Genomic DNA, 71,578 nt, shown 5'->3' with positions numbered 1-71,578 from the left:
GAGCACGGCTGATATACCAGTTTTACACTCTACAGAGGTTGTACACTTTCACTGTGAGTCATGATTTACCCTTTTACCCGAGATCGCGAGCCTCTTAACCCACTACCAAGGAAGATCGCCAGGGTTTACTATAAAGCCTTTCAAAGGTTCGTCTAACAAGTTAGGGCCATTAGATTCAATCGGCAAATAGATATAGAAACCACCTGTCGAATGGCATAATTTTATCACGGCTATACACATAAGAGTAGATGTTGTAATATACCTGATTCGGTAAGCCATTCTTATGCCAATAAAGTTAACCTCCAATAAGCTAGAAAATATCCTCATACTGAGCTAAAGCCAGAGCCATATAGCCCTCACAGTTGTACTGTAAGTCCCGGATGATCACTTACAGATAAGTCCTTAGGGAGAGGAATCTAGAGCACCATAAAATAGCCCAATGCTCTAGCCCCCTTGTTCCATGTTGCTAAAAAATATCTTTTAGTGTTTATTGCATATACCATTAGTCAAGTTACAAGATCATGATCTTTAATTGAGCGCTAGCATCATACTACCCAATGCAAACCCCATAGGTATCAAGGTACAAGGTAACAAAGTAGTAGCAAATCCTTAGTGGCAATCAAGGTAGACACATGCAGCAAAAATTAAATGATTAAAAGTGTATAGGACAACAAGGAAGATCCCATGCTATACTTGCCTTAAACACCGATTCTTCGGTAAACTTTAATCTTCAACGTTCTTCTTCTTCTTGATCACCACGTATATCTCATCGACTGGACGAAATCATAATGCACCACACAAGCATCCATACAATCATACACGAAGCAAATAATAAAACTAAATCATAACAGTACACCAATCATAGAAAAATAAGTAAAAGAGTTTGAAACATGATTCTATGCATCGATACGAATACACAGACGCGAGAGGCACTCTAATCGGAGCTTCGGTGAAAAAGATACATCTACCGATAGATCTGCTTTATACGTAGAAAAGAAAACTATAGGCTTCATTTATTTTAACTATATAAAAGCTTATATAAATTGAATTAAATCGAATTTAGATTCAAATTATAAAACTAAAGTAAAATAAATCATATTTTATCTATAAAATCCAGATGCATAATTATTATTCAAATTAGAGTTTAAACCATAAAATTCTAGAAATAGTGACATGGTAAACAATGTTACTAACGCGTAGATCTCGTTGCAATGAATCTAGCATAACTTGAACGGGTCAATTCAGAGCTAAAACGTAGAAGATATGATTCAAACAAAATTTCCTTTGTTAAAATATTAGATTAAATCTAACCTCGAATTTTAAAAGTTGAAAACATATCTAACAGTAGTATGAACATGTAGATTATGAAATTACTAACCTACACAAGTTGAACAGATCAAATCGGAGTTAAAACAGAGAAGTTTTTGCTAAAACAAAATCAATGGCAAATCTGTAAATAAGTGAAAACATATTTTGGATCTAAACCGAAGAAACTACGTTTTCCAAAGAAGAAAACGTAATCTGTGATTTCGCTTTGGACCGCGGGTTCTATTATTGAAAAGCGCAGGGACTCTTTAGCAAAATCGGCTGGCGAAGGGGGTACGTTGTAATCTGGACTCTTGACTTAAGATCGGACGGCTGAGAGCGGAGAGGGGGAGAGCTAGCCGCCGAAACAGGGAAAGAAGACGGCGGTGCCATTGCCGACGTTGAGGAACTCGGCGGCGAAACTCGAAAATGGCCTTAGGGGCCACGGTTCTCGATGGAGATGACACGGGAGGAGAGAGGAGGTTGAGGCACGCTCACCTAGGGCACTAGTGGGGACCTCTAAGCACCGGAGACGGCGCGTGGCTTGTCGAGTCATCGGCGGACAGCGACGCTAGGTCGCGGCGTGCGGCTGCGACGTTTGGGCGAGGGCGGTGCAAGATCGGGCGCGGGGTAGGCGGCACGGCGGGGTGCGGCTTTGTAACACCCTAAAAATTTGCATATTTTTTAAATAGGAGAAAATTGGTTAATTAAGCATTTCGTGGGAACTTGAACCTTGGAAAAATAATAAATTTTATTAAATTAAAAACAAATATAGGTCAACAACTATGAATGTGCATCCATGCTGTTGCATAATATTTTGTATTGCTTGGTTGAAGTCGAGTTTCAAATTGAGTCAAAATTTCATTTTGAACTTGCTTTGGAAAAATTAGAAAAATAAAAAAATAAATTTCCTTTCTCCTTCCTCTGTTTTCGGCCCAGCTGGTCGGCTTACCCGCGGCCTATTTTTTTTCTTTCCTAGGCCGCTGCTCTCCCTTTCCTTCTGCTTGGGCCGAAGCCCAAGTCGGCTCTTCTCCCGCGCCGCGCCGCACTGGCCCAGCAAGGCGTTGGCCCAACTCCTCTCGCCCGTAGACCCGCGCGCATTCCCTCCTCCCACTGACCGCCCAAGCCCAGGCATCAGGCCTTCTCCTTCCTCTCGCCGTGGCTGGCTCGGACTCTAACTCGCATCGACGCCATGTCCGCCACGATCTTTGTGATGCCATGATGCCCAAGAACACCACCCCCATAAATAGCCGCCTCCTTATCCATCCTTGCCACAAGCTCTTCACCCAAGCAAGCTATAGCCGCGCCTCGCCCTAGCGCCGCCACGACAGCCACCGTCCACCAAGCACCACGCCGCCTCTACTGCTTCCCGGTCATCCGTTTTGGCTCCGGTGAGATCCCCATCTCCTCCGCTTTCCTCGGGCTTCTCCGTTTGAAAAAATGAGCACTGTGGGGCCGCAACCGAGAGCTCCGGCGAGCCACCCATGGCGCCACCACGGTCAAGCCGCCGCCGGTCCTGTTTCGGTCAGCAAGGCTTCTCTTCACCCGCCAGATTGAATCTCAGCCGTCCAGTTCTAATCCGACGGCCCTTAATCCTGGATACCCCTTTGCCGTTGGTTTTACAAAAAGCCCCATACAATTATTTCAGATTCAACCCATAGTCCAAAGCGCGATTTCAGATTCTGTTTTCTATTCTTGAAAACGTATTTTGGTTCATTTAGATTGAAAATACGTTTTCAGGTATTTACAGTTTTGTCACTCAACTTGTTTTAGCCATATAATCTCTGTTTTAACTCCGATTTGATCCGTTCAAGTTGCGTTAGGTTCATAATTAAGTAATCTACATGTTTATACTACTGTTAAGTGGGTTTTAAACTTTTAAAATTTGAGAGTGGATTTAATCTATTATTTTACTATAGGAAATCTTGTTTAATTCATAATTTTTCTGTTTTAGCTCCGATTTTCGTGATCTTCGCGTCTGTTTGTTCATAGCAAGACGTAGATTTGTTTTCCCAAACTTTTCATCTTGATTTTATGCAGTTGGTGTACTGTTCTAATCTATAGCCTTATTTGTTTTGCATGATTGCTCCTGGATGTTTGTATGTTGCTGTGTTATCGAGTATAGACGGTGAGCAATTCGTGGGAGATCAAGGCTACGACTTTGACGAGCAGGGCCAGCAGGAGTACTTTGCTCAAGGCAAGTATAGCATGGGATCATCCTTATTTCCTATTCACTTTAATACATTAAATTTATGTTGCATGTGTCACCTTGATAGGAATTCTCTAGAATTGAACTTTTACCTTGTCACCTATGGGCTATGCATTTGGGTAGCTTTGCTAGAGCTCAATTAAACCATGATCTTGTAACTTGACTAATGGTATATGCAATAAATATTAAAATATGATTTTTAGCAACTTGGAAACAGGGGGCTAGAGTATTTAGCTACTTTTTAAATGCTTTAGATTTCTCTTCCTAAGGACTTATCTGTAAGTGACCATCCAGGACTTACACTACAACTGTGATGGCTATATGGCTATGGCTTTAGCTCAGTATGAGGACCTTTTCTAGCTTGTTAGAGGTTACCTTTATGACGCAAGAGGGGTGTGTTCTGGGTTGAATATAGTGCGGTCTCTGTCCATCAGTGTATAGGTTGCGCGTCATTGTGCTTGTCGGAAAGGAAGCCCTACATTCATAGGCCACAGAAACCTAGCGGCCCTTACTTATTAGATGAACCTTTGAAAGGCTTTATAGTGACCCCTGTCTGCTCACCTTGGAAGTGTTTTGGGAGTTGCAACCCCGGGCATATGTATATCACGACTCACGGTAAAAGTATACAACCACTGCAGAGTGTAAAACTGGTATATCAACCGTACTCATGGTCACGAGCGGCCTTAGAACCCTTATGGAATAGATGAACACTAAGAATTATCTGTTTATGCTATTCATTATTCATGTTTATATTTGATCATGTGTTTTGCATTGGGAATTGGAACAACTTGTTGCTACTGTTAAGCTAAAATTGTGACAACTAAAAGCTAAATGTTGTTGAACCTGTGTCAAGCCTTTTGAGCCTCATGAACCCCGTGTTACATTTGTTGAGTACGACATGTACTTATGCTTGTTTATTTTTATTATTTGGATAAAAATCCCGGATAGGTAACAGATGGCTTTGGGTATGATAATTTTTCTGGGGGCTACTAGACTTGTGGTCAACCAGTCAACGTCCCTATAAAATGGAGCTTCCGCGAGATATTTTTTATTATTTTCGCTATATTTATGTGATAACTCTGTTTTATTCGTGATTCAATAAACACTTTTGATGATACTATTTATAATTTATCGGCTTATGTGTGTGACTGATCTCTGGGCGCATATAAGATTTTACATTCCATTTTATCCTTAAAATTGGGTGTGACAGGCTTGGCTTATATGGGACGGAGGAACTTGCGGCGCACGACATGCGAGCGAGGCGGGGACAGCGCGGACACGGACGACGGTGGTGTCCGGCTTGGCTATGTGCGAGGAAGATGGCGCCCTGAGGAGTGGGCCAGCGCGGTCAGCGAGAGGGAGGAGAGGCACGGACGGCGCAGACCTAGGCCAACGCAATTGGGCTGATGCGGGGGAGCTAGGCCGTGCGGATTGGGCCTACGGTGGAGAAGGGAAAAAAGAGAGAGGAGATGGTGGGCCGGTGGGAGGAGAACGGGCCGGCGGGAAGAAGCAAGCTGGGCCATGCAGGCCGAAAGGGAGAGAGAGGAGAGAGGGTTTCTTTTTGCCCAAATCTTTTTCTAATTTATTTTAAAAACCAAATTCAAATGTAAACCAAATCAAATTCGAATATGTTTCCAAATATACATTTTCAACTCAAATAAAACGGCAATTTCGGTATAAATTTGACAATTTTTTAAAATTCTTTTATTTTTTTCAATTTCCTTTTCTTTTATTTCAAAGTTATTTTTAATTTCATTTGCAAAAGGAATTTAAACCGTTTTGAATTTTCAATCAAAACCACTCAACCAAATAAATCAAATGCAATGACATGTATGCTCAAACATGTTGTTAACTTATGATAAATTTTAATTTAATGAAAAAATTTATTTTCCTATATTTCATGAGCACAAAATTCAGAAATAAATTATTTTAAACATATTTTCAAAAGAGGCAAATTTTAGGGTGTCACACCATCTAATCCTAGTACACAGACATGTCAGGCTGCTATGCTGCTACAGTCACTAGATGTGACAGCAGGGCTGACTTTGACGCATGTCCCTGCTATGGCTACAGTGCGGCAGGGGAGCCTTTCAGTGCCTACCCCTGCCGCGGCTATAGTGCAGCAGCAAGGGAGCTCTTTCGACGCATGTCCCTGCCGTGTGTACATAGGGAGAGCGGCAGATTACTTTACGATACTTATAGAACAAAGCATTTAAGTTTAATGGCTATTTATTTTGAGATGAAAGTCCAGCACTACTAAATTACATTTGTCAGAGTTTGAATTCTCTTAAACCTCAGAGCAAAACTTGTTGCAGGTGACCAAGTAATTCATTGCAGCAACAAGTGTACTGTCACTTAACACAAGTTTCAGAAAAAGATTCAATTATGAACGGTGAGGGCCTGTGGTACCATAATCGCAACCAGCACATATTCTTTTTAGCCCATTTATAAGAAGCCGACCGCATACCGGCCGCCAAACCAAAAGGCCTACCACACTGCGATTGTGTTGGCCATCGTCTGACTGGCAGCAGCACCAGCTGAGCTTGATCGTGGCATGCTGCTGCTTACTGAATAAAGCAGTGAGTCGATCAGGGAGGACCTGTTGCTCTTTCCTAATTAAAACAAGTGTAGACGAGCATATCACATGATATACATCCACATTGAATTAAAATTAGATATATGTTGACCTAGTGCATGGTATCTTAATCTTCAAATTACTAATTATTAGAAACCTCCAACTTAAAAATCTAGCATTTTATTTTTGTTACACTCTAATCATCATCGCCAATAATAGCATTGGATCTACATTGTTTTCTAACAATTTACCTGCCCCTAGCATCATTTATGAAAAAAAACATAATCTAACACCCTAAATTTGAATGGAAATTAACCACATCTTCCATTATAAAAGATTCTTTAAAATAAAACCCTGAATTTACATCAAAAATACATATTCTGCCATTATGATAAATAATTCAAAGTAATCCTTAAAAAAATTAACATGCATAGCTACATTTGCCAATATAAAAGAAAAAGTAACCCTTTAACTTGTACCTAAATTATCCACCTGTACAATGCATTATGAAAAATTATCTAAAATATCCCTCCAATATCCAATAACTATAAAGTATGCTATATATGTTTATAAATTACAAAGGGTAAAGTACACTTTACAATCCTCAACTTACACCAAAGTTCGATTTTCAACCTTCAACTATAAAACCGGTCAAGAAACACCCTCCAACTATCAAAACCGGACGAATTTGGTCCTCGGCCGATTTCAAAAGCGGTTTTCTATTTTCGGGAGGCGCCAAAATTTTAAATTATTTTTTTTAGCATCTTAACGTCCTCAAATAAAAAAACTCAAAACTACAAAGTTGTAGATCTCATTGAGATCTACAATTTACATATAAAAATTATCTTCATCCGACATCGTATCGAAGGGTTTTCTATTTTTTAAAATTTGAGTCTTATCATGCGACAAAATATGGTGCTGAAATTTTATATTATTTTTTCGAGCATCTTACTGTCCTCAAATGAAACAAATTAAAACTATAAAGTTGTAGATCTCATCGAGGTCTACAATTTACATATAAAAATTATCTTCATCCGACATCGTATTGAAGGGTTTTCTATTTTTTGAAATTTGAGTCCACTCAAATTTCAAAAAATAGAAAACCCTTCAATACGATGTCGGATGAAGATAATTTTTATATGTAAATTGTAGACATCGATGAGATCTACAACTTTATAGTTTTAATTTGTTTCATTTGAGGACAGTAAGATGCTCGAAAAAATAATATAAAATTTCAGCACCATATTTTGTCGCGTGATGAGACTCAAATTTCAAAAAATAGAAAACCCTTCGATACGATGTCGGATGAACATAATTTTTATATGTAAATTATAGATCTCAATGAGATCTACAACTTTGTAGTTTTGAGTTTTTTCATTTGAGGACGTTAAGATGCTCAAAAAAATAATTTAAAATTCTGGCGCCTCCCAAAAATAGAAAACCGCTTTTGAAACCGGCCAAGGACCAAATTCGTTCGGTTTTGATAGTTGGAGGGTGTTTCTTGACCGGTTTCAGAGTTGAAGGTTGAAAATCGAACTTTGGCGCAAGTTGAAGGTTGTAAAGTGTACTTTACCCAATTACAAAACGTGTACCCTGTTAAAATAAACATAGGCAGAAAAAAAAAAGACTCATGAAGCAGAACATTCCCTTAGTTTTCAATTGCCGGCAGCAATAGAGCAGCTTGGCAATGTATAAGGCCCCGTTGGCAAGATCTGCGTGACTGAATTGAACGTGCCAACCGTGCCAACCGTGCCCACCTTTTAGGAATAACTAGTCCATCAATCCGTGCGCACGAGTTAAAATATTTGGAGTAAATATTTATATTAGAATTTACTCTTAAGTATCGTGATGTCATAGGATTTTAAGCCTATGCTATGTCACTTAAGATTAGTGGTAGAGCTTGATGTAAGATCTACGATGGGGTAGTAGTGTTTGATGATATCAATATTTAAGCCTTATTATACTTGTTTACTTGAAAATAATCTTAAAGAGCAGGAAGATGTAGGCACCTATGGTCTGTACTAACCTCCTCATTTTCTCAACACGTTTGATTTTTTAATCAATTTTTTTTATGTACTAATGGTTATATTATCAATATGGATATGTCAAACATTTAAGTTAATATATATACATATCTATCTATTTCTCTATGTATGTGATTTGCATGATGGCGGCACAACATGCATGTTTACTTTAATCAAATTTTAATGTATTAATATTTAAAAAATAGGCAATGTAGAAACATATTTGTGCTTATGCTTATTTAAACATGTTTTGATAAGCTACTAAAATAATAGTAAGATATAGATAATATAGATGTAAATATAAAAATGTTACTTTATATTATCTTTCATAATGGCATATTGTAACATGATTTTATAGAACATAGAGTGCTTAAATTATATTACGAATATTTATATATTATAATATTTCAGTCAAAATGTATACACTTATATTGAATAACATTTTCACGCTTGGTATGTTATTAAAATAATTAGTTATTCTAATGTATACATGTTTACTTGGTCTATATGGTGGAACATAGTACTTTTAACTTAACAGTTGTAGAAGTATATAATGTAGAAATATATATAACTACTTTATAGATAATCTTTTTTGATAGCTTATATTAGTAGTTATATGTTGCATGGAGTGTTTATTTTAATTTTATTGTATGCATGCTTCATTAACCGAGGAATTATTATGTAGGTAGAATAGTAGATTGTATGTTTATACAAGAGTTGCCTTCCAGAATGGCTCAAACTGACTGAATGGTATATGGTTGTAACAACTTTATATACCGGTAGTTTGGCTCACGCATGTATCTTTGTTATTGGTTTTGATCATCTGGTATTTTATTAAAAGATTAACAAACCATGAACGTGATGGGTCCTGCATATGTTTTTTTTTTTGTTGGTTTTGACATATTGCCTCTAATATTTTATTAATAGATCCATAAACATGACGGATCCAACGGATATGATATTTTATATTAATATTAATATATTAACCAAGTGAATGCGATTGGTTGGCTAATCTAATATTTTACATTAACCATCTATGAACGAACATATGTAAGATGGTTCAATTTTTTTTCCTGTACGACGTTCTCTTTTTCTTTATAACAAAAATAAGTTTATTGATAGATCCATAAATGTGATGGGTCCTCATATTTTATAATAATACTAGGTAGCGTGCCCGTGTGCAGTAAAACTTTTGTACTAAAAATACAAGGATCGCACGATAAAATAACAATACTGTGAAAATGTTAAAGTGACATTTAATCTAAAAAGCAAAATTCGTGAAATTAACATCGTCACGGAGTGCGCGGCGTCGTAGGCTCACCGACTCGGTAAGGGCCGAGCGACAACCTTGCCCATACCTATAACAATCCAAAACTTAATGCATTAACCATGAATTTACGAGTAATTAAGTATGTTTTAGAGAAAGAAGAATCGATGTGGTAAAGATAGAAATGATAAATAGATCAACAGAACTATCAGAATCGTCATGAACTCTTTAAGGTTTTTTCTAAGCAGCTAGTTCTCAGTTTACTATACAATGTCAAATGATTTGTGCATCCACTGGATAGTAATCTGGACACTAATAGACTCCGATCACATTAGAGAAGTTGCTGATGCCAGCCCTTAATCTTTGTCCAAGAAAATACAAAAGATATGCCCTATAGCAATCGTCGCCTATGTGGCCGGTGTACAGTAGTCACCGATGGTACTTCTCCTTATCCTTGGTCGCTCTTGGAGGCTGCAACTTCACATCACCATTGAAATTGTAACATTCAACATTCAAGAAGAGAAGCACTACTGCAACATTCAAGCGGGGTATCAGCATGCTGCAACACATCCAGATTAGCTCCCCATTCAGATAGGTTTCACACATCAGCATCCAACGCAAGAAGAAGAGATGGGGATTAGGAGAGGAAGGTATCTGTCGCGTGGCCATCCTAGCCCCCACGCGATGCAGCCAGGGCCCGCCGTGCCCGCGCATCTGGCTGCGCCAAGGCCGAGCTCGCAAAGCTTCGCTGGAGATGGGAGGCCGTCGTGAGAGGGAGCGCCACCGGCGAGGGAGGAGCGCCGCCGTCGCCGGCGAGGAAGGAGCGTCGCCGCGACCGGGAGGGACGAGCGTCGTCGACCATCGGGGGGAGGGAGCGTCGTCGGGCGTCGGGTCACGAGAGAGATGAGGGGGGATTTTTCTTTTCTTATTAGCCGCGGTATCGCAGGGGTCGGGGTGGGCAGACGGACGAACCAAAACAAATATCGCAGGGGTCGATGTATAATTATTGTTTCCTTCCATGCATGTGGCCTCAGGTAATCGATTTGTTTCCTTTAAAGCAGGCGGGGATCCTTTGAAGAACATCAACGTACCTTCCTTCCAGAGCAGCATGATTTCGATGCATGATTATTATTTCTTTCCATGCATGTGACCTTAGATGATCGATTTGTTTCCTTCAAAACAGGCGGGAATCCTTTGAAGAACATCAACGTACCTTCCTTCCAGAGCAGCATGATTTTGATACATGATTATTGTTCCTTCCATGCATGTGGTCTCAGGTGATCGATTTGTTTCCTTCAAAGCAGGCGGGTATCGCAGGCGTGGGCAGACGGACGAACCAAAACAAATATCGCATCAAAAAATATCCACGTTTCGTTCTTTTTAGTTGTAGAAGATTAATACATTAACCAAAAGTGAACGTGATAGTAGACCAATCTACTATTTTGTATTAACCAACTATGTAACGTACGAATGGCCATTTTTTCTTTTTCTTTTAAAAAAGATTTTATTTAGTATAATGGCAGATGTGAATAATTTTCTACAAATTAAAATAGATCTAATGGTTATGAATGGCTAGAGTCTTTTGATTTAATGGCCGGATGTTTCTGGTTAATATGAGATTTTTTAGTATTTATTTTTTTTCTAACACGTCTGGTGAGAATTAACATGAAGATTTTATTGGAGCATCTAATTAGTAACAGTAAGATAGTGGCCGACAGAACGACCACCTTTTTCTAAATAAAGTTCTTTTCAGTAGTAGTGCCGGTATCAAAATCATTTTGCTCCGCGTAAACATAACCAGTCGTGGCATTACAGCATCAATGCTACTTCAGAAGTTCCGAATATGACAACCATCCTGAGCGCGGATTGATTGTGGTGCCGAACCTAACCATGTCAGCAACTCCAAGTGAATTACGTCTGCTTGGTGCTTTCTTTTTCCTTCGACCTGTTGAACAGTTGTACGAGAGCTAAGAGCTGCGGGTGTCCTACTTATATTAAAGAGAGAGTAGTTTGTGAGCAAAAATTACTCCACGCCTAGTGCCAAGCACGGACCCCTCTCAGTCCCTCGTAGTGCTAACTGCTAAGACTGAGCCGAATTCTTCAGTTTTCCAGTCGGATGCCCGCTAAGCTAGCTAGTCCGGCAAATAATCCATGCTGACTGTCACTGTGAGACGGTTACACCTGACCCGATGGTCTCACAACACATTTCACCAGACTTGCCCACTCGAACAGGACTGCACATGCACGGAATGCACCGACCTCCACCAAACTTGCGGACGCCACTCATTCCAAGGTAGCAAACTACGGATCCATTGCTCGGTTGAAGAACAAATATATATGTTAATAATTGAAGAACAACGAGGTAAATGGAGCATGCACCGGATGGATGCAAGAGGGAGTGTGAAGTGATCGATATCCACTAGTGAATAGTAGGTATATAGCACAGATGGAGGTGAAAGTGTCAAACATGCCGCTGTGCTTTTACGTTTATTTATTTTCTCGGATAATGTTGCCTTTGCAAATTTGTTTGTCTATTTATTTTGGTGACATAAGTTAAGCTCTCTGCTGACTGCTGCATGACTTCTTTTAGGTTTCATAGATGCAGTGCAGAAGATTGGACACATGATTTTGGCGAAGGAAAATTGAGGGCCCCTTTGGAACGTAGGAATTTCACGAATCAGTTCATTTTTCGCAGGAAAAACACAAGAACGAAAAACAATCCCGCGTTCCAAAGGGGGCCTGAAACTGGGTCATACATATGTATACTACTACGATATAACATATAAGAGAAATTACTTGTACATTTGCAAAAAGAAAAGGCTTCATTGTATTAACGGTACGCTACTTTGTATCTGCTCGCTAATCACTTTCCCAACTTCAATGGACACGGGAAAACTATCACAAATCACCGTCTTCCCCCTTGATCATTCAGGCATTGTGTCACCTCACCAACCAAACATTACGTACTATAGATTTGACATATGCCTGGTCAGGCAATTTTGCAACCATGTACAGGCAGTTCTTGAGAGTTGAGACCAGGCAACTTGCATTGTCTAGGGCTTGAACGACCAAACAAGCCCTAAGTATGGTTGGTATACCTGGCCATCAAGTAACTCTACTAATTAAGACTATGGTGTTTCTTTATCTGCCTTCGGTGCTGCCATGTCTCATCGCCTCACCGTTCCTCTCGTGTTTGTACGGAAATTCAAGCCTCAGGGACAGCCGCCTCAAACAGATGGGGCACAGAGATCTTGGTGGCAAACTGTCGAAGCTTCACAGCCACGGTTTGCTGATGCCACTCAATCCCAACAAGCTAGCTAGTGACATGTTGAAGCAATGTGGTATTGACCTCTCCGCTCCTCCAGTGAGCTAGTGTTAGTGGTGATATACATAATATAGACAAAGAAACTGTACGTGCAGGATAAAACGAGCATGCAGGCGCACTAGAGCAAAAGTGTATATAGGCCACTGTTCATCTAGCTAGGTTCATGTCGATAGTACTCATAGAACCCATGGTTTCAGTTTAATGATTAACTATTTTGAGATGAAAGCTCAGCACTACTATATTTACATTTGTCAGAGTCTTATTTGGGTTGTTGTTGTAAAAAAGCCCCATGGGTCATTATTGGACGTCTAACTAGTTGATTTGTTTTTTTATATACTATTATTTACATGTTTTTTTAAGAATTACATGGAGCACATGTGCCAAGTCAAGGATCATTATTGGACATCTAACTAGTTGATTTGTTTTTTATATACCAGTACTTACATGTTTTTTTAGAATTACATGAAGCACATGTCGAGAACTTAACCCGTCCTCCTAACTCAACCCAAGCGCCCCTAGGGTTCAGCAGTTGTCGTTGCTCCTTGCCCCTCTCCCCTATGTGCTATAAATAAACACTATCGACATGAGTGTTGCTGCTCGATCACATTCCGAACTTGCATGCGTACGTGCATGCTAATTTTATATCCTCCAACACTCGATGGAGAGAGGTCAATGCGACATGATATGCATCTATATCGGCATCATTGCCTTGGGATTGAGTGGCATCAGCAAAATTTGTGTCGGGTCAAGCCAGTTCTGCAGCTCTTTCCTGGTGCTAGCGTAGAGCCTGTGGCTGGTGGTGTCTCTGGCCAGCGGTGGACCGGTCACTGGCGATGGCTTCATGCGGTCGTACGTCTTGCTGCTTCCATGCCACTCCATAGCTGCTTGTTACAGCTGTGGACGCCCTCTGGGCTTGTGTTGTTGCCTCGTTGGCGCGCCGTTGTTGGACGTACTCCCTCGGTCTCATTAAAAATATAGTGTTTTTTTATTTTTAGACTTCTTGTTTGACCGTTTGTTCTATTTAAATTTTTATATAAATAATAAAATAAATAAATTATTAGTAAAGTATCTCTAATAATAAAATAAGTTATAATAAAATAAATAATATTTATTTAAAAATTCGAATAACAAGTTTAAAAATAAAAAACGACACCTTCAGACGAAGAGAGTTTGATTTCCGCAGTGCATGTGGGAGCGTCAGATACTCAGACGTGGCCCCCGCTATATCGTACACGCATCGTGGAACCTCCAGGCACGCGTTCCCCAATCCCCACTGACCTTTCGGCGGAAGAGACTTCGACATGATCTGTGTCTGTCATGCATGCGCGTGGATGGGTGTTCTCTCTTTTGCGTGTCCATGCGCGCGTCAGTGGTTTGTCGTCCGTGGTACATGAATTGCCTTCGTTGCTCTTCTATGCCTTGTCGTCCGTGGTTAGGAAGAGTGCCTGTTTTAACTATTATTAATGGAAACTTTAGGTTCTTATATCTCTGCAAAGATTATTATTTGGGTCTCATGAAACTTATAACGAACTTTCTACTCGACTTTCAACCTCCAGTGTCGCAGTGTACAAGGGAGGCCTTTCGCGGTCTTTGTCCCTATTGCCCGACGATAGTGTGCGTCCCGTTTCCAATGGCGCATCTTAAAGATTTTTTGAGGTTTTTGTGGAATTTGATTTTATTTCGGAGATCTTTTCATATTAGTATACTCTACTCTCTGGATGCTTTTCTGAGTAACAAAAGATTCTATGGCCAGCTGCAAGGTGGTCGTTTCCCCAATTTGTGTACCTTGTTTTAACGCTTTAAACACATGAGGGTTTTTTTAAATAAATAGTTGCACCCATTGTGTTGCTTGCTTCTTGAACCCATATGGGTATAATTGGTTGTTTGTATTAGCTTTAGCCTGCATTAGACCTTATGCATCACAATCTAAGCCAACGTAAACATAAGCATTGTGTTGGTGTTTAGTAGGTTTTCATAGGCAAAGCCGTACTTGATAAAGTTGTGTTTTGTTGTTTATATTTTATTGTTGTATTTATAGTCACCTCCATGTTCCAGTTAGGATCTTATGTTTCTAGTAGAGGTATGGGGGGATGAAAATATTTTATTTTTTTGTACGCATCAACTTGTGTAAATATGCATTGTCTAATACGACCAAATTTAGTGTTGTAGCTAATGCAACATTAGACCTGCTTTGAGCACTGTGCAAGCTTGCATGGGAGCCTATGCAGGCAACCAAACATGAACAAACTACACTGCACAAGACTAGATGCACACTAATACAAACAACCAATCAGATTTTACATGATTAAAGTGTGAAACATGTCGTTCTGCCCTTCTGCATTTGCCATTTATTTATTTGTTAGATGCTAATGTTTTGCAAAGTATATTCATTTTGTACTATTCATTCTGGTGACATAAGTCAAGCTCTGCAACTAGATACCAGTTGGAGAAAGGCTTCTCTTTTGTCAGACTGCAGAACAGGAAATGTTGCACATGACCAAGTAGTTGCATTGCATTATTGAGTGGCATGTTTTTGCAGAAAAATGTTTGAGTCAGAGAACTAATGGGGCCGGTGCCTTGCCGGACTGACGCCAACTAATGGACCAAAACCTCTGTCCACAGTGGCCCATTCCCGGCCCCAGCGTGATTCGGCCTGAGGAGAAAATTCCGACCGTTGCGCCGCTCAGGTGCGCGAACCGGCTTTTGGCTTTTCCCCAACCTTTTTAAGCCCACGCGCCCTCCCCCGACCGTTGCACTTGCGCTTGCACCCACCCGAAGAAATTCCCTTCCCTTCCCTTCCAGATCCCCTTCCCAACAGGACGCGCACGAGAGACGAAACCGCCGCCACCGCGCCCATGGCCGACTCCGGCGCCCTCGTCGTCACGGAGGCGCGGCAGCAGCAGCCGCTGAGCCAGATCGCGGAGAGCGGGACGCACCGGCTGCTGCTCAAGCAGTGGGTCAAGGAGGAGGACCTGCTGGCGCGCCGCGTCGCGCTGCGGGAGGCCCGCCTCGACGGCGCCCGCAAGGAGATCGCCTTTCTCTACTGCGCCTTCTTCGCCTTCCACGCCGCCTCCGTCCTGCTCCTCTTCCTCTCCTCATCCGCTTCCTCCGGCTCCGCCTCCGCCTCGACGGCGGCTTGCAGGCGGTCCTGGATCCCATGCCTCGTCTCGTTGCTCTCCTCGCTCGCCATGCTCTGGGCGCTGCGGTACAAGTCCGACACGGAGGCCGTCCTGGAGCGCCTGCTCGCGCGGGAGCGCGAGGACGCGCTGCTCCTCGCCAGGTGCGTCTCCGAGCTCAAGCGCAAGGGCGTCCACTTCGACCTGCTCAAGGAGGTGGACGCGCTGCGCAGGGCCAAGAGCCTCCGCGTCGAGGCCAAGGGCGGCGCCGACAGGCCCAGGAGGTGGCAGGCCAGGGACCTCGCCGTCGTCGCGCTCTTCGCCGCCGCCTGCGGGGTGCTCGTGCTCACCAGGTTCCTGCTCTGCAATTAGCCAAGATTGCATTGCAGGTTGGGTGGGGAGGGATCGGATCATCACGTGCTCATTTGCCTACTTGGCCTTGTTCTTGATAACCGACGTGACATTGCTGGATGAGGCGCACTGTTCCTTCTCGGCAGAACTGTTTGTTCTGCGAATTTTGGTGTTGGGTTTTGTCTGTTTGTAATAACAATGAAAGGATTTGATGTGTCAGGTTTAGTTTCTTTGCGTTTCTTCTGATTGTAACAGAGAGCAAATGCTCTCCGTATTATGAATTGATGACGATACAAATATGATGTTAATGCCTTTCTTGGTCTAAAACTTAGGATTTTGTTTACTGAGAAATTCGTACTTGTTTCTGCACACGATCCTTGAGAGTTTCCCAGTTTATTTTGCAGATGGAAGTGGTAATCTGGTTCTGAAAATAGGAAATGAACTTGTGATTAGAGAGTGCAGGGCATTTTGGTTTTCTCACTGTCTTGTGAACCATTATCCCGAATGCTGCCATCCGCCCAACTTCAGAGTTCAGACGGAAGTTAACAGCAATTAAGCAAGCTTTGCAGAAGGAAAGAATTTGATGTGTCACGTTTTATTTCTCTCTTTGCGTTTCCTCTTATTATAACAGTATTATGATGATACGAATATTTTTTTCGAACTAGGGATTCACCCCATTTCCATTGCATACGCCCGGAAATACAGCAGAGTTTTTAGGACAGTTTCAGAGTTCTACACAGAAGAACAATGCAGAACAGGCTATAAAGTTTGAACTACACTGCCAGAAAAACAATCCAGCTAACGATAGCTATTGCTAACAAAAACATCTCAACAGAGTTGAGGCGGGCAGCTTCCCAAGTCTTGCCATCACTCCGGGCCTTGATCTGCATCATCATCACCATCGCCATCTTGAAGCATGCTGGGCTGACCGACAGCTCGACGCTTCTTGGACAGCAGCTGCACCGCAATCTTGAACATAGTGTCCACGCCTTGGACCAGCGTTTCCTTGTCCATCTCTTTCTGAAGACCTGCCCAGAATGTCATGAGCGCACAGGCATGACAAACAATCTCTATAGGATTGTGGAATTTCTTATGATGATACGAATATGATGTTAATCTCTTTCTTGGTCTAAAACTTAGTAATTTGTTTACTGTGGAAGTCATAATTTGTGCTTCTGATGGAAACTGGAAATTTTTTGTGTTATTGTAGTGCACTATTTTGGTTTTCTTCCTATCTTGTGAACAAGGTTAGAAAACGTTTTCCATGGCTGCGCCTATTATGTTCCCAACATTTCAAGAGATAGAGGTGCTCCTATCTCATCTCCTACACCTATTACTTTTATAAAATCTCCTAAAAACAACCTCCTTTCTCATCATAAAACAACCCTCCTCCCCTATCCTGAAAGAAATCTAGGAAACAAGTCTTATATCCTAAATTGATTTTAAAGTACTCTCTAAAACAATTTATAGAAGATGTGATATAAGAGATCTGGTGGAGATGCTCAGCATTAGTTGATTGCAATCTTGAAACACACATACACAGCCTGCAGGAGTCAGGACAGTTTGGAACACAAGACAATTCTACTGCATTGCATTTGGTCTTTGCTTGCTTACAGAGATATAAACTGTGATTGCAATCATATCACAACATCCACACACCATCACCGATCATTCCCTCCCCCTCATAACAATGAACAATCTTTAGAGACAAGCACAGACTCGGTCTCAATTTACACCCTCAACACGGCCTGGACGAAATTAAAGAAGAAAGAATAAATCCAACATCACCACCAAGACACATGCAGTAGTAGCTAGAACGAATGTCGAGTCTGAATCTCAATCAGACGGCCTCGGGCCCTTGTTTCTTGGCGTGGAACGGCTCAGGCTGCGGCGAGGAGACTCCAACGACGCCCGGCGGCGGCAGCGGCGTGCCGTAGATCTGCGCGCCGACGCCTGTCCGCATCTCCTCCCGGCCCCTGTGCTTGCCGAGGAAGTAGCAGCCGAAGCCGAGCAGGATGGAGAGGAAGATGAAGGGCAGGGAGACCACCAGCACGAACCCCATGTCCTCTCTTATCGTCTGGCTCCTGCCTGAAGTCGCAGGGGAAGGATGTGGAGCGAGAGAAGCAAAAAGGAGCAGAGATGCTTTGAAGCTTTGCTTTGCTTTGGGACTTGGGAGGGAAGATGAGGCGGGGGTGAGCTAAATAGGCGGCGCAGACAATGGAAGCTGCAGGAGAATCCTAGGGAAGGAGGCGGCCGGGCTGCTGCAGCTGGAAGAGAAGAAGCTTGTGGAGTGTGCTAGCTACTGTCTGTCAGCGTAGCGGCGGGTGACCGTTGGAGAGGGCTGGAGGGGAGCTGGCCTGGAGCGGAGGCAACGGTCGAGTGACGAATGCCCCGTGCCGTACTTCTGACCTTCTCTTCATCTGGTAGCATGTTCCACGTGAGCATTTGATATTACGGTTCAGCAGCAAAATGTATCATCTCTACTGTGCTCCCTTATAAATTAGTACTCATCAAAGCTTAAGAGGAGAAATTAAGATGAAAGATAACCTGTTTTTCACTGAAAGTGACTATAAAACTATATGAGAATCAGGTGGGGGATCGGTTTAGACCCCCCTAACTCAAGGGCGGACACAACGGTGGGGCGGAGGGCTCAAGCCCCCCTACCTATTTCGCAGCAGGGGAACCACTATGGAGCCCCCATGAATTTTTAGGTAAAATTTTATAGTGTAGTCAGGACTGAGACTTAAGATCAAACAGCAGTGTTGTTCAGTCCCCCTGAAATATTTTCTGGGTCCGCCGCTGCTTAAACTAAAAAAAAACTATATGAGAACATGAAACTCCTGAAAATTCAAACAGGACATTGCCCGAATACTCAATGCGACTTAGCTATGTGGCTGAAGTATAGTTCAGAGTTTCCTTTGTATCGTTCATGCTTTAAGAGGATGTTTGGTTGCTCCTTGCGAAAGACGTAATCCTAACCTCGGACGTCAAGGGTAAATGTCATGCAAATTTGCTTGATTCATAACCAAACAAGCTCTTATGTTGAAAACGCCCTCAATGTGACACTTGGTTCTACATTCTAAGTTTCTAACATTTTGGTTTATGCTATAAGTTCCCTAAAGTGAGTACTAGAAGAGAAGTATTCTCTCCATCTTAAAAAAACATTTATATCTTTCAGATAAATTTATTATATATATATATATATATTAGAATTAATTTAATAGTTTTCTTATTATATATTAGATATTAGTAGTTTTTTATAGATCTGATTAAACTTATAATAATTGATATCGTCTAGTCGCTCTGTCGCCTCTCCTTCCAAGTTCCATCCCAAGGTGACAGCAAAGAACTCACACATTTGCCCTCCTTCGTTCAGTCCAATCAAGAAATTGGGAATCCCTTTTCGAAAGGGACTGCACGATGTAGACGCATATTGAGCTAGCAGCCATGAAGTCTTGTTTAGTTCTAAAAAGTTTTCCTAAAAAATGTTACAGTAGTCATCACATTGAATCTTGCGATACGTGCATGGAGCATTAAATATAGACAAAAAAAAACTAATTGCACAGTTTGGTTGAAAATCGCGAGACGAACATTTTGAGTCTAATTAGTCCATGATTAAATACTAATTACTAAATAAAAACAAAAGTGCTACAATAACCAAAATCCCAAACTTCACCCAACTAAACCAGGCCTGATTCCTTCATGGTTCATCTTCTAGACTTTTCTACACCCTTATTCTCGGCTTAGAAAATCGCCTCATTATTTCCTGCGTCCAAAAGTGACGGTGTCCGTTTGCCACAGCAGTTTTTGTGCTTAAGCACAGCTCATACAAACACTCCTATACGATTCTACTACACCAGGACAGCGGAGGCCGGAGGTTTGCCAAACTAGTTCGATCGCTACTTTATCAATGTGCAACTTTTTTTTAGTATATTGTGTCATGTACTCCACCAGTCCACCATCTGATCCAAAATACTAGCCTCTGTTTCCAAATAATTGATAGCTTTGGTATTTATACTTTGACTAACAATATTGTTTAAATATTTATAGTTAATTACCGCGACATGTATCATTGCATTTGTTGTCAAAAGTACTATGATTAAACATGTCTGGCTATTTGTTCAGATATTCATATAGCAGACGAGCGGTCAGATATTAAACAGTAAAATCAAAGTTGCCAAGTATTGTAACGAGTACACGTTGTTTGTAACATTGGCATGGTCTAAAAAGGTGATACTTTTTTCCAAAAAAAAAATGTGACACCTTGGCTATTAATTTTTATAAAAATGCACTATATATCTTGATAGAAAAATTACACGTTTGAGAGTATTTTACATGATGAGTCTAATGTCATCAACCACCCTCCATTCTAATTTATAAGACATTTTGATTTTTCTAGATACTCTGGTTTATTTACTTTGTATCTAGACATAGTATGTATTTAAGTGCATATATCAAAAACTATATATCTAGAAAAACCAAAATGTCTTATAATTTAAAATGGAGGGAGTAATCATTATGAGCTTTCTTCTTCTTGATGATCAAAGCTATAAAAGTTTGAACAATGTGAATCATAAATGATTTATATCCTAGAAGAGAGAGCATGTCCAATACTTCCTTCGGTAACAAGTTAGTAACATTATGGAACATCAGCATTGTCTTCATGAGACAACTTTTAGCAAATATTATGTAATGTATCAATAAAACCTAGTATGAGTCTGCGGACAAAACTGTAAATGTAATGGTAAAATTGTAGATATATATACCTAATATCAAAATACGAAGCATTTCTGTGGTCTTCCACTCTCTCCTGCAGTCCTGCGCCATACGAGTTAGAGCACATATCTAGGCACGGCATGAGACCGATTCCAAGACAAATTGGAATATGGATATTTTCATGATCTATCACTCTCTCGTGTGCTTGTACGAGTTAGATCTCTTCCTGTGCCATTCGGACATGAGTATTTTAAAAGGTTTGGCTACAATCAATCTCAGTGACATTTATTCTAAGTTTAAATTGGAGGGCCCGGGAAGACTTGTGTAGTCTTGTTCTAGACAACGATGTTTTCCCTAGTCTCACCGTCCACATTTTGTGTAGTCTAGTCAGTTGGACTTCTGTGGTGCTTAATAAGCTTCTATTTTAGAAACAAGTGAGCCAAGGATGCCGGTCGCTTGTGGTTCATGGACTCAAAGAACATGGTTTCCCACACAGTACAAAACCGAACAAAATATCTTGACAAAACAAAACAAAACAAAACAATTGTGGGTCTTTGGAGACTTTTCATGCATGTCAGTCTGGTCATCAAGCATGAGAGTTCCACTTGTAGAACTTCTCAGGCTTATACTGAAGAGGTTACGTTAGAAGTTGTCATTTCATTTATTTGTTCTCTATCCTAAATGACCTGTAATTTGTTAGTGGTACGATTAAGGGTGTGTTTGGTTGAGCTGTGGCTGTGAGAAAAAGCTGTTGTGGGCTGTGAGCTGTGAGCTGTAGAAAAGCTGAAAGCTGTTTGGTTAAATAAGTATAAAATTTATCTTCTATCTTTATCTCTCTTGAAACAACTATGGAAGAGCTTTTTATTCCACCAATTTCGAAAAGCAGAAAGCCAAAAGTCAAAAGCAGGGTCAAACCAGCTTTCAAAAATGTACTACAGAAAAACAGCTGCTTCTGAAAAAGCCGCCTGGAAAAGCAACCCCTTTGGTTGGGCTTTTGGCTTTTGGGGTCAAAAGCCAAAGCCAAAAGCCCAACCAAACGGACCCTAACTCAAAAACTTGGAAGAAAAGTCTTCCCCAAAGTCAATTGTACTAGATATACTAAAGTAAAATATATCTTGGTGAATTTGGCAAATTGTTATGCAATGATGCCATTGGAAGGCTAAGTAACATTTGGCAAAGATAATCGTGTGGTAAAATAAGCTCAAGCCCATTGGAACCCAATACAGACCGTGGTGTGCAAAAGGCAGTTGATACTTGACATAGTCCAAATGGGGGTTATCAGTTCTTAGACAATGCATACCTGGTAGTATGACTTATGAGGAAACCATCACCCTAATTAAAAGTCTCATCTACTGCGCCACAAGAAAGAGATTAAAAGCAGATATGATTGACGCTCAGATGTTGATATTGGTAATATAGAAATGGTTGAAACGCTTATGAAAGATACATTTGGCATTAGATGGACCACTAGAGAGATTAAGACAACTACATGCGTATCTGAAAATGGGGCATAATCACTAGTGATTCATAAATATTCTTCTTTTCAAAATGTAATTGTCAAACAATAAACTTGTTTTTGTGAATTATTATCATAGAGTCTAATGCATGAGTAAGGAGATTAAAATGATCTCTAAAAGGATATATTTAAATGTCTCTGGAAAGCCATTCAGTTTAGCCAAAATTGTTGGTGGCATTGTTGAATTAGTCTATAAATAAAACCTATATAGTGGAACAATGTATTCAGACGTGGAGCACATACTAAGGAATTGTATGCTTGGGTATACCTAGCAATTTGTACGCTTGGGAAAGAATTTCTTTTTTCCCTTTTTTTTATACTAAATTTCCCTTTGACTTGATGGAGGCGGGTTACAGTTGAATCATTCTGAAATCCGTACAGTACCTTTTCTCATGATGGAAAATCCGTAAAGGTACAGGAGTTGACATACTCAGCTCCACACTCTACAAACAAATCTGATTATTAAGTGAAATTTAAAATAATCACTGAAATAATTCAGATGTCCTTACAGGACCTGAATACTTAAGACTCAATTCATATGAAAAACACTGCACTAATTTGACGCTTTGGGAAGAAATTTTCTTATCATATTGGCGATGGCTGTACAATGTGAATTATTGAGATGTCCATGCAGAACGGCCTGAACCTGACATACTGAACTCGTAGTTTTGGGTTGGAACAGAATGCCTCTAGGAGGTAATTATTCTGCGTTTATTTTTCACCGTTGCACCATCAGTAATTGTTAGTCCTCACACCGTTGGCAGTTTCTACTGTCATGAAGGAAACAGACACCGGTTGCTCAAGAGGAAATCAAACAAGACCACGAGACAATAAACAAATGCATAAACGAAGTCTTATCCGCTGAAAACATCTGAAAGTCGTCAGCCATCACAACAAGCATTCATTCATTATATATAAACAAACAAGAGGGCTCAGAATAACTACAGATCAGAGGAGGAGGATGGGGAAGAGCGCGTCAGTGAAGCGAGGGCACATCCCGTTGCTCGTCGGCGAGGGTGAGGAGTTGAAGAGGGTTCTGGTGCACAGGAAGGTTCTTCAGCACCCCTACTTCACCGGGCTGCTGGAGCTCGCGGCCATGGAGTTTGGGTATGATCAGAAGGGCGTGCTCAGGATCCCCTGCAACATCAGATGCTTCCAAGCAATAGTTCAGCTCATCAGAAGCAGAACACGGAGGAGGAGGAAGGTGACGGTCTCATGCCTCCTTTTCCTCAAGCTGATGTAACGATCAGAGAGAGTGAGAGTGTGAGGTTTGGGTCTTCAGAAGTTCTCATCAGTCACCTTTTGTATCATCTTTGCTAGCAATATCCTAGTCGTCATCAGTGTAATTAACCTTGTGGTGTGTTGTAGTATCTTTCTTTCAAGATTTCACAGCTAGCGCATCGATCGTACGTATTTTGAGCTAGAAATAGAGGAGATATACTGTACTATGTACTATCGTGCTGCCAGCATAGTTCCTAGTGCTTTGGACGATTAGTGTAGTGCAGCACATATATCTGTCATGCACGCGTTTTGTCGCAAACGTTAATCAGAAGCTTTGCGTTGTTCCTTTAATTTATTCTTCGAAGTTCTTGGAGCAAAGAACTGAAGGGGGGCACTGAACCTCGAATTTGAGCATATGATCGAAGAGCTCAAGATTTTTTTTTTTTCTGTCTTCCCTTTTCTTAGATTAGATAAAGGCACCAGCAGTACTGTCACAGGAGGGATACCAACTATAAATCCCCATCCTGCCAATTCTTCAAGATCTATTACAGTAGAATAGTAGCCCAACAACGAGTTGGGTATTGTGGTCATCACAAGCATAGCATGGATCTGCCGCAGGAAAAGCCATAGCATATCAGCATTCAGCATAACCATCGCCATTAGATTAGATGAACCAAACCACAGTCCACAATCATCCTGTCAGCATGTATTTATTTGTGTCGTCATGATCTCTGGAAAAAAGGATACTCCAACTATGGCCATGACAGTGACACAAACAGCTGGCCATGACAGTGACACAGATACTCCAGCTATGGCCATGACAGTAACACAAAGACCATCGTCATTTTTCTTTTTTGATCCGTTACCTGAGCGCCTGTTCCCCAGCCTCTCTCTTAGTAACGCCTATCTCCAACCTCTGATGTCTGATCATCATCATGCCCGCTCTGGCTGGGTTGGGTGGCGGCACACCGACACGGAGGCTGCTTGGTTGCGCTGCGCACTATGGCAGCTGCCTGGTGCCCGATTTCGAGCATTTGCACTTGCACATTTTTGCAGAGAGAGATACTAGTATCAGCAGATCGAGTCCTGATCTGGGGCAAAACGCTGCCAGACTAACAGGCGACGACAACCATTTGCACATGCAAAACCGCAGCCATGATGTGACAACCTAATAGTTTGCCAACACGACAATTACGGATAAAGCTTCCCCCAGTCTTAAACTCCAATCTCCAGCAACACAACAGCATTCGCCAGCAACGGGTAAATTACGGTCTGAAACTTGGAACCAGGTTTCATTAGCACAAGTAAATATCTAACAGATACAGACAATCAGACCAACCGGGGGCCAGACACCAGACCAATCAAGGCAATCCCGAACAACCCACAACCACGTCCACACACCAGACCCAGACCAACCATAAACCGCCATTCCCGAACAACCCACAGGCCACAGCCAGTAATCCAGTATCATCAATACCACAATATAACAAGTTTGCAAATCTTGCTTCGTTTACAGGCTCAGACAACCAAACCTCATACCGATACAGCTTCGATAACGCTTCACCAGCTAGAGTCATGCGTCGCGACTAAATGATATGCTTACAGGAACTTATTAACAAATACCACGGCGGGTGCTTCATCATTTGATAATAGAATTTGCATCTGACCGAAGGTTCACGGCCCTCCACAGGTCCCTTCAAAGGCGAACCAGCTTCAGTGAGCCCGCTCCCGGAGAACCTCAATGTCCACCTCTGATGGGTCGGTCGCCTGGATCTCATAGTGGAACCCGTCGAGCTCGTGCTTGATGCGGTCCTTCGAGGTGGAGTACAGCATCTTAGCACGGATGCGGGATGTTGATGGGGACCTGGAATAATAGCGGGTTAGGTAAAAGGTTTGGTGAAGGGAAATCAGCAGGAAGGCCAGAGTGGCTACGTTGAACATGAAAGAATAGAAGACATCATAAGGATACATATAGTACAGTCCAAAAAAAGTCAACCTCAGAATCTACATAAGAGAATGAACAATCATTGTCAAGAATATTCCTAACTATTGCACCACATGCATTGTCATTCCTTTTGGCCAGAGCTACTAAATTGCTAACTAGTATGGGTTGCCAGGCAAACAGTATTAAACTAGAGGTGGTGGGAGCTATCATAGCAAGATCACATCACAAGATCCAATCCAGCCTTATAGTTCAATACTGAGTTAATAATGTTCAAAAGGAGTAAGGAAGTGCTTAAATAATTAGCGTGTTAAGTTTACTGTGCTTGGTGCATTTTAAGCATCCAAGTACTTTTTTTTTGTAAGTATGTAGAATCCTAAAATCACTAACTCATCAACAGTTTACCTCTTTAGCTATTTCTATGGGATCTAGTTTAGTTTCATTGGCATTGGCACTACAGCTAAACATGAATGAAACAAAATAAAGATATATGCATAAATGATTCTGAATCTCACCAGGCAATGAAGAAAATCTTGCTTTTCTGCACGTTCTCCCCAGTAACAAAATCAAAATCATAGAGAGCATATCGGCAGTCATTCTCTGGGAGAGAGGCCAAAAAATCATCATAGCTTTCAGTAGTAGCCCCTGTCTTCTCCACAACCACCTGCTTTTGCTTCTCTTCGATTTTGAAGATGACATATCGGAATGCCTTCTTCATTTGGAGCTCAACAAATGTCTCCCTAATGTTAGGGGCAACTCCCATGCCGGAAGATGCATTTGACTGCAGAGAATTGTGCAGAAGTTAAAAAGAAAATCAAGGCTAAAAAACTGAAATACAAGATGAACTGTTTGATTGCAAACAGGCATAATGGTTATGTAGTAACTAGAAGATTAACAACATTCCAATCTTCCGATGTATCAACTGTAGTTATGTAGCCACGATTCCATAAAAGTTGTATACCTTCCACATACAGGAAACCATACAAAATTTTTATCCAGCAAGATTGCCTAATCAAAATTACACAGACATACAGAAAATCCCTCCAGATACTCCCTATCCAGGATTGAAAATTGGAACCATGCTTCATAACATGTAAAATCACTTGCACAATGAACAGTTCAGTGATTGCACAATCATGGACAGGATTAGACCCAGCGCCTAACAGAATCTCAATCATCCATGCTAACCTTAATTCAATCAATTGCATCCAATATAGATGGCCAACTGTGTGAGAAGCAGTTCACCGTCCCCACAATAACATAAAAGGCACCTAGGACTAGGATATCAAAGAAATTGTCCAGTGTAAGAGGCATACTCCAAATATCTCCACTTAGTGGAAGCAGGAATATGACTATACCTACCATGTCCATCCCTCCAGGGCATGGAAAGTCTCTATGCAAGCAAGCATAACACATTTTTTAAAAAAAATAAAAGAACTTATTACAAAGTAGCCACATATTGATTCGGATGATTTGAAAAGAAAAACTGTGTCAATTGCAGCACATGTTAACCAGAGAACTATCAAAGACTGGCAGTATTTCATCTGGGGACGACCTAAGTTTTCTTGCCTTACAGGAATGAACTAAGAACATTCCCAACTCACTTCCGGTTCTACAGCTCAACTCCAATTTCACACCATCCCCCAGTTCCACAGCTAAAGCCATTTTCCAGCACGGATTCTCAAACTCAAGCTCTGAATATCTACTAGCGACTTACTATATATCTACTTGATTTTACAAGTAAACATGTAAGTACATATATAGGCGATACACATAATTGCAGTCAGAACAAATGAACATCCGGATGAACAGTGGGTAAGGTCAAATCAATCCCTCCCCAAGGAGATCTAACCCGGGGCAGCCCTCCACGAACTAGCGCACCCAGATCGCGCGGAACCGACCCAGTTCCCACACGCCACACGGATCTACACCACAGCGCGCGCGAATCGCCACAGAGCGCGAGCGGATCGACGAGAGGAAGGAAGGAGCGGGGTACTCACGTGGGAGCGCATGAAGGCCATCGGATCGGGGCGGTGCGAGCGCCCGCGCGCGCCTCTGCGTCGATCGCACGCACGCACGCAGACGGGAGGAGCAAGCAAGGAGAAGGAACCCCCTCCTCTTCTGTTCGCTGTTGCTGGCTGCGGGGGGGTTCTTCTTTTCTTTTTCTTTTTCTTTTTTATATATGCGGGCTGCTGCGGGTTTTGGGTGGTGCGGCGAAATTCTCCGGAGAGCTGCGCGTTCATATACGCGGACGCGGACGCGCCGCTTCGTGTGGGTGGGTGTGGGCGTAGGGCGTGTGTGGCGTACACGGCTTCATGGGTCGAGGGTGAGAGTGACATGTGGGGCATGTGACGTGCGGGGTCAAGATGTCGGTGAGACGATCGCTTTCATGTGGGCCAGGCGGGAGTTTGGGGCCAGTGGACGGCGGGCCTGGGCCCTTGTTTATTTCCACCTTAACTTCCAAAAAGTTGCTATAGTACCTGTCACATCGAATATTTGCGATTCGTGCATGAAGCATTAAATATAGACGAAAAGAAAAACTAATTGCACAGTTTGGTGAAAAATTGCGAGAAGAACGTTTTAAGCCTAATTAGTCCATATTTGAATACTATTTGCTAAATAAAAACGAACATACTACAGTAGCCCCAAAATCCAAATTCCTGGAACTAAACAAGGGCTAAGAATAAAAAGAGGGCAAATTCGACTGTGCGGCAGATGCAAGTTTGAGTCAGCGTTTCACGCGTGGATGAAATGGTCATTCTCGTCATATCCTTGCGTATCAAGAATGGGATAGTATAGGGAGAGAGACGGGATGCACCAACTTTCTATTCCGTACCCCCTCCGTTAAAAAAGGAGTATAATTTTAAATCTTGGATAAGTCAAACTGTCATAAGTTTGACCAAGTATATGCCTATGTAATATAATATCAATTTAGTTTAATTAAATTATGTATGAAATATGTTTTGATAGTGTATTTTTTTTAACTCATAGATGTAAACTTGTTTACAACTTGGACAAAGTAAGAGGAAAAAGTTAACTTGGATATATTTTTTCAAAAAAAGGATCTATGAGCTACTTTTTAAAAAACTTGGACAAAGTAATGAAAAAAATTTACTTAGAATAACACTAAAATGATATATAAGCAGAGGGAAACAATACTCTATACTCCCTTCTATCTAAAAAAAGAATGCGGTGCTTACTTCCCGAGAAATCAAACAATTTTAACTTTGAATAAATTACTAACATTAATTATATTGAATAAGTATATTAATTATGAAATGTATTTTTCTAAAAATATAATCAAAGACATACATTTATCTAGTAAAAGCAATGTATCTAGAAAATCCAAAATGTCGACAAAAGATGATCGGCAGTCCTTCGAGGGGTATCCCATGAAGATAGATTGATCGATGGAGGTGCGCGTGATCAGGAACCGGATGGTGACACAAGGCGTAGAGACAGCGATTTAGACAGGTTCGAGTCATCTGATCGACGTAATACCCTACGTCCTTTGTCTTTGATATATTGTATTGAGATGTAGAAGCTGTCGACTAGGGGACCCCTGCCTCTCCTTATATACTCTGGAGGGGTAGGGTTATAAGGAAAGTATCATATTTAGTACTATAAAATATCTTACGGTGCACGTCGATCAGTGCCGTGCACGCCTTGATCTTGTGGGCTAGGTCACCTCTGATGGTGCGGCCCATGTCTTGTCTTGTGGATACCGAGGGTCATATCCCCCACAGCTAGTCCCCGAGCGCCTTGTATCCTTTGAGCAACGTCGTCTTGAGCTTGTCTGAGCAGGTGCAAACAAAGCCGAGCAGTCAAACTCATAGTCCAACCACCATGATGAGTTGACAAGAAATTGTGAACCGTCATCGAGTAATGTGAACCATCGCCGAGTAGTGTGAGCCATCGCTGAGCTATGTGAACCATCGTCGAACAGTGTATCCCAAGTAAGGATTGTCATAAGGATGTAAGGAGGTCAAGATAAAATTTGAAAATTCTTTCCCTTAGGAGAAGTGTAGCCACTTAGACTCCGTCAATAAGGAGGGTAAATCAAGAAATAAGCACTACATTCATCGTCAGGTGAAGTGTAGCTACTTAGTCTCTGAGCTTGCTGGAAGACAAAGAATAAATCTTGTAGCAGGGTCAAAGAAAAGAAGTCTGAAAGCTTGCCAACGTCATCTGACATGCGCGTATCAAGACCCTAGACGTGCTGCCCAAAATCAGCACCCTGATTCGAACAACATAGAGCTGCTTGATAGCACACCGATGAGATGTAGCAAGATTCGACCATCAAGAGAGTCCTCAGCTTAGCTGGCGATGCTTGTACGAAGAATTCGAGCACCGAGGAGTCCCCAGTGTAGCTGGCGATGTCCGAGCATCGAGGAGTCTCCAGCGTAGCTGGCGATGTCCGAGCATCGAGGAGTCCCCGGCATAACTAGCGAGCACCGAGGAGTCCCCGACATAGCTAGCGATGTCTGAGCACCGATGAGTCCCCGATATAGCTGGCGATGTTCGAGCACCGAGGAGTCCCCAGCATAGCTAGCGATGTTCGAGCACCGAGGAGTCTCCAACGTAGCTAGAGATGTCCGAGCATCGAGGAGTTCTCGGTGTAGCTGGCGATGACCGAGTATCGAGGAGTCCCTGGCGTAGCTGGCGATGAAGCACGAGCGACAAACAGTCCGGTCAACTGGTCGGCGGCAAAGTGAGCATTGAGTAGAAGCGATCGACAAACAGTCCGATCAACTGGTCGACGATGAAGTCCATTAACTTAGTGGTCCGACCAGTTGATCGGTGGAGAAGTCCAAGCACCAGGTGGTCCGACCACCTAGACGATGATCCTGCAATACAAATGTGTAGAATGGGTAGTACATGATGTAAAATATATGAACTCCAGAGAAGAATCAGTAATAGTGATGAAATAGCGTATGCAGCTCGGTAATCAGTTGGTGTGAACACTTAGTGTTATTCTGAAGATGTATTTATATTTAATATAAATCGTCCAACCAGTTAGTGTGTAGATAAGTCTCCAGCCCTAGCTAGCTCGTTAACCATAACGCGGAGCGTGGAGCCCGTGTGCGTGTAGGAAGAATAAAACATCACTAAAGAGCCGCTGCCGACCACCCATAACGCAGAGGACAGACGCTCGTACATGTGTAGGGAGGAGCCAGAGATAGGGCCGTCTCTGTGGACATCCGAGCATCAACTTGACTGTTTTGGGGTTTAGAAAATCGTTTGGAGAGCAAACATGGAGAAAACAGCTCGGAGAAATATTATGACGATATACGAAGATTAGAGAATATTTAGAAAAATATTAAAGCGTGACTTAGCTGTAAACAGAAAGTCTGGTCGACGTCGTATGGCGTTATCTGGTCGGTGATGTGGGTAGCTCACTTGATGACTGGAACAAAGTTGATCTCGTGTTGGAGTAGGATAGATGTAGTCGGAGCTTGGCGGTGTCAATCCGCGTACAAAGACGTGCGTCGTGGTTGTCAAAGGATGTCGATGCGATCAGTCGAGTTGCCGTGAAGGATGTTGATCTTGAGTTACACCATCTGGTTCGCTAGGGATCAGCGCGCATGAGCCCCATAGTGGGTGCCAACTGTCGATAAAAGATGCTCGACAGTTCTCCGAGGGGTATCCCACGAAGGTAGATTGATCGATGGAGGTGCGTGTGATCAGGAACCGGATGGTGACACAAGGCGTAGAGACAGCGATTTAGACAGGTTTGAACCGTCTAATCAATGTAATACCCTACGTCCTATGTCTTTGGTGTATTGTATTGAGATGTAGTAGCTATCGACTAGGAGACCCCTGCCTCTCCTTATATACTCTAGAGGGGTAGGGTTACAAGGAAATTATCCTATTTGGTACTATAGAATATCTTGCGGTGCACGTCGACCAGTGCCGTGCACGCCTTGATCTTGTGGGCTAGGGCACCTCTGATGGTGCGGCCCATGTCTTGTCTTGTGGATACCAGGAGTCGTATCTCCCACACAAAACTTCTTATAACTTGGAACAGTGGAAGTATTATTATTCGGCTTACACAAAAATTGGAAGTACTATTCTATAAACTTGATCAAAATAAAGATATTTGAATTAATAATAAAGATAATGTGGTCTATAGTAATTTCAAAGGTAGGGAGTACATTTAAAAGTTTCTAGTACAGTGGCATTTGCTAAAACAAAAAGGAAGTGAGCACCACATTGAAAGCCTATGTGCCCAAAGATGCTCCATAACATCCTTTACTTAGTTACCGTTTGGTTGGGAGGCAAGATGGAACGGGATGGTCCTGACTTTGCTTAGTGGGATGAGATGACACTAATTTTTGTTCAGTTGAGAAGGGAAGGGACCAACCCGTTCTGTTTAGTCTAGAGACATCAAAAGTGGGATCAAGTACTGACAGATGGGACCCATATGTCATTGTATTTTATTTTTTCCTTTTCTTCCATGGCTTTATCTCTTTCGGCCCGGTTTGACTGGCTAGGAAAACGTTTGATGTTAATGTTGATTTATTATGAGAGAAAAACACTGTTATTTCGTTGAAACGATACGGCGATAAGTTCAAGCAAACAGGGCTGAACCATCCCTAACTGTCAATGTTTTACCACCAGCAACCCGCCACGGGGGTATCCGGGGCGGTGATTTGTTCAGAGAGGTATCGGCGTATGTAGAAACTCTGTGGTAAACGCAGGGAGACAATGATTTATACTGATTCGGTACGCCGAAAAACCACGGCGCCCTACGTCCAGTGTGGAGTAGATAGTACATTGCGCCCTGCGCTATGTCGTCCTCTTGATCTCTATCGAGATCTAGAGGTTTTTTGTTGTGTGTTGTATGGTGTGTTCTTGTGTAGGTGGTGCCGATCTAGGGACCCCATGCCCTTCTTTATATAGTCCAGGAGAGGTGGGAGTCCTAGTCGGTTACAAAGTAGAGATCCTAGTAGGATTATGTGTAACTAGTCCTAGTAGGATTACATGTAGAGAATCCTATTTGGACTAGGTTTTCTTCTCTCTTCTCCATGGGAAAACCCTATGGGTCCTGCATCGACAAGCCCCCGAGCATTTTATGATTGAGCTTCAGGGGCCGGGTTGTTGTAGACTTGTTCTGGGTTCTTTCTTAAGGCGAGATCTTGAGATGGTCTTCTTTGTCTTTTCTTCGGCTGATGTGCATTTTTGGATAAAAGTGCACTCAGTGAGTGTAGCCCCCGAGCCTCTTGCTTGTTGGGACAAGAAGCCAGAGGGTCCCTTTAGTCTTCTTGGTTGCTCTGAGTTCTTTTTCGATGGGTGCAATTTTTTTGTAAAAATTGCACTCACCTAGTGTAGCCCCCGAGCCTCTTGCTTTTGCTTGCAAAAGTTGAAGGGTCCAGATTCTTGTCTTAAAAAAATTTCTGGGGTTATGTATCTCGCAGCCCCCGAGCCTTCTCCGAGTTCTTATCTTTCAAAAAGAAATCGGATGAAGGGTCTTGATGTGTTGTCGTTTGTTGTAGTCTTGAGTACTTGTATTCTTGGTCTTTCGCCCTTGAATTCGAGCCCCCGGGTGTAGTTGAAGCGTATGCTGATCTACCGAGCTTAGCGTTTGACTAAGCCGTGATGTTCTTCCAGGTTGTTTTTTATTCATCCGAGTTATTTCTAGACCTCTGGTTCTTGATGTACCTCTTCCAGATTATTTGCACTTCATCTAGATTTTTTCTGAACTTGTATGTACCTCATCCGCATTGTTTTCTGATCAATCCGGGTTCTTTCTGAATTTGTCTTGGTACTTGCAGCACCTCTTCGGGGTTGTTTTCTAATCGATCTAGGTTCTTTCTAAGTGCTTGTCTTGGTTCTTGCCGCACCTTGTTAGGGTTCTTTTTTGATCAAACCAGGTTGTTTCTGGACTAGCTCTCTGGAGCGTGTTTTTCCTGATCTCATGGTATAGATGTAGCTCCCCTGCATGTTAAACATAAAAATATGTTGTAAATGACATTCCAGATATGAAGTCAAGAGCATGTCCCATATTTGAATAATCAATCAGGGGCGGGCCCTGGCATCATAAAATGCATATAAACTTTTTTCATGCCTTGCTCTTACTAGGCCATGCAAATTCCTCAGGTAGTGTCCTGTTATGTTTAAGCACTTGAATCTCTGGCGTATGATTTAGAGGTTCATTGACGTGATCGTCCATGTGAGTAGACAAGCTTCATAGATTAAGGCATGTTCTACCTGAGGACTTTAGCGACCGTTAAGAGAAGACTTAGAGCACTATGTTTGCTCACATGATGATTTTACTTAGAGCACTATGTTTGCTCGCATGATGATTTTTATGTCTTCCCTTGCTAGGTCGGTTAATTTTCTAGGTAGTAGTCTATTATGTTTAAGCACTTGAATCTCGCGTATGGTTCAGAGGTTCATTGACGTGACCACTCCATATGGTTCAGAGGTTCTTTGATGTGACCATGCATATTGTTCAGAGGTTCATTGACGTGACCATCCATTCGAGAAAACAAGCTTCACAAATTAAGGCTTACTATCCGAGTAAATTAACAGCTGTTAAGGGAAGATGATATGGCCATAGAGGCATACGAATAAAATCCAGAATGTATTTAAAAATTAAAGCATCACTTAGCTTGGTTCATGGCCGAGTTGTCGAGTTGCTGGGTACTTCGGATGAGTAGTTGGATACCACGTCTGAGCAATTGGTTGTAGACACATCAAGCATCTAGAACTCATCACTGACTAGTTTGTTGGTTCTGAGTAGTAGTCAAGGTAGTCATCGAGCATCACGGTGGAATCGGCGGGTTGTTGTAGTGGTAGCCGGAATCAGTCGTCGTCGTGGAGTACTTGGAGAGTGTTGCGCTATTATCGGGTTGTCGTAGTGGCCTGCTTGCTTCCAGTCGGATGGCTTGCTTGTTGGCCAGCTAGAACAGCTTGCGTGTTGGTTGACAGGAATGTACGCATCATGTACGAGCCTTGATATGTACGTGCGTGCACATACATAAATAGTGCACAAACGCCTTGGCCTTGCTTGCTTCTTTGGCAGTAGTCTATACGTCTTGCTTCTTTGGTAGTAGTCTGTATCCGAGTTGATCTAATTTTGTACCGTTCGTGCTGAGGTCTTCATATCCGAGTTGTTGTAGTCCTAGTTGTCCTCCAATCCAGCTGCATCCGGGAGCCCTCAAGGTGTTCGAGTTGGAGTCAAACTCAGTTGTTGTTTTGACTTTGTTAAGGTGGAATCCAGGGCTGGTTGTCCGACGTAGCATATACAGCATGTGTTTGTGCATGTATATACACATATATGTTGTCCTTGTTGGCTTCTTTTTTTTGTTCATCGGATGGAGACGCATCAGGCCCTTGCCGTATTCAGAGTTCGGTTATTATTCCACCGTGAGAGTACAACTAACTTGGATACAGGTTCCGTCCATCTTGAATTCGACTGCATGCCCAGCGAAAAGTCTATCGGTCATGAATCCAACCTAAGTTTGTCCACTAGCTCGTACAGGCATAAGTCGATGACGATGCCTGGAGACACCATGTTGTTGTCATCATGGCAATTGAACTGCTACGAGTTTGACGCGGAAGTTTGTTTAGAATTTGAGCATGATGATCCTGTACATGAACGTGGTGAAGCTCCTGTGCTAGATCTTGAGATTGAATGAGATGCGGTGAGCTCATTGGTGTACATGTTCCCAACGATAGCTTGTACGAGTTTTGGATGCTCGAGGCTGTCGCCGAGAACGTGTTGTTATCTTGAGGGTCGACGAGAGCTGCAGTGACTTGTCGATGAGGGCCAACAAGAGCCACAACAAGTCTTTGATCTTGAGGTCCATCGAGCTCTCAAACGCAAAGCACCGAGAACCCCTACCTAGCATGTTAGCTATCGATGTTTTACCACCGGCTACCCGCCACGGGGGTACCTAGGCGGTGATTTGTTCGGAGGGGTATCGGCGTATGCAGGAACTCGGTGGTAAATGCAGGGAGACAATGATTTATACTAGTTCGGTACGCCAAAAAATCATGGCACCCTACGTCCAATGTGGAGTAGATAGTATGTTGCGCCCTACGCTATATCGTCCTCTTGATCTCTATCGAGATCTAGAGGTTTTTTGTTGTGTGTTGTATGGTGTGTTCTTGTGTAGGTGGTGCCAATCTAGGGACCCCTGCCCTCCTTTATATAGTCTAGGAGAGGCGGGAGTCCTAGTCGGTTACAAAGTAGAGATTCTAGTAGGATTATGTGTAACTAGTCCTAGTAGGATTACATGTAGAGAATCCTATTTGGACTATGTTTTCTTCTCTCTTCTCCGTGGGGAAACCCTATGGGTCCCGTATCGACACTAACCCATTGAGTCTGAGCTCGGCACTCTGCTTTCCTCCATCAGTGCCTGCGCCTTCTCCACTAGTGCTCCTGCAGCGCGCTGCCCGCCCTCCTCCACCGGAGGTTGGACGCGTGTCGCCCCAAGCCTCCTCCGCGTAGTGCCCTGAGCCGCCTCCTCCATCGGTTCCCCGAGCTGCCTCCTCCGTCGGCATGCCACAACTCGTCCGTGCATTGGCGGGGTCGTAACTCGTCCGCTCGATGGCAAGGTTGAAACTCGCCCTCGAGTTGGCGGCGTGCATAGCTCTCATGCACGGCGGCTGTAACACCCTGGTGTTACGATCTTGTTTAGCACCATGATTTAGGCCTAAGAAAAATTACCAAAATGATTTTCTCATTTTTAAAAATTTAAAAACTAGCCTTTCACGTCAACAGTAAAAATCAAAAATTATATTTTAAAACATTGTTTGTGGCGATTTGTTTTACGCAAAATAATTACATAACGTCGTAATATTTTGTTCCATGGCTTGGTATGAGTATGAGCTACCGCGTGCGATATTTATTGGTGAAAGTCAATAGGATTTAGCTCTTTTATAGTTGTCGGCAACGTATCGCTGTCACCTCCGTGTCGCGTCGTCTCACGCGTAGGCAGGCAACCAGTAGAGCCACACGGTGCCCACGTGTTTTGCTGCAGCGTGTTCCCTCACATGCGTACCCTAGCGCGCGTTATTGAGAAAGAGTCGTGACGCTACTGTTTCACACATAGGCCACGCGTAGGGGCGCCATTGCCGTGTCGTAGCGCATGGAACGTGTGTCGGGCTACTGCTGTCGTGTCCTGCTTTGCTTGCATGCCCTCTTTCTCTCTGTTTGGTACGCTTGGACCTACCTCATTTCCTCTCCTCCCGGTGTGTGTTCACCATCAGCATCGATGTCTGTCTTGCCTCCGTTGCCTACCTTGCTTGTCTTGCCTGCCTTTGCTTGTCTCTACTGCTGCTGCCTCTATTTGTCTGCCTCTTCATTATCTCTACGCTACCATGCGTAATGGAAGTTGGCCAAACACTCTTGTTTTCCTCCTTTTCTATTTCTGTGACCGTGGCCTTGTCCTTGCCTGCCGCTACTGGCCACGCTACGCCGTCCCAACCTACCTCTGCGTTAGTGCTCTGGCGTGTGTACGAAGTGTCCCTCCCTCATGCTGCTTCCCTCCATTTCTTTTCTACTGCTGTGGAGGAGGCATCCCAGCTCCTGTCTACCTTGCTTGTCTTGTCTGCCTATGCTGAGCCGTTGCTCACTGTCTCTTTGCCTCTACGATCTGTCCTTGCTTGTCATGACCGCCTCTTTTTTCTCTCCGCGGCGCACGCCAGGCTCATGCCCACAGCGATGCCTCCTCACTTTTCCTCTTATGCCGTTCTTCTCCGCTCTACCTGCCTCGAGCGTCTGCGCTCGCCATGCCCGCTTCCCACCTGGAGCAGCCCCAGTGCTCCACCGTCGGCACGCCTCCTATGCTGGGCCACCATAGCCGCCCCTTCCCACCCCGTGCGAGCGCACATGCCCTCAGCCCCATGCTGGGCCTACTGCTCAGTAGTGCCGCTCCTCCTGTTCCCCTACATGCTGGTGCCCCATCCTTTTTCCTCCTCTGTTGTGGCCGCATGTGGCCACTGGGCCATGCCTTATCCTGGCATGAGCAGCGCAAGGCTGCCAGAGCTATGGAGCCATACTGCAGCACCGCCTTCCCCTTCTCTGCCCTTGCCAGCTGCCCTGCCCCACAGCATCTGCCTAGGGCTATGCCCGCAGTCGTCGTGTCTCATAATCATAGCTCTCCGCACCGCGTCCACACCATGGTCGTCCACGCCGGTGCCGGCCCTCCCACGCGTGTGCCCCTAGCCCTGCGCTGGGCCTGCTGCTCCTTAGCGTGTCCATGCCATAGCGTCGTCCCTTCCTTCCCTGCTGCTCGACCACCGCACTCGTAGGCACAACCGAGCCCCCATGGCCCTGCATTGTTGTCTTGCGCATGCACCCACCATGGCTGTGCCTTCCACCGCCACAATGCCACCGGCGCACCTCGTTGTTGCGCCGCTGCTCTGCGCTGTCTTTCCGCACCGATGGGTGCGATGGTGGCCTGGATTTGGCCAACCATGCCCATCGGCCGATGCTCCTCTGCTCCTCTGTATGTAGAAGATGAAGTGAACGGTATGAATCCAAGTAGAAATTTTATACACGGTCCTTACTACGAAATACATGACTCATACGAATATTATATGTTGGACTGTGGGGTAGTTTCAAGAAAATGCAGGGGCATTTTTGCAAAATGGGGCACTGTCGCTAGGTCTTCCGTCGTGGGCCGGCCTGCTCGTACTGGGCTGCTTGGTCGGTAGGCCGCGTGCGCACCCTATGGGCCATGCCACGTTGGGCTGCCTTGCTGCCTAGGCCATCGATCAAGCGAGCCTAGGGCTCGCCCGCACTGGGCCGACCTTTGGCCGTCGCGCCTGGGCCGACATGCTCCCGCGTTGCTAGTGAAAGGGTCAAGATGACAGACTAGAGGGGGGGGTGAATAGTCCTTTTTAAAATTAATCGCGTCGGCTAATCGAAACTAGTACGGAATTAAAACTATCGGTCTAGTCAAGACTACACCCCTCTATCTATATTCTCTAGTACCTTTCAAAGATACTAATTAAGCAATAAAGGTGTCGGGCTAGCTAGAGCTCACCTAACCAATGCTAGAAGCAAGGTCACACAAACCTATGCCACTAGTACTTAAGCAACAAGGGAGCTCCTACACATGCTAGTAAGCAAAAGCACAAAGCCATCTAAGCTTACTAACAATACTCAATAACAAGGCAACCGATGCCAAATTAGAGAGCGCAATTACTTAGCTACACAAACTAAGCAATGTGACTAACAAGGTTACACAAACTAAATTAGCCACGTAAGGGAGCTACTTCTATGCTACACAAGCAAGAAGGTAACTAGCAAGCTACACAAGCTAACTAATTACAAAAGCAACAACACAAGCTCAATGTATATAAAAGTAATTGCAAGCTTGTGTAATGGGGATGCAAACCAACGGGAAGAACAAGGTTGACACGATGATTTTTCTCTTGAGGTTCATGTGTTTGCTAACACGCTAGTCCCCATTGTGTCGCCCGCTCACTTGGTGGTTCGGCGGCTAATTGGCATCACCCGCCAAGCCTACACGTCGGGCGCCGCAAGAACCTACCCCAGAAGTGAGGGTAGCTCAATGACATGCTTTACTAAAGTTGTTCTTCGTGTCTCCCGCGGGGCAAGCACAATGCCCCTCACAAAGCACTTCTCCGGAGCGCCGCACAAGCTTCTTACGAGCTTCGACGGAGACCACCACCAAGCCATCTAGGAGGTGGCAACCTCCAAGAGTAACAAGCACCACCGGCTTGCAACTCGATCACCTAGTGCCACTCGATACAACCTCACGATGCAATCGCACTAGAATCGTTCACTCACATAATCGGATGATCACTATCAAGTATGTGTGAGATGGAGGGCTCCTAAGTACTCTCAAGCATGGACACAAAGTCCCCCAAGGTGCTCAGCACCAGCCATGGCCGAAGGCCACTTCTATTTATAGCCCCAAGGGCTAAACTAGCCGTTACCCCTTCACCGGGCGTTTTTTGGGTCGACCGGACGCAACACCGGACGCTGCACCAGACGCACCGATCGCGAATATCGGACATGTCCAGTAGCTGCCAAACCACCATGTGTCCAACCGTTGCCTCCAACGGCTCTCTGACAAGATGACTGGACGCTCAGCATGAAATGACCGGACGCTCAACCGTTGTGTCCGGTCGAGTCCAGTAAGCCTCTAAGGCTGACCAGACGTGTCTATTAGAAACTGACTGGACGCTGAGCATCAACGTTCGGTTGAGTACAGTAAGCACCCACTGATGACCAAACGCGTCCGGTCACACCAAACCGGACACTGCCAGCGTCCGATCGACTGTACTGCCGAACACTGTGTTTTCGAATTCACACCGGACGTGTCTGGTGTGGCGACCAGACACGTCCGATCGCACCATGTAGTTCAGTCCTGAGCCACATACTAGACGTGTCCGATCTCCATACCGGACGCGTCTGGTCACTCTGTGACCAGCGCGACTAACTCCTTTTCAACTCTAACTTCTTCACCCTTGCTCAAATGTGCCAACCACCAAGTGTATCACCTTATGCACATGTGTTAGCATATTTTTACAAACATTTTCAAGGGTGTTAGCCACTCAACTTGCCATGCCACTCGATCCTAGCGACGATACAAAGTTAGATCAGTCGAGTAGCACTAGATGACCGATATGCAAACAAGTTTGCCCCTCTTGATAGTACGACCATCTATCCTAAACCCGGTCATAAACTTCTCTACACACCTATGACCGGTGAAATGAAATATCCTAGGTTATACCTTTGCCTTGCTCATTCTATTCCATCTCCTCCAATGTCGATGCAACACATGCACCAACATGATCAACAATGATATGATCCACTTTATATCATCACGTGATCATATTGGTTCATCGATCTTGGCATTACTTGCTTTTCACCATTGCCTTCGTCCATCGGCGCCAAGTCTTGCTCAAGCTTCACCGCCACGCGGTACATCGCTCTAAAGCCTTCAACTTGCCCTTCACGCTTGCAACCGGTCCATCAAGCCAAGTCTTGTCTTAATCTTCTCCACCTTTGATCACATGACTCAATGGCATGTCTCATGTGTAATGAGCTCCTTCATCATCACATGTGTGAGTTTTGCAACATCTTCAAGCCATTTTTACCTTCATGGCATATGTTGCTCACACACATATACCTGTGGACTAATTACCTGTGTATCTCACATAAACACAATTAGTCCACCTAGGTTGTCACTCAATTACCAAAACCATACAAGGACCTTTCAGCTGGGCCGTTCATGCCTGCGCGCTTGGGCTGGCCTGTGCCGCTGCGCCTGGGCCGTGTGTGCGTGATTTTCTGCTGGGCCAGTTAGTGGCCGCCGACCCTTTTCCATTTCCAAAATGATTTTCTAAAATAGGTTTCTAGTTTAAATTATAAAATCAATATAAAATAGTATAGGGATCTAAAAATTATGAAACCAGTTTTGTTAAGTTCCTAAAATCATGATTCATCTGTCAGTATATTTTGTTCACATAGTTTGATAATATTCTTGAAGCTATATAATTAATTTGAGATACTTAATAGGGAAAAATATGAACTTGTAGGAATTGTTGTAATAAATTGGTAATAGTGTTGGGTCTAAAATTTTTATAGTAGGTTCCTAGCAATATTAGGTGTTTAATGTAATTTTTGTAGCACCAGAATAATTAGTTGCTAGATAGATAATGATGTTCTAATTCAAATAAAGATTAAATCGATAGAATGAAATAAAGAAACACCTTGGAATTGTATAACTAAAACAATCGTTGGGAAATAACGTCTTATTTGGCAACATGGATACGTAGATCAGCGTTAGAGCTATCTCATTAGCTTATGAAGCGTGATTGGATTTCTAAGCATTTCAGCTGTCGTTGGTTATTTACATCTATGCATTTGCCTCAATGCATATCATATAGGTACAATGATGGACCAACGGATTAATTGAAGGATGATTGGGAATTCAAAGATGGTGTAATGGTATTCTCTCCAGGAGATGATGCGATGGGCTTTTATATTCAGTTGATGGTAGATGATCTAAAGATGTAGATACTAACTTTTAATATATATCTTACTCAGGCAAGCCCCGGTGCATAACTCCTACTTTTCTGCACTTTAAATTATATTTGTGCATTAAGTTTTCAGGAGTTGAATGAAATCCACTTGCATATATATATATATATATATATATATATGATATATATATATATATATATATATATCTTTATCATATGAGCCTTACTAGTATTACAGGATCGTGTAGATTGCTATGCTATAGGACTCCGATAGAAGTTGAGTGATTACCTGTCACTCGCGAGAGATATGGAATATATTACTGTATTATTATCACTTGGAAAATATAAATAGTGGAAAGAAAAAATGGTGACCAAGCAAGGATATGGTTTGGATATTGGTGAGTGTAGAGATTGTGTCGCCGTGGATGCGGGGCATAGCTTGGTTACACTGCTTTCCCTGTCTGTTGTGGTTGAGGATCGGCCGTTGCATAAGACGCTAGGCAAGTCATAGACTTATTATCCCGAGCACATACTCGGGTATGGGCGCTTGAAAGACTTGTTGCTCTCTTGTCGTGGATCCGACTCTTTTTTGGACTGATTGTTAGGGTGGTTTTTGGGTTAGGAGGTCCTTGCACCGCACTGAGTTCGGGACTCAGAGGCGAGGGCTTGGAGTCCTAGTTTGGACGGGGACCTAGACACCCAGGACAGGAGGGTGATGGGTTGGTCCTACTTGTGCCTTGGGTACAAACGGTGCGTGTGTTTTTGGGTTACCTAGCTGGGGGTATTGATTCGTGAATCGTAGGCGTTACGGTACGACTTGTCTTAACTCTAGCACCGTAGTAAGAACTGAAAGGTGAAAGATGGAAAAAGAAAATCTGATTGTTTACCACCTGCTTGAAAGTAGTACAGGTGCTTACATAGAATGGTTAGTTAATGAACTAATGTGACTGTTAATGAAAATCTATGAGGACGCACTTTTAGTAATGCTCCTGCAGATGCAATAAACCCACAAGCCAGATAGCCTTGCATATTCTTGGAGTCTTTTCTTTCCTCCTGTCGGGTAAGTCTTGCTGAGTATAATTGAGTACTCAGAGTTTTATTCCCTCTGTTGCAGGTGACAGCCGGATGCTACAGCTAACTCTTGTGTGCGGACTCCTTCTGGTGGGCTCAGAGAGGATTTTCTTTACGCTGCGATCATAGTTTTTATTTATAACTCTCATTAAATGTTTTTATAAAGAAAAGTTTTATAATCTATTGTCATAACTTATATACTAATGCTTTATCACGTCAAGAATAGATATTTTTTTTCGCTGTAATTCTGATCACCTGTTTATATTCCGTTATTAAATTAAATTGTTCATAACTCTGATACATGTTTATGTTCCGCTATTATAAATAATAAATATTATAATCTGATAATATGGTTACATTCCGCTGTTATACAATAACTATTATACTCTAACGTTGTATTAAAAGTGACGTAAGAAATGGTCAAGAATGATGTAAGCTTTATTCTCTCATTTGTGATCCTGATGTAAAAATGTGGATTTTCATATTCTTCCTTGGGGTATGCCCGACGGAACTGCGTGATTTGGTGTTCTCCCTTAAGTACTTAGTGTCTAATGAAAGACGAGTACTCCTGAGAGGCATTAGATTAGACGGTTCTACCACAGCGGCCATGGCGGAGCTCTCCCACGTATACACGCTCGGGACGTGTCCTCTTCTTTCTCCTCGTGAGCCTGCGCACTCGTCCCACTTGGGGCGACCCCGTCCGTGAAATTTTTAGAGGACGGGGTTGCCCCGCATATGCACTGAATATTGGAACATGGACATTCTCGTCCCCCGCGGCCTTCTAACCAAACACTACCATATAAAAATAAGCAAAAATTCCACTCCGAATCTCTGATTTCAACATGGAACTAAAGGGCATAAAAACGTGCTCAACTTTGGTGAACAGTTGGGCCAAAATCGAGGTCCCAGGCTGACCGCTAAAGTTTGGGCCAAACATACCTCTCCACATTAGCCAGAGTAAACAATTACAAAGAGTAACAGGATTGTTCCTATGGATGATTGGTTGGCTTCCGATTCTTGTCCAGCCAAAACCATCGCATACCAAAATTTATAGTTATTAACTGGTTTATTGTGAAAGAATCGGCACATCAATATCTATAGCCAAAGTTTTAACAAGTCTCTAGAAAGTTCTTAAACTGCATATAAAAGAGAAATTTGGCAAGTCTTGATTTTGGTAGCCAACCAAATGCATGCCTGTGTTTTTTGCCTTAACTTTGGTAGCCTTGATTTTGACGAGCCTAAATTTTAGCTTGCCTTAATTTTAGTTGGACAAAATTTAGTAGCCAACCAATCATGCCCCTACATTTTTTTTTGACATCTGACCGAAATGGTGGCCGAAGACAATGGAAGCATATGATTCCCTCAAATTATATCACTCATACAGTATTCATATTATCATCTTTTTTTGTGGGACATTCTCAGATCGGTGGGCTCTGTGCCTCTGTCGTCGTCCAGGGCTCCCGGCCCAGTTCACGATTCGGCTCGCCGCCGGGGCAGTCAGGCCCACCTGTCATCGAATCATCACGCGCGTTGCTACCCGCCAAACAAATCCCTATCGATTGACAGAGCACGAGCACAAGCAGCGGGCACGCCACGCTCTCTTCACGACTCCCTTCATTCCCGTCTCTCTCCCGCCGCCACCTCCGCCGCCGCCCGCAGCCAAAAACCCTAACCCCCCCCCCCCCCCCCCCCCACCCCCCAACCCACCAATGGCGGCGAGCAGCGCAGACCTCACCGACGACGGCTTCGCGGCGCCGCGCCTCTTCTCGCAGGGCATCTCCTACACCTACGACGACGTCATCTTCCTGCCGGGGTACATCGGCTTCCCCGCCGACGCCGTCGACCTCTCCACGCGCCTCTCCCGCCGCGTGCCGCTCTCCGTCCCCTGCGTCGCGTCCCCGATGGACACCGTCTCCGAGGCCGCCATGGCCGCGGCCATGGCCTCGCTCGGCGCCGCCGCCGTCGTGCACGGCAACACCGAGCCCCACGCCCAGGCCGCCATCGTCCGCGCCGCCAAGTCCCGCCGCCTCCCCTTCGTCTCCTCCGTGCCCTTCTTCTCCCCGTCCTCCGCCCCGACGCTCAACGATTTCGCTGGCAACGAGTACGCCCTCGTCACCGAGCACGGAGATTCGCTCTCCACGCTCGTTGGCGTCGCTGTCGCAGCCGATGCTGCCTCCCGCGAGGTTCCTGTCGCTGTCTATGAGTACATGCGACCGACACCGCGCTTAGCCTCCGCCTCCTTCGACTTCGAGAAAGCAGCCGCCTTCCTTGCCGATGAGGGTCTGGATTACGCCCCTCTCGTATCCGACGATGGTGAGGTTGTTGATCTCATCACTGCCAAAGATGTGGAGCGCATCAGGAGCTATCCGAAGCTAGGCAAGCCGTCTCTTGGAGCGGACGGGAAGTTTGTAGTTGCGGCCTCCATTGGGACCCGTGAGGATGACAAGGGAAGGCTGGAGCGGCTAGTTAAGGCGGGGGCAAATGCTATCGTGATTGATAGTTCACAGGGGAACTCCATTTACCAGCTTGATATGATAAAGTTTGCCAAGAAGATGTATCCAGAGGTGGATTTGATCGGGGGCAATGTGGTGACAATTGCGCAGGCCCAGAATTTGATTCAAGCTGGTGCAGACGGATTGCGTGTTGGGATGGGTTCTGGCTCAATTTGTACCACCCAAGAGGTTTGTGCTGTTGGAAGAGGACAGGTAAATGCTAAAATCCGCATGAACTCTTGTTTTTCTCAGTATTCTAATTCATCACCATCAGCTTACTTCATTTAGCTTGCTGTCAAATTTGTTGGCTACCCTGAATCCTCTGCCATTAGGTAGGCGCTCGTTTTGTTCCTCTCTGAACTGTCTTATGATCTGAAGTTATCTTAGATGGCCGTGACCTCTTGGAAACAAATTTTGTCCTTTCTTTTGCTAGACATCATAAACATCCTGAAATCTTTGCTATATTCAGTGCAAGCATCCATTTCTCATTTGATGACATCAGAGCATCTACTAACTTTCCTTTCAGCTAGGTAGGGGATATGTAGTCCTTGTTTCATATGCTTGGAAGACACTGATGGAGTGATGGGTACTTGGTCTAATTTTGAGCTTTTATGAACTAATTAGGACATTGAAAATCATTGGGAATGTTTATTAGGTGCTGTCACCTTCCATTCATATTCTTGCAGGTTGAGTATCATGTTTCTTTAGGATGCCATGGTCTTAGATTTGTCTAGACCTGGTAGGCTGGCACAGTGCTTTCCCCATGTGCTACAGTGCATTTCCCCCAGAAGTACAGTCTGATATATATGGAAATGTTGTTCCTTATTTCCTCATGGATTCTTGGTGGTCTAATCATGTTGGAGAGGAGCCTTTAAATTTTTGTTATCTTGTGGTGGATAGTGGAGACAAATGATTCCCAGGGTTTTCTGCCTATGGTATATTGTAGAGACAAAATAATTTTAATACTGCTGCTTGTGTTTGATGTTCTTTTGTGTTGGTGGACAGGCAACAGCGGTGTATAAGGTTTCATCTTATGCCAAGGATCACAATGTACCAGTTATTGCTGATGGTGGAATTTCAAATTCTGGACACATTGTGAAAGCTCTGTCGCTGGGGGCATCCACTGTTATGATGGGCAGCTTTTTAGCTGGCAGTCATGAAGCTCCTGGTACTTATGAGTACAAGGTATACAATATGTATATTGATGTTTTTGCTGTTCTTAAATGGGTAAATTTCTGTTTTTGCTTTTCGTTTAATATGATTACCGTAAACAGAATGTTCAAATGCCTTTTGGTCTTTTGGACTTAGTTGATGACTTCAAAGTCCCTACAGCCATGTAGAATGTGAGACTTGATTCATACTGAAGATCACTTGCCATGAACATGCAATCAAGCCCATGTGGCCACTGCAATGAAAAATTCCTTTATGTACAAAGAACAGTCTAATTAAATGGCATTGAAGTTAACAAGAAAGTGCAATGAAAGTGGTTTATATGATGACTGAATGGCACTTGGATGTATCCTTCTATATTTGCATTGTGCATGAGTAACCATGCTGCCAGAATATCAGATATTTCAGGCTGAAATTACTCCCTCGGTCCCAAAATAAATCAACTTCTAGAGTTGTCCTAATTAAAACTTTGTTAGGTTTGACCAAATTTAATGAAAAGAGCACCAATATTTATGACATCAAAATTGTATCATTAGATACATCACAAAATATATTTCCATAGTGCACTTATTTGGTGTCATGGATACCCTTCTACATAAAGTTGTTCGAACTTAAAATAGTTTGATTTAGGATAACTCTGAAGGGCGGGCCTGGTGCAAGCGGTAGAGTCTTACCGCCTGTGACCGGAAGGTCCCGGGTTCGAGTCGCGGTCTCCTTGCATTGCACAGGCGAGGGTAAGGCTTGCCACTGACACCCTTCCTCAGACCCCTCACAGAGCGGGAGCTCTCTGCACTGGGTACGCCCCTTTTAGGATAACTCTAGATGTTGATTTATTTTGGGATGTAGTCAGTATATGCGTATGTATTGTTGGTTCATGTCATTTTGCTAGTTATAGTCTGTGCTGACTGCTTATGAAGTAGCCAACTATCTTTGCCATTTTGTTTGATGGAGCATATCAAATACACCTTATAGCTCAACATTTTTTTATTTGGACCTTTTGCACTAGTGGCTAGCTTACTAGATCTCTACAGTTGATTGTTTCGGGATCATATATTATATAAGCTAGGACCATGAACTCCCTCGAAAAGAATTAGAATTAATATCTGTGAGAACCCATCTGCATTTTGTGTGTCAATTCTAGTACTTTATTTATCACATAAGTTGTTTCTTAAGTTGTTAACTCGTTATTTGCCTTCTTTATTATTTTGTACCAATCTATGTCTGACACATTAAACTTTCATCTGCTCTTTCATGAAAATGTTTTGAGTTATAACTCTTGACATGCCATTTTTAGGACGGCCGTCGCGTAAAAAAATACAGAGGCATGGGCTCTCTTGAAGCCATGACAAAAGGGAGTGATGCAAGGTACCTTGGTGATACACTCAAGCTCAAAGTCGCGCAGGGTGTTGTTGGAGCAGTAGCTGACAAAGGTTCTGTACTGAGGTTCATCCCTTACACAATGCAAGCAGTTAAGCAAGGATTCCAAGATCTTGGCGCAGATTCTCTCCAGTCAGCTCATGATCTTTTGCGATCAGAGACACTCAGATTAGAGGTATTTTTAGGCTGCACACAAGTTATCTTCCAACATGCTTTAGATTTTAATATCAATTGTCTAAGATTGGAGAAATTCATCTTGCTCATTTACAGAAAGATTGTTTAAACAATTAAAGTTAACCCCTGTTAATACTTACAAGTAGGTTTATTTGTGGTACCAGCTCCAAAGTTCAGTAGATTATTTAATAGTCTTTATTAATCCATAATATGAATCGTAGAAAGGTCAAAATGATGTACTAATTTGGAGATTAGGTTCGATATGGACAAGGAGTTTGAATTATTGCCGGTGGAAATAGTGAATGTATCCATCTTTATTTTCTGAAAACATATAATTACTCGCCAAAAGCTGAGCATCTGTTCCAGGAAGCATACTGAACTGATTTGATATATTTATTGGTTGTCCTTACCAGGTGAGAACCGGCGCTGCCCAGGTTGAAGGTGGAATCCATGGGCTGGTTTCATACGAGAAGAAGGCATTCTAGTTCCATAACCAAACAAGGAAGAATTGGAACAAGAGTGGTTGGCTGCATGATATGGAAGGGACGGTGCTCGTCATCCTACCTGGCAAAAGCTCAGCAGCTTGTCAGCAAAGCTTGTCGATTTGGGCAGCAGGTGTACCATCTATGTAGCGGAATAATAATAAAGAGTGAACGTCCGGCTTCAGAATTGCCGGATAAGCTCACGGCTTGTCATCGAAACTTTGTCCCCAGTTTTGCTGAGTAACACTGCTATTTAAATATTTAACAATGATTTGGATCTGGTGATAGATGTACTTTGTCCTGCCACATTCAGCCTATAATCTTTAGCCTGTTGGTTTTGTCGTAAACGATTGTGGATTATTTACTGCTGGTTGGTTTGGTGTGAGAAAAATACTGTTCCACCTTATAATCCACGATCGTATATGAACAAGCGAAACTCCCTGTGTTCGAAGAATGCTGTCTTGGCTAGTGTGCCACTAACACTGCTTCAACAAATTTGAGCAGCCAAATTATGAGTTGCACTTGCAACTGGACGTCTGGACCTGTTCTAGTTTTTGAGCAAAATGTTTTAATCTATTCTAAACGCGATTCAAATTTAAAAGGCTTTGATTCAACAAATTCAAGGAGCCTTAATCTGAATGTTTGAGAAGCCACTATTCCTCTATCAGTCTGCAGTATGTTTTTTTTCAATATTATTACTATACTAGTTAAATGCCCGTGCGTTGCAACGGGTACACATAATATCACGATAATATATGTATGAGCGCGTGTTATAATGTATCTAAAATAGATATTGCAATCGTGATATTTTACAAGTTGCAATATATGAGCATTCACCTTAATTATAACAAGTTTGTGTTTTACAATACATGTTTTACAATATATTGTACAATTAAGAATCTAATCTCTCAATGTTTCGACCAAGAGAACGTGCTTTGCACGAACACCAAGTTGCAGCTGGTCACCAATCAAAGATAATCCAGAAGATTTTCAAGTCCAAGATGCGGTATCTAACTTCTTGCAGCTGAAGCATGTAGATAGTTGAAGCTGTATTTAGAAGTATCCTGCACATAAGTTGTTTGTTATTTTTTAAAGTTAAATTACTATTGATATATCTTGAAAAAATATGTATCGATGTGTAATGCATTACCTCTTTCATAGAGTTAGAACCTCTTTACATACAATATTCTTTGTGAATATATCCTTTGTCGGTCTCTTCTTCCTTTTCCCTTTTCCTTTTCCTTTTTCCTTATTCACATCCTTCTCAGCAGCCGACACAGCCAAGATCTTAATGTTCGATCTTGCTGTAGCTCTTGATAGCGCCACATACAATTGGTCATGCGAGCCCACTGGTTTCGGCAAGTATACCCCGATGTTAAGAATAGTCTGCCCCTGTGCCTTGTTAACAGTCACTGCGAAGCTGGGCCGAATAGGGAACTGCTTTCGCTTAAATTGGAAAGGGAACATCTCATCGTCCGACGGGCATAAGGGTATTCGAGGCAGAAAAACCTGCTTTCCAGCGTGCTGTCCCAACACAATTTCAGTGTCTATGGTATTCTTTTGGAACCCCCATATGATAGGCCTGGTACCATTACAAAGTTCGTTCGCAGGGTCAATGTTCCTAAGCAATATGACCGGACAACCGATCTTTAGCTTCAACACTTGTGGAGGTAGACCATTGGGTGTCAAAGTGTTAAGGAATTCCTCAGGGTAGTAGTTGTGCGGATTGTCCACCGTACAGTCAAAGCTATGGTACACCATCTCATCTCCATGGAAATGACCTATCATCTTCATATTAATCATATCAACCCATTCGTTCCGCGTAGATAATATCGCTCGAGAGGTGGTATAATCTTTGCTTGACATATTTGCATTGAGGTTAGGAATATGCAATCAATTAGAGTATCAAGATCACTATCTTTCCCGGTGTGCGGAACACATATATCATAAGGAAGACGGATTTCATCATCAACAGTCGCCTCCTCAGAACCTCCACCGACGCGCAACAAGTATTCTGCAAACCACGGGTCACTTTTTGCCCTCATGTTGCGCACCAGTTTTAGATGTCGCATGGAATCCCAAAGGTACGACATCCGCAGCGAGGCACCAACTACCTGAGCCCTTGACCCTCTCTGAACAACGGGAAGAACCTGTCTGAAATCTCCACCGAACACCATGGTCTTCCCTCCAAACGGCAACTCTGGTCTGTCCATTATATCACGAAGGTTGTTGTCTAGTGCCTCAACACCTTGCCTCTTTATCATTGTCACCTCGTCCCAAATAATAAGGGATGCGACCCGAAGCAGCTTGGCAGTACCACTCTGTTTCGTGAAGGTGCAAAAGGCCCCATTATTGATAGTGAGGGGAATCTTGAAGCGCGAGTGGGCGGTTCTACCACCAGGCATTATTGAGGCTGCAACACCAGATGTAGTTGTTGCCACTGCAATCTTTTTCTAATTACGTATAGTAGCGAGAAGTGCTCTGTGCAGATAAGTCTTTCTGGTCCCGCTAGGACCATCCACAAAGAAGAGACCCCCATCCTTGGTATCAATCGAGGACATGATCTCATTGTATGCAGCCCGCTGCTCCTTGTTAAGGGTGTCTGACAGAGCCACATCATCCTTGTTAACCTCAATGCTAGCCTCCTCAAAAATCTCTATAGGAATATCATGAGAGGCATCATATGTGTCGTCGATATCAGGAAGTGGGTACATCTTTATATTCTTCTACATTGATTATAGCAATTTTTGAATATCCATGAGGACCATCTGCTCAACCATGAAGGTGGATTGATTATTACGCCTGTAGTCCTCCGATATTGCCTCCTTGTGTTTCTCCCATAGTCCAAACACATCATTGGGCTCACAAAATACCGATATTATTGCAAAGAGCCTTCGCAGCGCATATGGCATCATCCACCCGGTTGCCTCAGTGAGACTCTCGTTTAGCGTGTTGTCCTATTCGATTAAGCCCCTTCTTTCTGTAGCTTCACAGAAGGTCGGTAGGATTTTGTCATCCACGGTCCTTAGACACTCAAACGAGGTTGCACCTGCCATGTGGTTTAGGAGACTCCTAAGATAGTAACGCTCCACCTCGACTAGATTGGCAGACATGATTCTTCTAATCTGTCATAATGTATCATGACACACCCTATTTTGCCAAACTTTGCCATGTGCTTGTCACGTATAGAACTCGGGAAAGTCCTGATACAATATACCTCGAGCTGTTTCATCTGTTCTATTCTTCTCGAAGTATGCTGTAAGCACTTGTTGTGGGGGGTATGACCCCGGATACCCACGGTAGACCACATGGGCTGCGCCCCCAGGGGTGGCCCAGCCCACAAGATGAAGCCTTGCGGGGCACGACTCTGCTCGGCGCCACCCGCAAGACGCCAAGAAGATATCCTAAAGATACTATGAGATCTGTTAGGATATGTATGATCCCAATATTCCTGTAATCAGTTATTACTTTTCGATTATCTCTCAGATCTAACCGACTTATAACCCTGCTCCTCGGACTATATAAGGCGGGCAGGGACCCCCTCCAAACTCACGGCATATCATACGATAGCTAATACAGACCAACAGACCACAGAAGTAGGGTATTACGTCATACTGACGACCTGAACCTATCTAACTCGTGTGTCTCTGTTGCCTTCTTGTTCTTAATCTCACGCTCCTCTGTCGATCAATCTACCTTCGTAGGATACCCCTCAGAGGACTGTCGACAATATTTTGTCGATAGTTGGCATGCCAGGTAGGGGTGTGCGTGTTGTTTCCTTATCGAACAAGATGGCTTTTTCTGTAGGCTCTTTGACCCTTCCACAGCCTAGCCAGATCTTCACCGTCGGATCCATCTCATGGGTCATCAACGCTGATGGAGTCAAAGAGCTTCTCAAGCCAGGGCAGATCGGTTCTGCGCTGACCACCCCCGCACCTGCAACTGCAGATCCGATCTCGGAGCCGATTTTGAGGTCTCCTTCAGCAACGACTGGCCGTCCGCTTCCTCGCTATTAGAGGAGGCAGATCAACAACGACGATCTAATCAAATTCATCGATCGGGTCGGACTGAAGCTCACTGATTGTCTCTCCATCGCCGAATTAGCTCTGGACACTCTAGTTTAGTGCCGACCACCCTCCAATCCAGATCTATCGAAGGCTACTCGGGAAACTGCAGGGGTTACGGCCCTACCCTTTGGGTTCACCAACGTCGCCACCGCTTACTGTGGGGGTATTAACCCCTATACCCTTACAGTTAGGTTTGGGCCGGCCTGGATCGATGGGTCTGGTCCACCCAAAAGACAACGTGCGGCCCAGCCAACCTGGTTGGAGTCCCGTGCAAGGAGTCAAGGCGGATTTGGCGATCAAGCAGGATCCTAGTCGGTTAGAATAGGAATCCTTATCCGGCCACATATGGCAATTGTAACTGACTAGGATTAGTTTCCAGATCGGTAACCCTGCCCCCTAGACTATATAAGGCGGGCAGGGGATCTCTCTAAAAAACATCTCTCATTGACATACAACAATACAAATCAGACGCAGGACGTAGGTATTACGCCTTCTTGGCGACCGAACCTGGATAAAACCTCGTGTTCGTCTTGCGTCACCGTCTTGTTTATGGCTTGCGCATCTGTCTACCGACAATCTACTACCTTAGGCATACCCCTAGATAGACTGCCGACCATATTTCGTCGATAGTGGCACGCCAGGTAGGGGGTGTGCGTATTGCTCTCCAAGCAAACAAGATGGTCATCATCTCCGGCTCCATGGCTACGTCGAACGGCCTCACATTCAGCGTTAGCCAGATCACCTAGACCACCGGCTCCAACAATGCCATCGCCATTACCACGGAGGAGGCATGGATTCAGTCTGCGCCGACCACTACTTCACTTGCGTCAGCTACGGCTCCGACCACTACGGATATGGCTCCGACCACTACAGATACGACTCCGACCACTACGGATACGACTCTAACCACGATGGATCTAGCTCTGACCATGGTACATCTAGCTCCGACCACGCCTACGTCACCTTCAGCCATGCCGATAGCCCGTCATCCGCTTCCCCGCTACAAAGGGAAGCAGATCGACAACACCGACCTGCTCGACTCCATTGATAGGGTCGGCATCAAACTCGCTGAAACCCTAGCTCTGGTAAGTATGATTCAAAGTCAACCTAATGAGCAGGTAACTGCTCCCCACAACAGATCTATCCGACCAGCTTAGACCAGTCGTCCTACGCAACTTGGAACAGATCTCGTGGTCATATCTACCCCTGAGGGGCGCTCCGCTCATTGCCAGCTGACCTTCACAACAGGTCTCTAGCTCTCCGAGTATGAAGCCTCAATGGAGAAGCACCAGGTCCAGCCCTATGGCCTACGAAACGCTGCTTCCAGCTACACGTACAACCTACAACGCCGCTCGGATCTATGTTTTATGCGCCGACCTTGGCCGAAGCCACGCAAAACATGGTTCGGATTGAAGATTATCGTGAAGGATCCGTCCACACAGTCTGAGAGGGTGACTCCAGCTCCTTGTCTGGCATCGCATCTAATGCATCTGTCCACACTGAGCTTCAGCATCACATAGATGAAGGCATCAAATACGATCTGGATCTCCCAGACCACGCCCCGGGTTTCCCCCAATTTCTGTCTTTCCCACCAAGACAAGGGGATTTGATCCATGTTGTCAGCAATGACGAACCACCAGCAGTTGGCGAAACAGAACAAGAAAGAACTACTCGCGAAGCACGCAATATTGACCGGTTTAATCGCCGACAGATCGAAGCTGAAGCAGACCAGGAGGCACGATGCATAAGGGTCCAGCCACGCGACCTCAACAATGCTTTCGACAGGGTGGGGGACAAACAAGTCTTTAAGACTCCAAGCGCCAACGTAGCCATCGCCATGGCAACAATACAGCGGCTACCCAACACTCCCGAGACCCAGGCAGTTTGCGACGACATACAAGCTTATCTGACGGCTGCTATGGCTCAGACCGCAGAGATGATGAATCAAGCCCGGGCTCCATCCGTTTCAGTCGAATCAAGCTACAGCCGCCAATACTCAAGTTGCTCACAGCCACTCAACCAACATGGCTCGCGCAACAACGACCCATTGGACAACCGTCAAGGCAGAAACAGTGGTCATGATGGTGGTCGGGACAATAACCGCCGCCGGGAGGATAACCGCCACGACGTTCGAGATGACAACCGCGACAATCGCCATGATAACCACGGTTGTAGGGCTAATCTAGATGGCAATCGAGATCGCCGCGATGGCAATAACGACCTCCGCCATTACCTCGGTGGATGTGACCTGCGCACTCGCATCAACCAGAGAGCCAATGATCATGCATCCCATGAAAGCTATCGCCGTATGGAATATGACACTGCCCACGGCCTGCCGGGTTTGAAGTAGTTTACTCCACATCTTCGCCAAGTCATATGGCCCAAAAATTTTAAACTCGAAAAACTTCAAAAGTACGACGGCAAGGAAAACCCCGAATTATGGGTCATGCTCTATGAGACCGTGTGCAGATCAGCCATGGCGAATGAACACATCATGTCTAACTATTTCCCAGTCGCTGTTGGCCATGTAGGTCACCAATGGCTGGTCAGCTTGCCTGCAAACTACTTTGACTCTTGGCAGGAGCTCAAGCAAGCCTTCATCGACAACTTCATCGCTACTTGTGAACAGCCAGGCAACAAATACGATTTGCAATGGATTCGAGATCAAAAAGATGAGCCACTACATGAATACGTCCGGCGCTTCTCAAAGATGCGCATCAAGGTCCCATCAATCTCCGACAATGAGGCAATCGAGGCTTTCGTCACTGGCCTCCGCTTCCATGATGCCCTAAGGGACAAGCTCCTCCACAAGAGACCTGAATCAGTCACAGCGCTCCTGGCCACTGCCAAGAAATACGTGGATGTCGAAGACGCTAAAAAGATAATTGTTGAAGAAGCAGCAAGGGTTCCACGTTCTGACCACCCCCCACACCACGACAATTACCATGACAGTCATGGTCGGAATGACAATTTTGACCGCTGCAACTAGCGCAACGACTCCCACGACCACCGTGACCAACGTAATCAGCGGTGTAACCACCGTGACAATTACAGGAGCAAGCGCGCTCGGGAAGACGACAGCGAGGTCAATACCGTTAAAAAGGGGGGTGGACGTCATAACTACAAAGACAACTATGCCAAAGCATTGAAGGGGCCCTGCCAGCTCCATCCTAAGTCGAACCATACCATGGAGAATTGCCGCATCCTCAAGACTATCTACACGCGTCAATAGGTTCTAGACACGTCCGACAAGCCTAACGACGCAGTGGAACAGCGCAACGAGGATAACGACGACGACTATGCAGACCCTCGTCATAAATACGTCAAGCCAACTGATCGCATGCACACTATCATCGGTGGCAAGGTGTGCATTGAGACCAAACGAGAACGCAAGCTGCTTGCCCACGCTTGCTTGAACATGGCAAACACCGACAACCTTCTCACCGATCTGCGGCTCCCTCCATGGTCTCACCATGAAATCTACTTCAGCAGGAAGGACCAATGGGCCGCCATACCTAAGCTAGGGCGTTTTCCCCTGGTCCTCGATCCTTGTATCAATAAGGTTCAGTTCGATAGGGTACTTATCGACGGCGGCAGCTCCATCGATATACTGTTCAAGAATAGCCTGCCCGCCCTGAAAATAGACCAGGCGGACCTAAAGCCGTACGAGGCACAGTTCTGGGGCGTTCTCCCCAGACAGAGCTCTACACCTCTCGGGCAGATCACACTATCTGTGCAATTTGGGACTCTGGACCACTTCCGCACTGACTACGTCAACTTCGTGGTCGCTGACTTCGACGGCACCTACCATGCTATTCTTGGTCGACTGTCGCTCACCAAGTTCATGGCCATACCTCATTACAGGTATCTGGTGCTCAAGATGCCTACCGAGAAAGGAGTTCTAACCCTCAGGGGCAACGTATACGCAGCTTATACCTATGAGGACGACAGCTTCAAAATAGCAGAGGCCCACGACCTCTCTATTCGCATGGCTAAGACCATGCTCGATGCTAAGAAGACCTCAGCCGACCACCTGGAGATCCCAGACCTCGAGACTCCACACAAGAACATCAAGTCAAAGGAGCACAAGGTGATCCAGCTGGTCAACAGTGACTCCAGCAAAACGGCCCTTATCGGGGCCAACCTAGATCCCAAATAGGAAGACACGCTCATCAGGTTCTTGAGGAGCAATGTGGATGTGTTTGCATGGAAACCTACCGACATGCCTGGTGTACCTCGGAACTTGATCGAGCACTCCTTAAATGTCAACAGCAAGGCCAAACCTATCAAGCAGAAGCTACGACGGTTCACTCACGACAAAAAGGAGGCAATTAGGGTAGAAGTGACATGGCTTTTGGCAGTCGGATTTATCAAAGAAGTGTATCATCTGGAATGGTTAGCCAACCCGGTTCTTGTACGCAAAAAGAATAATGAATGGAGAATATGCGTTGATTACACTGATCTCAACAAACACTGCCCTAAGGACCCCTTTGGCTTACCTCACATAGACGAGGTCGTAGATTCAATCGCCGGTTGTGAGCTCCTTTCCTTTCTCGATTGCTACTCTGGTTATCACCAGATCGCTCTCAAAAAGGACGATCAAATCAAGACGTCTTTCGTCACATCTTTTGGCGCCTACTGCTACATGACTGTGTCGTTTGGGCTCAAGAACACCGGGGCTACATACCAACGCGCCATTCAGGCCTGCCTCACAGACGAGATAAAAGATGACCTAGTAGAGGCCTATGTGGATGATGTAGTTATCAAAACCAAGGAAGCACATACCCTTGTTGACAACCTAAAACATACCTTCGTGGCCCTCAATACATTCCAATGGAAGTTAAACCCAAAGAAGTGCATCTTTGGTGTTCCTTTTGGTATATTGCTAGGCAACATCGTCAGTTACGATGGCATACGCCCTAATCCGAAGAAAGTCAAAGCTGTCTTAGACATGAAGCCCCCCAAAAAGGTGAAGGATGTCCAAAAGCTTATCGGATGCATGGCCGCTCTAAGCCGTTTCATATCAAGATTAGGAGAAAAAGGGCTACCATTTTTCAAACTGCTCAAGGCATCCGAGAAGTTTGAGTGGTCGGAGGAAGCAGACACTGCCTTCATGCAGCTAAAACATTACCTTACATCACCTCTAGTCCTCATTGCTCCTAGAGAAGATGAAACTCTCCTACTTTACATTGCAGCAACCAATCGGGTGGTCTCCACTACCATGGTGGTCGAGCACGATGAGCCGGGCCACGCCTATAAGGTATAGCACCCAATTTATTTCATCAGTGAGGTACTCAACGAATCCAAGACTAGGTACCCATAGATTTAGAAACTGCTCTATGCCATACTGATAACATCCCGAAAGTTGAGACATTACTTCGACAGATATCGTGTGGTGGTCATGACCGAGTACCCTTTGGGGGACATCATCCGCAATAAAGATGCGAACGGGCACATTGTCAAATGGGCAATGGAGCTATGCCCCTTCTCCTTGGAATTTGCAAGCCGTACTACAATCAAGTCTCAGGCACTTGTTGATTTCGTCGTCGAGTGGACAGACTTAAGCATGCCTGCCTCTCCAAGATCTGACGAATATTGGACGATGTACTTTGATGGCTCTCTCAACATTAACGGTGCGGGAGCAGGAGTTCTTTTCATGTCACCATCCAAGGAGCAGCTCCGGTACGTCCTCAGGATTTATTTCCCGGCATCTAATAATGCTGCCGAATATGAAGCATGCCTTCATGGTTTACGCATCGCGGTTGAGCTTGGTGTCAAACATCTCTATGTCTACGGAGACTCGGCTCTGGTCATCAACCAACTCAACAAGGACTAGGACACGACCAGCGAAGAGATGGATGCATACTACAAATCGATAAGAAAGCTGGAGGGTAGGTTCTATGGCATCGAGTACATACACGTGGTCCGGGACAAGAACCAAGCGGTGGATGTGCTATCAAAGTTAGGATCATCCCGAGCCAACATCCCACATGGCGTATTCGTCCAAGACCTGCTCACGCCTTCCATTGACGACAAAGATTCCACGGTCGACAAAGCTCCAGATAAGCAATTAGTGGCTATGGTTCTGGCGCCGAGCACAACCGAGCCGCCTCCGACCACTCATGAGCTAGACTGAAAAACACCTTTCATCAAGTACTTAACAGATGGTAGCGGTTATACTGATCGAATAGAAAATGAGCGCCTGATGCATTGCAGTCAGCAGTATCTGCTCGTCGATGGCAAGTTATGGCGCAAAAATGCAAAGGAGGAAATCTTGATGAAGTGTATAACCCAGGAAGAAGGCGAGCATCTCCTGGACCAAATCCACTCTAGCTCCTGCGGCAACCATGCGGCCTCAAGAACACTGGTCGGTAAGGCTTTCTGAGCAAGGTTCTATTGGCCATCAGCAGTAGCCGACGCAGAGAAGCTAGTTCGCTACTGTGAGGGTTGTCAGTTCTTCGCCAAGAGAATCCACGTACCAGCACATGAGATCCAGACGATACCAGCCTCTTGGCCCTTCGCATGCTGGGGACTGGATATGATCAGGCCCTTCAGACCGGCTCCTGGGAAATTTACATGCGTCTTTGTGCTGATTGACAAATTTTCTAAGTGGATAGAATACATGCCTTTGGTACAGGCATCTTCAGAAAAGGCTGTAACGTTCCTCGACCAGGTCATCCACCGTTTCGGCATACCCAACAGCATCATCACCGATCTAGGTACTCAGTTCACCGGGAACGCTTTTTGGGACTTCTGTGATGAAAGGAGCATAGTAGTAAAATACGTCTCAGTGGCGCACCCTAGAGCCAATGGACAAGTCGAGTGGGCAAATGGCATGATCTTGGACGCATTGAAGAAGAGGATGTACAGAGAAAATGACAAAGCTCCCAGAAGATGGCTCAAGGAGTTACCAGCCGTGGTCTGGGGCCTCCGAACTCAGCCTAGTCATAACACCGGTGTCTCACCATACTTTATGGTTTACGGCGCTGAGGCAGTCCTCCCACCAGATATAGCTTTCAGACCAGCAAGGGTAGAGAACTTCGACGAGGGCAAGGTCAATGAAGTACGGGAGCTAGAAGTAAAGAGCGCAGAAGAGAAAAGGCTCGATTCTTATGTACGTATGGCCAAATACCTTGCTGTTTTGCGCAGGTACTACAACAAGAATGTTAAAGAACGGTTCTTTGTGGTCAGGGACTTGGTCCTAAAGTGGAAGATGAACCAGGCCGGTGTACACAAACTCGCAACTCCATGGGAGGGACCCTTCATGATCAAGGAAGTCACACGATCAACGTCTTATAGGTTAGCTCATCTAGACGGTACGGACGTACCAAACTCATGGCACATCGACAAGCTTAGATGTTTCTATGCTTAACTACTGAGATATGTACTCCTCTTGTACTTTCGATTTAATTCAATAAAGTAATTATGATTTCTTCGACCACTCTAATGTGTCACTTCGAGTTTTATGGTTATTCTAACTTAGCCAGTAAAAGCTGACCACCACTCCTTCTATGGTTTTCGGAGTAGGCCTTGTCTCCGGTTCCTCCCAATACATGCATAGGATCCACTCTCTACGTTATGGGTGATCGGCAGGTCCCCCTTGGTTTAACTTGTCCACGTCTATGTGTGCACAGGCCACCGGACCTCACACTCTGACCACATGGAAAACTAGGGCCGCACAAAATTTCGGGATGATGTGTCGAGCACGATGGTACAACTAAACAGAATGTTAACATGTTCTTACTTAGTTACACCAACATAAAGTATCAAGCTTAAATACGCTTTATACAAAGCAAACAAGCTTATAGTAATATACAGTTACGTTATTACAAGCTTGCCTGAAGAGGCTCAAGTTCACAATAACACAACTATGTCCTCCTTCTACAGCTCTAAGCCTATTACATTGGCTGGTCAGTGCGCATGGCACTTACTGCTCACCGCTTCCGATACCCTACTTGAGTTTTGGGGACTCTTGTGCTAGTCGAGCTAAAGGGGATGGCCCCGCCGGTGCCTAGCTGGTCGAGACTGCAGGCTTCGTTGGTTGGCTTGCAGCTGATGGCATTTCTAGCTGGCTTGTCAATGGCGTACCCTGTACAGGTGCTGTTCCACCTCCACACAGGTTAATATCACCAATTATCTTTGACGACAAGTCTAGCTGGGCCGTCCGAAGCTCCTTTGCCTTGTCTGGGTCTACCTCCTTCGTGTACCCAGCCTCCAGACGCTTGAGGTCGATTAGGGGGTAGTGGGCACGCACCATGCTTAGTACATGGGCACCCGTGTACTCACCAGCCTCCTTCACGAACTCTTGGAACCATCCCCACGCTTGTCTGCATCTCTCGACCAGTCCAAGCTAGGGCGTCCTTGGCTCTTCCTCTATGAGCGCCGGGTCGATAAGGTCGAGGACGGGCACAATGCCAGTTGCCACTTCTTGGCACCAGTTCTTCCACATGTCCCGCTCCTCGGTGGCCTTGAGGCATCATGCTTTCCAATCATCATGCTCTTTGATCATGACCTCTAGGTGCTTCTTGACATTGACTTTCAAAACTGAACACAGTGCAAGACATCAAATGTGATGACACGACAAGGCAAGGTGGGCAACAGAATGAGAAAGGTGATCTGGAATACTTACTTTTTAGTTCCTCCTTCATTTTGGTGGTGTGGTCTTGGAGTTGAGACTGGCTGCGTGTTAGTTTCATGTTGTCCTCCTTCAGGCGACCACACTCTACGGTCACACAGCTATTTTCACCTTGGAGGCGGGTCACTTTAGCTTCTAAACCTGCATTACAGCTGTTACTGCCAAGAATACAACAACACAAGTCGTGCACTTGTTATGATAAGATGAAAATTTACTTGTTTTCTCCTGCTCTTTGTTATTGAGCTGGCCGACCAGGTTTTGGTTCTGTGCTTCTCGCTCTGTCCTCTCCTGGTCAGTGGCTTCAAGTTGGCACCACAAGTGTTCCACTTCGGCCGCTAGTTCTTTATTGGTCGCCGTGATCCCTTCAATCTGGTCAAAGCACCTCTTTCGGTATTTTGCGGTTTTCATCAAGTCCTGCATATAGACAAGCTAAGTCAGACAATTTGACTACATAACAAGGTCAAGGATTCAAGCCAAACATACCTGGACTTCTATCACCAGACGCTTGGCCGCCCGTTCGACTCTTAGGGTCTCTTCGACCTCTGGGATTTCTTCGTGCATAACCCATTCGTCGTTCCGCCAGCGCGACACATATACATGTTGTCGCCTATCTTGGTGACGGCCCAGGACTTCTTCTACTTCTTCCTCTTTAGCCTCCTATTTGAGAGGCGGTGCTGGTCTAGAGTCTGCAGACTCCATGACCACCAGGGCTTTTCCACGAGTCGTCGCATTGGCAAGAGTGCTCTGTGCCACTCCTAGCTGCTACTCCTCGGCTAGATCCGGTTCCCTTGGCGCCAAGGTATCTACCTCAGCAGGGTCTGTGCTCGGAGCACTTGTACTCTGCTCGGCTGTCTTCTCAACCAGCCGCTCGGGGACTGATGTCTGGTCATCTGCCTGCTGGGGTCCTAGTGGAGTTCCTACTATAGGCTCCTCCACGGCTGGCTGCTGGGCAGTTTGTCCCACCATTGCTGGTGAAGTTATGCCACACCCAGCTAGCTGGTCGGGGTTCTCGATGGACACCGACCTAAAATATCAGAGACAAGTTCAGAAGATAATAGTATCCAATGCAAATTACAAGCTTACATCAAAGATATATATACTTACAGCTTCAATTTGCGGAATGAGGTGGCGAAGGAGTGTCTCCTCGACCGCCCCTACTCCTTGTGCTCGGTAGTTTCCACCGGGACTTTTTCCACCTCCGGTATAGGCGTCGGGGTTTGATGCATGATGTTTCCCTCGCTTGTCCTCTGTGTTGCAGTGGTTGGTGATGCGACCACTGCTGGCATAGAGGAGCCACCCTACTCCGTCGGCCCCATTTGTCTTCTCCTCTTTCGAGGGACGAGCCGGAAGATGTCTGCATCCTCTGCTTCATCGTCCGACAGGGGGAAGATGGCTTGGCGTCGTTTGTTGGCAGCCGAACGCTTGCCAGCGGCTCTGGTCGATGCATCCTCCATAGTCTCAAGTGCCGCCCAATGGACGTCGTCGGTCCTGGCGCTGGTCTGGGCAGCTGGGCCGGAAGCTTGCGGCCAATCCACACCGGGGGGAGGCGACACGAACACTACTGCCCGGTCATGACCATTGCACTAAAACACAAAACGGGGACAATAGTCAAATTCTTGTTACAACATGACTGTACAGTTAAAAGGAGGCATCATTTACCTTTGGGGGAGGTCGAGCCAGCTTGAAGGCATGCTCGATGTCGTTCAGCCTGACATAATTGGGATCGGCCAGGTTGAATAGCTCCCCAATCCTAGCCTTGATTTCCATCTTGTCGTGCGGCTCCTTCCTGGTCCTTGTTGGATCTGCGCTCCCCTAGTACTCGAAGCCTGGATGAACCCTCTTCTAGCAGGGCTGGATCCTTTGGCTGATAAAGTTCCTGACCACACTTGGGCCATCTAGCTTTCCCCACGGGATCATCCTGAGCAGTTCGGTGATCTGCTCCAGGTTCTCAGGCTTCTCTGTACAGCTATTCTTCTTCTCTGGAATCAGCCCCACGTCGCACAGGGTGATGGTGTTCGGCTCTTCATGGATGTAGAACCACTTCTTGTACCACTCGTCCAGCGAGGTGTTCTAGGGGCAGTGCAAGTATTGGGCTTTCATGTCATCGCGTAGATTTAGGTAGATGCCACCGGCTATCTTTGAGCCACCACTCCCTTTCTTCCAAAGACAGAATAGGTGGTGAAAGAGGTCAAAATGGGGCTAGAAGCCACCATAAGACTCGCAGAGATGGATGAAGGTGGAGACAAGAAGAATCGAGTTGGGATGCAGATTGCAAATCCCAATCTCGTAATACAAGAAGAGACCCTGAAGGAAAGGGTGCACTAGAATCTTGAAACCCTGTTTGAAGAAGTCTTCGAAAACCACAATCTCACCTGGTTGTGGATCGGGGAAGCTTTCTCCTTCCGGCGCACGCCATCCCACGAGTGCCTTGTTGTGGAGCACTCCCATGGCGACGAGGTCTTCGATGGTCTGCTCATTGCTCCACGACTTCCACCACTCCTTCGCCATGACTCCGCCTTTCTTCTGGGCATCTCTCTTTGCCATTAGTCTGTCCTTACTAAGGGGGTGGATGCGGTGGCGAGGGGATTGGTGATGATTTTCGGAGGAATAGGGTTCGATAGGAGGAAGAAGAAGGTTGCGGCGGCGAATGACAATGGGGAACAGGGTGAGTAACTTACCAGATCTACATTATATATAACAAAGAGCTCCATCATTTCATCTGCCCAAGATTATTGGGAGACGTGCACATGCGCCGTAGACGGTTGTTCACACAACCTCGAGATCTACGCCAATAAACGCGCTCCTTCGTTACCAGTGTATGTGTCTCTTCGTTGATAGTGTATGAGGGCCCACACTAACGCACCTCCATATAGGTGCCAAGCGACTGTTTGCCAGAAAAGAGTAAGAAGACAGAATGATGTACTATACCCATCTGCTTTTTTGACCAGGCGTGTCAGACTGGACTTGGTAGAGAATGGAGATAAATAAATACACCGAATAAATACATCAATGGCGTTTGTGTTTTTGATGCCTATTTTGTGCTCAAGGATGGATCAGACTTTTTACAATGCTCGGGGACTGCCCAGACCACTGTCGTGCTCGGGGACTGCCTAGACCACTGCCGTGCTCGGGGACTGCCTAGACCACTATCGTGCTCGGGGACTGCCCAGGCCACTGTCGTGCTTGTGGACCGCCCAGACTACTGTCGTGCTCGGGGACTGCTCCGACCACTAATGCGCTCGGGGACTGCTCCGACAACTGATGTGCTCGGGGACTATCCCAACCACTGCTCGAAGAATGGTTCTTCTCGGCTACATGTCATTTGTACTCATATACAGTTGAGAGACATTTATTTAGACCTTGCTACAAGGCTCATACTTCGCCTTCTAGCAAGCTCGGGGACTACATCGGTACGATGCACCTACCGGTGCATCTCGTATCGCTTGTACGATGATTGGGTTCTCAACTTAACTGGGAATTCTTTTTAGACCCTAGCACCACGTGCCTGCGTCACCGTCTTGTTTGTGGCTTGCGCATCTGTCTGCCGACAATCTACTACCTTGGGCATACCGCTAGGTAGACTGCCAACCATATTTCGTCGACAGTGGCTGCATCACCTACTACCAGGCTCGGGGACTAAGTGGGCACACTTCACCTTGCGGTGAATGTGCTTGTTTTTCGACCACTATGCCTTTGATGATCAAAGATGCTATGCTTCAAGACGCACTTACATTTCTTTTCAGAAATACAAGTGGGCACACTTTCCGAGATAGAAATCTTTTTCTTTTTTCTTAAGAGCACCATACATTCTTCGGACAACCTATTTCTCCGGCGACGACAGTGGTCAAGAGACATCAAGGACTCGAGCCTTACTTGTCGGAGAAGGTCGAAATGGCGTGTCGCAGCATAATACATGGTGCTCGGGGACTAGCTGTGGGGGTATTAACCCCTATACCCTTACGGTTAGGTTTGGGCCGGCCCGGATCGATGGGTCTGGTCCACTCGAAAGACGACGTGCGGCCCAGCCAACCTAGTTGGAGTCCCGTGCAAGGAGTCAAGGCAGATTTGGCGATCAAGCAGGATCCTAGTCGGTTAGAATAGGAATCCTTATCTGGCCACATATGGCAATTGTAACTAACTAGGATTAGTTTCCAGATCTGTAACCCTACCCCCCGGACTATATAAGGCGGGCAAGGGATCCCTCTAAAAAACATCTCTCATTGACATACAACAATACAAATCAGACGCAGGACATAGGTATTACGCCTTCTTGGCGGCCGAACCTGGATAAAATCTCGTGTTCATCTTGCGTCACCGTCTTGTTTGTGGCTTGCGCATCTGTCTACCGACAATCTACTATCTTAGGCATACCCCTAGGTAGACTACCGACCATATTTCATCGACACTTACCAACATGCCCTAAGGGGAAAACTAGCCAACCAGGTGGACTGCGCCCATCTACTCGCCGACCAGGTCGCTATCCAGCTTCCGCTAGCCGTCAACTTGCTACACTTAGGCCAGAGCCCCGAGGTGCCCCTCCAGACCATCTCGGAAGAAACTCCAGGCTTCGAGTCTCAGGGCTCTACGGAGACCCTCACCGAAACCTTCTCTGAGCAACTCCTCCTTCCACCCTTCTAGGGTGGTGCGATCTTCAACGTCAGCATCGACAGCCCTCCTTGGAATGGCGAAACCGAGGAGGAGCGTGTTGCTCGAGAGAACCAAAACATCAACCACGTGTAGCGCCGAGAAAATGAGGCAGCCATTGCGAGGGCCAAGGCTGCTCGGGATAATCATCTCGATTCACAAGGAAGGCCGCTCCCGCTTCATCGCGACCTTGACAAAGAATTTCTCCACGTTGATGGTCACGACGTCTTCAAGACTCCAAGCGCCAATCTAGCAGTAGTTGCTAATGAGCTCGCTCATTTCCCTGAAATGCCCAAGCTCGCCAAGATCACCGCCATGCTTAAAGCGGCTCACTGTCAGGTCAATGAGATTTGCGAGGATCAGAGACCTTCGTGCTCTATGAGCACGATTCACCGATCAGCTGCGCCAAGATCCAATCGCCGCCCTAGTCAAAGCCATTTCGCTGACCAATCGCTACCTCTCTAGGGGGACCCAGGGGCCACCGCACCGAATACCATCGCCAACACAACCAGGAGGTCGAATAGGATGCTCGAGTGCACCTCAGCAACCTCCAGGATGCGTGATGGCATATCGAGCAATGTCGCTTCAGTCACCATGAAGATGAAGTGTGTTGCCGCCAAGAGTACGAGAAGGAGTATGACAACCCAAACTCAGCCCTCGAGCCTATCCCTGACCACAACGCCGTAGACAACGGTGTCGACAACCCTGAGGGGCCTCGAACTTTCATAAGGGCACTCTGAACACTTCGGTGGCCCTATGGTTTTAAGATCACTGGGGTCGAGCCCTATGAAGGAAGAATGAACCCGACACAGTGGTTGCAGGCTTACACTACTGTTCATGCCATCGGAGGAGACACTAGCGTCATGGCAAATTATCTCCCTGTCATGATCACGCCACCCGCCATGAGCTGGTTTACCAGCCTTGGGCTAAACTCCATTGGATCATGGGAAGAGCTGAAGAAAGTCTTCATTGACAACTATATGGCCACATGTACTCGACCCGGCACCAAGCATGATCTCAGCCGCATCAACCAAAAGCCATCCAAGCTCCTCTGTAGCTACATCCGATGCTTCTTCGAGATGAGGAACTCTATTCCCAACATCACGGAAGCTGAGGTCATCACCGCCTTTATCCGAGGACTCCACCATCACGAGCTTCGCTCCAAATTCAACCACAAGCCGCCCACTGGCATCGGCGAGATGATCACTATGGCCAACCAGTATGCCGACACCGAGGAAGCTGAGGTGCGCTTCAATGAGGATGCAGGCACTCATCACCCGCCTCACCGCTATGACGACCGCCCCGACGACTGGCACCACAGCGACCACCGCCCCGACGACTGCATCTACCATCGTGACAGCGGCCATGATCGGACAAGAGGACATAGGCCTGGCCAAAATCGCTGCTGCTGGCCAGACCACATCGTCGCTGCTGTCAGTCAACATCGCGCCAAGTGCAACTATGATGAATAGTACCAAAAGATCCTCGACGGCTCGTGCCCTCTTCACAAGAACACCAAACACAAGATGAGGACTACATTGGTTTGGCTAAGGAGTTCTAGGACAAGAGACTCGACGACAATGCCAACGATGGAGCTGGAGGTCACCGGCCACCTAGGGGCAATAATAATGCTTTTTAGGACCACAATAAGGTGGTCACCACCATCTTCGGGGGCCTTGCCTCCACTGAGAGTAGAAGAGAGCGGAAGCTCGCTGCACGGCGTGTGCTCTCTATTACTACGAAAGACACCACTGCTAACCCTAGCTATTGCCCATGGTCCAAGGTCCCCATCACCTTCAGCAGGGCCGACCAGTGGGCGGATATTCTCTACATAGGGCATTTTCCCCTCATCCTCGATGCAACCATACAGAAGGTGCTCTTTAGAAAAGTGCTCGTTAACGGTGGGAGCGCTTTGAATCTCCTCTTCATCGGAGCCCTAAAAAGAGCTAGGCCTCGGTTTGTCTGATCTCACACCTTCTGACTCCACCTTTTGGGGTGTGGTGCCAGGCAGGGCCTCCAAACCGCTTGGAGAGATTACCCTACCAGTTCAGTTCGGCACGGCAAGCAACTACCATGTTGAACATATCAACTTCTACATCACTGACTTTGACACCGCCTATCATGCCATACTTGGTTGGCTAGCTCTGGCCAAGTTCATGGCCGTGCTGCACTACACCTATCTGGTGCTAAAGATGCCTTCACCTACTGGAGTCTTGGCCCTGTGGGCCAACCTCACCATCGCCTATGCTTGCGAGATGGAGAGTCTCGCCCTTGTCGAAGCTACCAACCTCTCCATCTAGATGGCTAGCATGGTCACCGAAGCCAAGATGGTGCCTGCCAAAGACATGGAGATCCTAGAGCTGGAGCCTCCCCGTGCCTCTACTAAGTCAAAGGAAGTCAAGGAGGTCAGCCTCGGCCTAGGCCTCGATGATCCCTCCAAGCCTGTGAAGATTGGGGCTCACCTTGACCCCAAATAGGAAAGCATGCTCATCTCCTTCCTACGTGCCAACACTGATGTGTTTGCTTGGAACCTATAGACATGCTGGGGGTACCACGGGAGAAGATCGATCACTCCTTGAATGTCTTGCCGACCGCCAAACCAATCAAGCAGAAACTCCACCGATTCACGCCAGATAAGAAGGAGGCTATTAGGGTAGAAATAAAATGGCTCTTAGCTACCGGATTCATAAAAGAAGTGTATCATCCAGATTGGTTAGCAACCCTATTCTCATTCAAAAAAAGAATAAAGAATGGAGAATGTGTGTTGATTATACTGATCTTAACAAACATTGCCCTAAAGACCCCTTCGGTCTGCCTCGGATAGACAAGGTTGTAGACTCCACCACTAGCTGTGAACTGCTCTTCTTCCTTGATTGTTACTCTGGCTATCACCAAATTTCCATGAAGGAAGAAGATCAGATCAAGACATCGTTCATCACGCCTTTGGTGCTTACTTCTACAAAACTATGTCCTTCAGACTCAAGAATGCCAGAGCAACCTATCAAAGGGCCATCCAGATGTGCCTTGACCAACAGATCGACTGCAATGTCGAAGCCTACATCGATGATGTGGTCATCAAAACCAGGGCCGCCGATAATCTTATCGTTGACCTTGAGGAAACCTTTGCCAACTTGAACAAATACCGATGGAAGTTGAACCCTTCAAAGTGCACCTTTGGAGTTCCATCCGGTATACTATTGGGCTACATTGTCAGTGCTCGAGGCATCGAACCTAACCCTGATAAGGTCTCTGCCATCACCAACATGAAACGATCGATATGCATCAAGGATATATAGAAGCTTACAGGCTACATGCCTGCCTTAAGCCACTTCATATCACGCCTCGGTGAAAAAGGGCTACCTTTCTTTAAGCTCCTTAGGGCCTCTAAGCTTTCTCCTGGTCGGAGGAAGCAGACATAGTGATGTAGACTAGGCCCGATCTTCCAAAAGGTATGATAGCATCGATTGGTGGAGACTCGACGTTCATGATCTAGGCTTCAAACCAAGACTGATTTGGACCCCTGCAACCGTTACACCACTGCTCCATTAGTTATCAACCACGCGAACATGATTGACCTCGCTGAGAAGGCTTTCCTACAAGCGAATCGAGAACACAAGCAAGAATGAGATAAATGCAATCTAAAATTGCAAATAAATATGAGGCTTATGATAATGAGAAAGAGTTCAAGTATTTATTCGAAAGGAATAATCGCCATAGGCAAACAAGATCAAGAACTGGGGCCCTAATTCACAGCAAGCGGCCTTAGCGGCGACAGTTATAGCAAAACGATGTCTGTTTTACAAGGAAATCAAGAACTAAACAATACCCAAACCCTAAGGAGAGCGATAGCTACTATTTATAGAGTCTTGGGCATCACCCCCTGGACGCACCCCCTAATGGGCCCAAACACGATACACGGTCCAACGGACTAAAAGACATTGTCGTAGCACCCTGACAGATTCTGGACGCTGACTTGTTTCGACAATTCCCATTGATTCTGAAGGTCTTTTGATGTGAAACCACTTGGATTTCTTCCTTATCAAATTAGCTTTCCAACCATATGTGGATCGTCAAAAATGGAGTCTGGATGCATCCTGGGTGACCAGTTTAAGGCAGACTAGTCCTGAAAACCGATGTAGACTCAAACTTGAGTTGCTTTGGGCCTCCACCTCAGGGACTCAAACTGAATTAGCCTTGGACCTCCTTCTTGACTTGGACACCCTTGCTAGCCTCCTACTCCTCCATACCATGTGCCAAACATGGTCATATGCATGGGTGTCATGTCCTCATCATCCTCCCCTTCTTGATGAGAAGCCGTCCTCGGCGTTGATTGTGCTTGAAACTGATCCTGCACAACATAAAGGAGAATGGGGTTGTGAAAACAAAGGGAACTAAAATAATTGTGAGAAGGAATGTGACCATATTTCCAAGTTTGTAGCATGTCATCTCGCATAAAAATTTTAGCAAGCATGTAGACTCCATGATCCGAATGCACACGATGTATGTCAACACTATCCTGCAAAAGATTAGAACTAACCAAAGACAATACAGGAATATATGGTCTAGCAGACATAGGTAGCAACCAACAATGCTCCCCTTCTTGTAAGTGAACTTGTTTCTTTGAAGAACATGAGAAAATGTTTGTATTATTATGGCTGCCCTCTAAATGATCATAATCTTGTACAACAAAAGGAAAATTCATATTACTACGAATGTATACTCGATGTATCATATATTGTCCCTTGTTGTTATATTTGTTAATAACATGATATGTGTGTTTAGAAAACCAAGGCAAAATAGCACATTTAAAAAGGCTCTCCTCCAAATAATCTATGTTACACAAAACATCAAATTCAATGTAACCCAAAGTATATAAAGAAGACAATAGTTTGAGCTCATCAGTTTTAGTAGCAATATGAATAACATGTTTATTTTTAGCACAAGTGACTGGTTCCAAAACATGTAAAACTGAAGCATCATCAACCAATGTATCTTTATCACAAGGAACGTCAAGCAAATTATCATGGAACAAAGATAAATCAAGAGAGGGTTCCACTAACAATTGCTCTATGATAGCACGGTTTGTGGACAAATTTAGTACATTAAGACAATTTTCACCTTCTGTGAGTGTAGCACCATGGGCATTACCTGTGTTTTTAGTAGGAGTAATAGGTGCATTGTAAAGTGATGGTTTTGAATTTGCATATGAGGTTGTGGGCTCCTCATTTTCTTCCATGTCATCCTCTTGCTTATGTACATTATCCTGCTGAAGGTTAGTCATAGCAAGAGAAATAACAACAGACTCTTCCTCTAAATGGTTCACCTCATCATATGAAGTCAAAACATGAGGTGGATTAACAAAGGTTTCTCGCATAAGAAGTTTCATATCATTCCAAGTTTGAGGTTTATCAGAAGGATCTAAAGACTCCCACCAAGATAAAGTAGAATATCGCAAAACACTAGCTACATTTTTTACCTTCCTCCTTGGACACATAAAGCGAGTAACAAAAATGTTATCGATGGCAATTTCCCACTCCATGTACTCATCAGCACCTATACCATCATAAGTTGGTGGATATGAACAATCTGTCATTATTAGAAGACAGCAAAAGACAACACAAATAGTATTATCCCTACCAACTACTTAGGTTATGGACAAGGAAAAACAAGACACTCAACTCTCAAGGGTCTTACCACGGTCTTAAAGTGTTCTTACCAAAGCAACAAGCGGTGTAATTGGTCAGTGACTGTGATACCGTTGTAGCTTGAGTGTAATAGTTGCAACGCGAACCTATACTTGGTTAGAAGAAAGTAGAGCTTGGATAGGCACAATATAGTAGCAAGGAATAGCAAAATTCGCAACTGAATAACAAAGCTGAATAAGTATCCCAAGTACTTGTCTTAGTTGCTGGCCTACTCACATT

At 44.9% G+C, this 71,578-nt stretch overlaps 5 protein-coding genes across 5 annotated transcripts; 2 read left to right on the top strand and 3 right to left on the bottom strand.

The window, feature by feature from the left end:
- The first annotated feature begins 15,489 nt into the window (after positions 1 to 15,489).
- Positions 15,490 to 16,399, top strand: LOC136537902 (uncharacterized). Its single transcript, XM_066529883.1, has one exon. The coding sequence runs from the start codon at positions 15,561 to 15,563 to the stop codon at positions 16,191 to 16,193; it is 633 nt and encodes a 210-aa protein (XP_066385980.1). The 5' UTR covers positions 15,490 to 15,560; the 3' UTR covers positions 16,194 to 16,399.
- An 8,678-nt stretch (positions 16,400 to 25,077) lies between these two features.
- Positions 25,078 to 27,758, bottom strand: LOC136516832 (actin-depolymerizing factor 2). Its single transcript, XM_066510326.1, has 3 exons — positions 27,568 to 27,758; positions 26,083 to 26,348; positions 25,078 to 25,489 (listed from the first exon to the last, which is right to left on the bottom strand). The coding sequence occupies exons 1-3, from the start codon at positions 27,586 to 27,588 to the stop codon at positions 25,339 to 25,341; spliced, it is 438 nt and encodes a 145-aa protein (XP_066366423.1). The 5' UTR covers positions 27,589 to 27,758; the 3' UTR covers positions 25,078 to 25,338.
- A 16,540-nt stretch (positions 27,759 to 44,298) lies between these two features.
- Positions 44,299 to 48,668, top strand: LOC136537901 (inosine-5'-monophosphate dehydrogenase-like). Its single transcript, XM_066529882.1, has 4 exons — positions 44,299 to 45,318; positions 46,111 to 46,290; positions 47,570 to 47,827; positions 48,240 to 48,668. Exons 1-4 carry the CDS (start codon positions 44,323 to 44,325, stop codon positions 48,309 to 48,311), a joined length of 1,506 nt encoding a protein of 501 aa, XP_066385979.1. The 5' UTR covers positions 44,299 to 44,322; the 3' UTR covers positions 48,312 to 48,668.
- A 650-nt stretch (positions 48,669 to 49,318) lies between these two features.
- Positions 49,319 to 51,022, bottom strand: LOC136536088 (uncharacterized). Its single transcript, XM_066528494.1, has 4 exons — positions 50,824 to 51,022; positions 50,224 to 50,721; positions 49,491 to 49,720; positions 49,319 to 49,372 (listed from the first exon to the last, which is right to left on the bottom strand). Exons 1-4 carry the CDS (start codon positions 51,020 to 51,022, stop codon positions 49,319 to 49,321), a joined length of 981 nt encoding a protein of 326 aa, XP_066384591.1.
- Positions 51,023 to 60,851: 9,829 nt separating this feature from the next.
- On the bottom strand, positions 60,852 to 61,976 carry LOC136536087 (uncharacterized). The gene is made up of 4 exons (XM_066528493.1): positions 61,818 to 61,976; positions 61,226 to 61,424; positions 61,005 to 61,151; positions 60,852 to 60,919 (listed from the first exon to the last, which is right to left on the bottom strand). The coding sequence occupies exons 1-4, from the start codon at positions 61,974 to 61,976 to the stop codon at positions 60,852 to 60,854; spliced, it is 573 nt and encodes a 190-aa protein (XP_066384590.1).
- Positions 61,977 to 71,578: the final 9,602 nt, after the last annotated feature.

The sequence above is a fragment of the Miscanthus floridulus genome, chromosome 2, assembly GCF_019320115.1.
Source record: "Miscanthus floridulus cultivar M001 chromosome 2, ASM1932011v1, whole genome shotgun sequence".
NCBI lineage: Eukaryota > Viridiplantae > Streptophyta > Magnoliopsida > Poales > Poaceae > Miscanthus > Miscanthus floridulus.
Note: the sequence above shows the minus strand (reverse complement) of the source record. Positions and strands in the feature narration are given on the sequence as shown.

Bases quoted from the DNA above. Each gene is read 5' to 3' on its own strand.
- LOC136537902 (XM_066529883.1), top strand. From the start codon at position 15,561: ATGGCCGACTCCGGCGCCCTCGTCGTCACGGAGGCGCGGCAGCAGCAG.
- LOC136516832 (XM_066510326.1), bottom strand. From the start codon at position 27,588: ATGGCCTTCATGCGCTCCCAC. The intron at 26,349-27,567 runs GTGAGTACCCCG...AATTCTCTGCAG, and splicing joins TGGCCTTCATGCGCTCCCAC to TCAAATGCATCTTCCGGCAT. The intron at 25,490-26,082 runs GTGAGATTCAGA...CTATTATTCCAG, and splicing joins AAGATTTTCTTCATTGCCTG to GTCCCCATCAACATCCCGCA.
- LOC136537901 (XM_066529882.1), top strand. From the start codon at position 44,323: ATGGCGGCGAGCAGCGCAGACCTCACCGACGACGGCTTCGCGGCGCCG. The intron at 45,319-46,110 runs GTAAATGCTAAA...GTTGGTGGACAG, and splicing joins GTGCTGTTGGAAGAGGACAG to GCAACAGCGGTGTATAAGGT. The intron at 47,828-48,239 runs GTATTTTTAGGC...TGTCCTTACCAG, and splicing joins CAGAGACACTCAGATTAGAG to GTGAGAACCGGCGCTGCCCA.
- LOC136536088 (XM_066528494.1), bottom strand. From the start codon at position 51,022: ATGTACCCACTTCCTGATATCGACGACACATATGATGCCTCTCATGAT. The intron at 49,721-50,223 runs GTGATCTTGATA...CCAGCTTCGCAG, and splicing joins TCCGCACACCGGGAAAGATA to TGACTGTTAACAAGGCACAG. The intron at 49,373-49,490 runs GTATGTAAAGAG...ACTTATGTGCAG, and splicing joins ATATATTCACAAAGAATATT to GATACTTCTAAATACAGCTT.
- LOC136536087 (XM_066528493.1), bottom strand. From the start codon at position 61,976: ATGGTGGGACAAACTGCCCAGCAGCCAGCCGTGGAGGAGCCTATAGTA. The intron at 61,425-61,817 runs GTAGATACCTTG...GTCTATATGCAG, and splicing joins CGAGCACAGACCCTGCTGAG to GACTTGATGAAAACCGCAAA. The intron at 61,152-61,225 runs GTAAATTTTCAT...GCTGTAATGCAG, and splicing joins CAAAGAGCAGGAGAAAACAA to GTTTAGAAGCTAAAGTGACC.